Here is a 70,944-nt window from a genome sequence, read left to right as displayed (position 1 = left end):
AAGGACACAATAGACAAAGATAAACTGCAAGAAAAGAGAGAACAGTACAAAAAGAAAGGATTTCTCACACTAACTCCCACATCTTACCATCTCCACACACATTCATAAATAAAAATTAGAAGCAAAGTATAGAGTTCATTATACTACCATACAAAAGCTGTGTTTCTTTATCAGCAAGTGTCTACAGCCACTCTAGTGGCTCTTTGAGGCTGCACTTGACGTTTTTAGCTACATGCAAAATGGCATGCTAACACGGTCATGAAGACCGTGCTAATCTGCTGATGTTTCGCCGTAATGTTCACGATCTTAATTTACCATGTTGCCATGCTAGCATTTACTCATTAGCACTAAACAAAAAGTAGCCTACACCTGAGGCTGATGGGAGTGTTATTCGTTTTGCATGTACGGTTAAAAAGTAAAATTGGGACATTGAATCACATGGGATTTTACATCTTGTGGAATTTCACACCTAGGCACATGTGGTTTTTCAAATAATTCACAGGCGATAACTTTACATAATGCGGGCACATGTGATTTTATCATTTCACATGTGAAGCCTATTTCAAGTAGTAAGCATTTCTCTATAGCAGTAAATGTAACACCTAAATCACAGCTAATCTGCTTCGTCAGACCTGCGTGGGAGGGTTTTGATTCCATTTAACTGACAGTGGATCTTTCTGGCAACATAAGCAACAAACCTGCAACTGTCATCATTCTCTGAGACTGTGTCTGAAAACTCTCCTTCATTCACTCATAGTGCAATAGACAGTAAATGTGGAGTGACCTCAGACGCAGCCTGTTTTTGATTTTTTTATATTGTTAAATTCTGATTGGTGCATCGAAATAGCTGACATCACCTTTTACCAGAAGATCCCCACCCGCTTCAAACCAGTCAGAGGAGCACAGACAAAAACATAAATACAGAAATCGCTGAATTGAAATAACAAGTACGTTCCTAACTGAATGAAGGATTCCATCACTTTGAGTAAGAAGCTGATAACGAAATTAGATTTTGAGGTCTTTGTAATATTAACATATACTGTTTAACATGCCGTTCTCCAAAAATAGCTCAAGATTTACAGTGCAAATGTGTGTAAGGAGCTTTTCAAGTAAAGCATCTCTAAAGCTCAAATTCCTGAAACTTAGAGCAACATTCCCCCACCCAGCATTACCACTGTGGCTTATGTGCGGTCACTGAGGCGAGTGTGAGCTGGACGGGGATCACATTCTCCAAAACCCCTCCATGTAGTTCATTATGCCATCCCTCCATCGAAAAACAGGATGCGGAGAGGAGTTCTTCACAGGGATCTCACTCTCTCTGTCCCCTGACCAACACACAGACTGCCAATGTTGCTATTTTTGTATTGCATTGTGATTACATGTTGACTGACCATCTCCATGACTACCAGTATCCCTGCAGATATATTGATAAGATATGAATGTGTTCGGCTGTTTTTCTCTTGGATACCCTGCATTTGTGTCTTGCAGCTCAGATGGGCGCTCACTTTGGAGACGTCACTTTCTGTGGGAATATTATGCTTTGGGTTTTAGTCAAACCATTCTTAGAAGTAGCACCAGATCCAACATCAGCTTTCATCTCTTTACTTTCATCTTCCCCTGCAGTCACATCCTGACCCCTGGACCTACTCACACCCTCTGCAATTATTAAATGGCTAACAGTTGTGACTTGCTTTCATCTTAGGGCTCTTCAAGGTGTGTTAGTTGTGTGCCATCATTATCATCTTCAGTATTCTGAAGATGCCGAACAAGACATGGTCACTTTATAAGTCCATAGATAATTCTTGGAGTTCCAGTGGTCACATGTTGGTTTCTCAGTGGTTTCTGTGTCTTGATAGGTGGGTATACTTTGGCTTTAATGGTGTGACCCCCTAATGATACACTCTTAAATATCACAATGTCCAGAAGCATTTAAAACAGTTAACCTGACCAAGTACATCAGTGAACTGCTGCCTCCACATTAATGCATCAGCAGTAATAAACCAATATATAACATATAATAATATAGCACTTACAGTGCCATTTTCAAAACTTTGTAGTTGCTTATTTCGGAACATCCAGTGAATTTCCACCAGAACTTCCTGCCCCTGTACAGGAAGTCCTCTGTGCATGTTGCGGAACAGGAATCCTTAACCTGTCTGTGAGCGAATGAAAACAGATTTCAATTGGTCTGACCTCATAAAGGGCTGGCAGAATGCACTGTGTTGGAATTTCAACAACATAATTCTATTTGTGCCTGTTTAGATCTGTCTCCTGTATTTACCTAGCTGGAATAACACTTGAGCCTGTGCCGTATAGCCCGCCACTCAGTATTATGATAAAGAGAAGCGCCGCTGTATGTCAAAGGTGCTGCTGTTATGTGAGAGCCTCCGTCTTTTTACTCTTCCTTTAAACTCCTGGGCCGCGGTTTTTGTTTTGGTTGGCGCCCATCAGTGCAGTCAGTTGGTTAGCACATCTTAGCCTCTTGCTTTTGGAAATCCCTTTCTTCCTTTTCGTCTTCTTCTTGACAAGGTGTAGCACTGTCTGTGGCATACAAACACTTTCAGCGGGCAGCTGCTCCTTCACACCTGAAGGCAAACATGGAAAATGTTTCGTGCCTCTGCTTCTCTGTTTTCCAGGAATGTAAAGAAATGTATTGGGTTATTTCATTGACGTATATGGAACAATGCGTCAAAGAACTTCCAGTGGTTTGCATGAATTTTAGCTTCTCTTTTTTCAAAGGTATTTAAAGTAGGATTTAATAGGTTGACATTAAAAATGTTGGCTAAATATTCAAAAATGTAAGTTTTATAATGTTGAATAACCACAAAAGAAAACACAAACAAGAAAACACAAGTCAGCTCAGACTCTGACTTATTTCTTTTTTTTTATGAAGTAGAGTCACGCAGCCTTGGGGTTAAAGTCAATTTTTCATGCAAGTTGAAATATGTTAAACTTAAGCAGATGTCGTTGGCTCAATTTGCATAGCCCAGAGTATTTGTTTCACAGCCTATTGTGTTCTTGTATTGACTTTATATATAATCATTCTACCTCTAAAACCACTTTGGTAAAATACTCTATTACAAGTAGAAGTCCTGCATTGAAAATTGTATCTTCATCTAAGTCACAAGTTTAGACAAAGACAATATGCTTAAGCTAATAACAAACAAAAAACTACAATCTTTAGTGTTTTCATTAGATATTCACAGTGCTGGTGGAAAAAGTAAGTGAGCCCTTGGATTTAATGAGTGGCCGAACCTCCTTTGGTAGCAATAACCTCAACAAGCTCTTCCGGTGGCTGTGGATCAGACCTGCACAACGTTCAGGAGGACTTTTGAACCAATCTTCTACAGAACTCCTTCATCTCAGAAATATTGTGAGGATGTCTGGTGTGAAGGGAGCTCTTTAGGTCATTCTACAGCATCTCTACTGGGTTAAGGTTTGGGCTCTGACTGTGCCACTCCAGAAGGTGGATTTTCTTTGTTTTAAGTCATTCTGTAGTAGATTTACTTTGATGTTTAGGGTAATCGACCCAACTTCTACTGAGCTTCAGCTGGTGCACAGCCACCCTGACATTATCCTATAAGATACTTCGATGATGGCGAGCTGTCCAGGCCCAGAGGCAGCAAAGTAGCTTCAAATCATGATGCTCCCTCCACGGTCCTTTGCCGTTGGGATGATGTTTTCATGTTGATATGCAGCGCCCTTTTTACACCATATGTAGTTCTGTGTGTTCTTCCCAAACAAATCAACCTCGGTTTCATCAGTCCACAAAAGGTTTTACTAGTATCATTGTGGAGTTTCAAGCTGCTCTTTGGCAGACTTCAGGCACAAAGTGATGTTTCTTTTGCCGAGCAGCAGCCTCCTCCATCGACTCTGTACTCCATGCAACGATGCACCATGATTTGCGTCGTATGATAGACTAATGAACAAAGATATTAACCAGCATCAATGATTCCTTTAACCTTTAGTTGTTACTCTGGGCTTCTTTTTTACTTCATTGAACAATCGCATTGTGCCCTTGGAGTCTTCTTAGCTGGGTGTCCACTTCAAGGGACAGTACTAAATCGTCTTCATTTTTAGACAGTTTGTCCAACTGTGGACGGATGACTATCTAAACTCTGAGATTACTTTGTAACTTTGTAAGCTTTATGCAAAGTATCAACTCTTGATCATAAGACTTCTGATATACTTTTTTTTGTGAGGCATGGTTCACACCAGCAGATGCTTCTTGTGAATAGCAAACTCAGTATGTTTGAGTGTTTTTTATAAATCAAAGCAGTTCTAACCTACACCTACAAGCTGGTTTCATTGGTTGGACTCCAGGTTTTCTAACTCCTGACTCCATTTAGCTTTTGTTGATGTCAGGAGGCTAGGGGTCCACATACTTACTTCCAACCTACACTGTGAATGTTTGAATGATGTATTCAATATGGACAAGAAGAAAACAATGATTTGTGTGTTATTAGTTAAAATAGATTGTGTTTGTTCATTATTGTAACTTAGATGAAGATATGACCATATTTTATTTATACATAAATGCAGATAATTCCAAAGGGTTCACACACTTTGTCATGTCACTGTACATAAGTATTATTAGCAAAATATACTAAATAAAAAAGTAGAAGTAGCCACTATGCAGACAAAATGGTACTGGAACTGTACTTCAGTACAATACATGAGTAAATGTACTTAGTTACCTTCCAAGATTGCTGAGGAAGAGCACTGAACTCAAAACGTGTTGCCTTTACCAATCAGCCACTAATGTTAGGCCTTTATTCTGTGTGCATTTGCTTTTTGAATATCGGTAACCCTAAAAAGTGTTTTAATGGTCTTGATGTTGATTTTCTCTCTCTTGTGGAAGCCAGTTGGTACTATTTCTTCACAATTTAAATGGACAAACTGAATGCAGTTCGTGGGACAGATAATAAAGAAGAAACTATTCTGAATATATTTAAGATGAGCGATTACGTGATCTTTTTCATTGGTCATGTAACTGGTAGTCTTACCAAGTGGATTTGAAGTGTTGGCAGTAATTGGTTAATTCCTAAAACAACACTGTTTTAAAGATCCATATGGTTTTTATCAAAAACAGGGGCATTCTCTTTTGGACCATTAACACCTACTGCTCCACCCATCCCATCAAATGTACATATGTACATCTGACATCTAGGAATGAAAGATAAGATTTAAACAAAACTTTCTGTCTCCAGAAAACCACAGAGGGCCTTTCAGACAGTAATAAAAAGAGGGTGTAGATAATTCTCAAATGCCAGACTTTTTAGAAACCACAGACATGGTTTTCAATAAGAAATTGTCCACAGCACTTCCCATCTGAACTGCCCAGCTGCACATTACCAATTCCAAAATAACCTTAACAATTTAATGACACCAAATTATAAGTCTAGCCATCAAAGTTTTGCAATGTGCTGCAAATCATGTCAGTAGAATCTCAAATCCATTCTCTGTTAAACTACTGTGTTCAGCAGCCTAGTGTTAAATCTAATACGTTTTTAGTGCTCATACAAATGTTATTTGCAGCCTCTGCTCCAAAGATCTAGATCTATCCAAAAAAATCTTTACTGAAATAGAAGATGACATGAAATTATCCAAACCACAAATAAAAACTTTGTTAATTTGTCAACGCGATTGATCCGACTCAAATGTCACCTGCATAAATTACATTTACTTATTTCATATGGATCTCATGCAGGCACAGGTGTGCACAGCTTCTGTAGAACCCATCTGGCAACCATAATTAGATAGGATGGTAATTATGCTGCAGTCCAGCAAGAGATCAAATCAGCTTCCACCTCAGGGCCTTGGGAGCAGATCTACTATATATTCTCCACAAAGAAACATTTCCTAACTTCACTTCATCTTTGACACGTCAACAAGGAGCTGCTGTCACAAACAAACACTTCAGGAATAATTTGTTTCTTTTTTGCACTAATCCATGGTTAAATCCCTTATTGAACATTGCTGCAACAATGCCACGAGAGGACAGCTTTCATCAAGGAGTATCTGACACCACAAAGAGCTTCACGGGTGTGTAATCCATCCTGGTTGTTTTAAAGGGCAGCAATTTTAGATGAATGTTTTTCTTGGTGTCACCTGTTCAAAGAATTCCCACTGTTTTATCATCAAGAGTCTACTATCAGCCACCCCATTGGGGAGGATTTTAATTAATTTTCTGGCAAAACACACTTGAACACTGTAAGAGTTCTAAACAACTGCCTTTTAATGCTTTTGGCCAATTTCCTGAACACAACAGGAGAAGCTATGATGAAAAATGGTTTAACGTGGCCAATCCAGTGTGTCTGAAATAGTATAAAAGACCATGAAATGCTCTCAGAATCAGAACAGCGAAGCAAGAGCTCTGGAAAGAAACTCATCCACGAAGCCAGCACCTTGCACCTCCTAGAAGATCTTCACCATGAGACAGTCACTCATGTCTGTTATGTTCGCCGCAGCACTCTTATTCAAGTGCTATGCACTTTCAGGGGCATTACCCATGGCCAAGACTGAGGAAGGCTCCTTGGTGCAGGATACGTTTTCCTCGCTGCTGAGTGACGAGGTGACAGAGAACAGCCTCAGAGATGCAGATCTGAGCTCTACGGGGAACACCAGAGGGCAAAGGGTAATTGTTGTCGCCGATCCGAGCCTGTGGAGGGACTTGCGGGTGCTGCACAATGGACTTTCCCTCTACAAGCGGACAGCAGACTACAATAGCCAGGCCATCGAGCACGGAGACGCCGGCCAAGACCTGAGCATCCCCATCCTGAGGCGGGACAACATGCGGTGCATGGTGGGACGGGTGTACCGGCCATGCTGGGAAGTCTAGGACAGTTTCATCCAATCCAAATCCTAAAATTCTGTGTATCTACATTGAAATGATTGATGATCTGAGAATAAAAATTATTGAATTCTGCCTTATCCTTATGTCTTGTTCATGTTTGATATCTCTTTTGAGATTGTTGAGATTATGTTTGAGTTCTACCTTCAGATCTCTTCATAAAATGATGGCATAGAAATACAGTGACTTAATTAGTGAGCTGTAGAGGTGTTGGTAGGTTTATTGTTGAACTTTGGACAGAACCAGACTAGCTTTTTCCCTCTGCCTACAGTCTTTATGCTAAGCTAGGCTTATCACCTTCCCGTTTCAGCTCTGTACTTAAAGAGCAGACACGAGAATGGTATTGATCTTCTCATCTGACTCTCGGAAGAAAGTAAAGTAAAAAGTAAAAGAAAGTGTATTTCCCAAAATATTGAACTTCTTATTTAACACTCAAAACCAGACATTACAGGGATGGCAACAGAGGAAAGATAGATGGAAAACACCCAGTAAAAAGATATGTTAAAATGTTTTTCCTGCAGCAGCTCTTAGAGTAGCAGCAGTAGTTTCTGTAGAGTATGATGTAGGCTGTAGTTTGGCTTCTCCTGGAGGTATTGTAGATCTCATTCAACAAAAACATCTGTGATGGGAAGAGTCGCTCTGATAACGCCTACGACTTACCCACTTTCAGCAGCTCCCCTTTCCTCTAAAATTACAGGCAGATTTTCACTTGACAGTTTGTCACATCAGATCCTGCATACTGGCAAATGACTGCTGTCTTACATGTGTCGGTCGCGTCTTTTGTGCACAACAAAGGCAAACTCTTGGGAAAATATTTCCAATCGTACAGGAACACATCTTCCACAAGACTTGAGGTGTGGATTTTAATAATACCAAAGCATAAAGATAAGTGATTTCCTGAGCTTCGCAGATGTGTCCTGCACCGCATAGTCAGAATTTACTTGAAATTTCCCTTTCAATCAATCAGGATAGGAATCCTGATGTTCGATAAAAATCAGTTACAGATGGTTTGGTTCATTATAGTTGCAGTGGCTCCTGCTTTGCGAAACGCAGCTGATAATGAAGATCCACAGATCAAACACACATCTCAAAAAAGTGTCCCCTGGTTTTAATGAAATTTGGTGAAAAAAATCTTGCGCACCATCTCTTCTTCTACCTGTTTCCACCTTTCTGTCATTGTTTATTGGGTCCTCTAGTGTCTTACAATGCTCATAATTCATTAATTCTATATGACGTCTCTGTAATAGCAGAGAAAAATAAATCATTCAATCAATCATCAACTCATTAGCTGTAGTAATGCACTGTTGGTGCAGAAAGATGATCTGGTTGTGCTCTGGTTGTGGATGTGTTCACACTGCGAATTAAGTGTGTGCAGTTGTCAGGTACGGTATGTGTGTTCCAGAGGTGACTTGTGAATTCTTGCAGCACCTTCCCTACCAGGAGACACCGGTTTAAAGCGATTCAAAATAAATAAATAAATAAAGCTTCTGATGCGTGATTGTTGTGGGTCTGTCAAAGTGGCTCAGCCAGCAACTGCAGAACATTCCTCACAAAATACAGAGTGAGAGCAGCGAGTCAGCAGAAAGGAGGATGTGTTTCTGGGAATGTCTGCACCTTTTTGGAATTTGGGAGTAAGCTTCTGGTTGGAAAAACAATTAGGCTGAAGACATCGGCAGATATCCAGCATTTGAAAAATGTAATGCCTACTCTGACAAAACGACTCATGAGCCACAATTTGGAAAACTGTGGTACTCTGTAAATTATAAAAGGCTATTTATTGCCCTGTTTGACAACATGAGAATAGTTTCTGCAAAGTTAATCCTTTAATTTTGCTAACTATTGAGTGACCAATTTTACATCATGTTTTTTAGACTGTCAGAGCAGAATCCTGAAAATCTTCAACTGTTTTATTCATCTTGATGACACAGATTACTTTAAGTCATGCTAATGGCCTGTCCCTAGGGATGCCAGTGCTGGTTGGTCAGTCTATTGGTCCACCTCTTTTGTCCAGACATGAAATATCTTGATAACTATAATTTTGTACAGACATTCATGGTCCCCAGAGGATGAATCCTACTGACATTGGCGATCCCCAACTATTCCTCTAGCGCCACCATCAGGTGGACATTTTCTAATTTAGAGCAAAATACTTTAACTATATAGTATAACGTATACTTTAACTTTAACTGCATATTATTTTTCTTTACAGTGAGCGTCAGAGTTGCTAGCATTGCTGTAGACTCTTAGTCTTGTTTTATTGTGGACACGTGGTTTTAGCACGTGGACCTTACTAGTACTGATGGATCGCCGAAGGTGATTAATAGTCATAATGTCGGGAAGATTTAGTAATCTAGTGTAAATGGAATTATGTTAAATAAACAGATAGAAATACCTACCGCGGTGTGTATTTTCCTGTTTGACATGCTCTAATGCTTCAAGTACTTGGCTTTAAAAGTTAAGGCTCTTTAAAACTATGACAGATTACAAGGACATTAACATACCTCATAAGAGTATGCAACTCAGATAAACATTTTATGGGAAGGCGTTTTGTTTTACAAATAACTGTGGGGAGCAACATCTGGAAACTGTCAAACAAGAGGCTATGCTACTTTATACTGAATCAGTAGTTAGTTATATGTGGTTTTTAGTTTAATTTACCATGAATTTCAGGCTGACTTAAATGCTTGAATCTTGAATCAATTTTTTATACTATAGTACATAATAAGTCACTTAGATCTTCTGTTGGCTGACAAGGCGCATGTGTTTGCCAAAATACCAAATTTTGATCCTTGAGAATATTCTTGGTATATCTCTCTATAGTACAGCATGTTATAATAGTGTAAAGGCTGTAGACAAATGTAATCATTGCTGTGAATAGGGTTCATGTGTGGATTTCAATGTTTTCTTTTTTCTGTTTATCCCAACCAACAGAGGAGTATTACTACATCAGTGTATTTATAGCTTATCACTGTGGGTGACTAAATACATTTCTGTACTACAAGTCTGTCACGCTCTCCACCTCTGCCTAGCCTGCTGTGTCCCCCTCTCACCTTGTGTGTCTGTGTGTGAGTGGTTGTCTGAGTGGAGGCAGGTGTGCTGGAGGCACAGCGAAGCCCCACCAGCTGCATCCTATCCTGTAATCAAGATTACTACAAATACCCAGCTCTGCCATGGCTACCCTGCCAGATCGTAGTACCTGTTCTGTCATTCTAAGCTATAGTTTGCTTGTTGCCTGTTACTGCTTGCATGACCTGCTCTCCTCTCCCTGCAGCCCCCATCTGCTCTGCTCCGGCCCCTTTCTGCAGCCCTTCGTCGCGTCAGCCCTGCTCCTCTGCCCTGGACCCCGCTTGTCTCAGCTTCCCATTCTCTGGACACTGTGCTCGGCTCAGACTTGCCTTTTCCCCCTGCTCAGCGCAGCCAGCCATCAGCCCATTTCCCTACGGTCCCAGCCATCACATCTACCCTGCTTTTCCCCGGCTCAAATCCCATCCTTTTAACCCTGCAATAAATATTCTTCTACTCTATTCTGGTCTCCTCACCTCCCTGTGTTCTGCACTATGGTTCACTAGCCAAGCCTTAACCCTCAGAAAAATGAAGATAACCACTTGTCTGGTACTTTGAGAATCTTACGAATATTATGGGTTTTTACAGTATAATATATATAATAATTTGACACAATACTGCTGTTATGATAGTGCTACTGTATCTATTCAAAGAATCCTATTACTTTTATGTTTTTGTTTTTTTTTAGGTTTGATAATCTTACAGCATCGCTTGGGAATGTGGAGTCAGCTGGTCAGCTTTCAGTATCATATCCAGTGAGCCCGTTAGCCAAAATGTTTCATTAGCTGCCAAAATCCACATCCGTGAGCCCAAAATTGTGAATGTAAACTTGAAATTAAACCTCTAATTATTACATAACCACAGCAAAAGCTATTAATAAGGCCATTCATTCTTGATGATTTCCCATTAAGTTTTTATATTACACTTCATAATAAATGCGTTGCCCACAACTGTTACAGTTATGACACTTTGGATCCTCTGCAGGGAGGCGTTATATGCTATATAATAATATAGCATATAATAAATAATTATATATAAAATAATTAATATAAATAATATAATGCTTGATTGCCTTGTCTTTTGTTTCTTCTGGAAGAATAGCACTATCAATAGCTGAGGAACAGCAGGAGAAAGGTTAGCTATCCATTGAAACTGTCTTTGGCTTCATTGTCAAAGGGTGGCAAGCACCGGTTGGCTGTCTGGTTGATGCTACACACCACTCAGTCCCTCTTTTCCCCAGAAAAATTCAAATTTAGGATGATTACATTCTTAAGAAACCTCAGGAAAGTGTACATATTGTGTAGATATAGACATTACATGTCATTTTTGCATCAGGACTTAAATAAATGGGTATAATTTGACACGAGATATGAATCATTGATTACTTGGAGGCATGGTTACAGTGAGGTAACATATATCCAGCATTACACATGACATCAGCGTGTAATCAATGGTACTATGAGATGGCTTGAGTTGACTTGATTAAATCCAGAACATTCTCCATGGCTTCCCATAACAGGACACTGAATGGAGGATGGACGTCTTTCACTGTTCATCGCACAAACACTTTTCCAGACACCTAAACAGGAGCAACAGTGTGTGTGGGCACAGGGTTGAGTTTGAAGTCACAGGGACTCAGTATGCAAAATTTCCATCTGTCTACTACTGTCATAACAAAATGAATTATATTTATAACAATGAGAGTAACGCTAAAGAGTGATTAAGGTAGTAAATGTAGTTTGGGGTGAAGAATCAGGATGATGGAAAGCTTTGTAAATACTGAAGACTTTACCATATAGCTGTTGCTTATATTATGAATGTGCACATGTGCACAAGATGAAAATAAATCACCTTTCAGGACTTTAGTGGCCCCATAGCAGACAACAGAAAGAAATCATTTTTAAAAAAGGAGTAAATAAAAAAATAAATAAAAAAACAAGTCTAAGTAATAAATAAGGTCCTTTGTCCTCCAAAGTTGGCGCTGGTGGGTCAAAACATTATGTCTTCGTTTTATGATTCATCATATCTCCAGTTGATTTAAGACTCATTGATGTACAAGAAAAAATGAACAATGTTTTTCTGCACCAACATTGGAAGCTAACCATAAAAATTCATCATTTTGGGCATCTGCAGCACCTTTTAAATTTCGATCAGTTCCTGATGTGGCTCTCTGATGTATGACGCAGAATTACTGGTATTTTACAATTACAAAGAAGAGAAGGGATGGTTTTAACATTTGGACTGAGTAAGACTATTCAAGCTGTGGCAGCGAGGGCCTGCAATTGTCTGAATGGCTGAAACAGCTGACACAGTGAAAGGAGGCGAAGGCATGAAGGCTAATTATAGCAAGAAAGAGTCATCTGTGTATGGTCTCCACACAGTTTTGTTTGTTCAACGGTGTTCGTTTTGCACAGTTTACAACAAATGGCTTTCACCCTCAATGGGGTACCTTGGAAAAAAAATGTAACATCTGGAAGCCATTTTTGGCAAAGAGATTATTCTGTCTGGGCTGTCAAGATAAAAATCAGTACATTGTTTTACCAAATTGCAAAGGCAGTATTTTTTGGATTAATTTATGACTGAGATATTATGTCTATCTTACTTGTGAAATTAAATAAAACTGCTTGCCACATCTCATACTGGAGCATGGATTCTCCACGAACAGTTTCCACTGGCATTTTTTTTTTCAAACTTCTTTTAAATTGATTGTCTTGATCACGCGTATAAAGATGTGTTATGCAGTATTTGTCAACAAGGGTTCAGAAATAGAAGATCGATGATGAATCTGTGATGACGGTACTGGTTGGTATATTTTGATTATGTCTACTGGTGCAGCATGAGTTCACCACTGAAATTGCTCACTAAAACATTCTCACTCAACCTTCTCACTAAAACACGATAAAATGTACTGTACTGGTAAAACAAATATACAGTTTAGGTAAATGATGGTCGCTGCCATGATGGGAATTTACCCCCAATTCATCCTGTTACAAAAATATTTTTCTTTTACTTAAGAGTTTCTTAAGATTCCTGAAAATAATTAAGGACACCATGAGACTTAAAGATGAGGTAACTGGTGCTTAATTCAGGCAAATTCTTGGCCCAGCCGGAGTTAACCCTGGAAAATGGCAGTACGTCACAGTTGAAAACTATGGTCTTTGTGGTGTTTTCCTCTGCCACACTTAATTGATCCCTGAGGAGGAAATACTCTTCTTCCCTCCGTGGAGGGTGAAAGCACAGAGGACAGGGGTCGCTCGGACCACAGAGACCCCAGGGTGAGAAAGTCAGCCATTAGCCTGACGATTGTTGTGCAGCAAAAACACTTGGGGCAAACAGGAAGTGATTCATCATTCGTTGCAAGTCTGATCATACCCTGGTTCCAGACCTCTGAATTTATCTATGCTTTTCTCTTTCTTCATTTATCCTATCATTATGATTTTAACTTTTATTTTACAATATAGTTGAAATTGTTTCATATCAAGTCTGAAATACAATTGTCACTATTTAACAGTAAAGGGACATATACTTTCTCTTTGTGAAAAAGTTGTCTTTGGTCAGCTCCCGTCCATTTTATGTTAAGGTGAACATCTGCTCTACCATCTGTCTCAAGCCATAAACATCGTATTTATCTCTAGATTTATTGCATTAAGTGCAGTGACAGTGACTGTCTCTATGTGAACGAAACCTGATACTGAAATCTAATTTGGCAGCACAATTCTTTGTTCCCTAATATGATCAGTCTAATAGTTTGGTCAACCGGTTACATGGCATCTGGCGCCAAAGGGCTCTCCATTGCCCAGTTCTAATTGAATTCCTCTCAGTCAGTTTAAATAATCAGTGTGACAGCTCAACATGTTCAAGCCTGACTAGCTGTTCGTCACCAGAGACCAAAGACATCAGATAAAATGTTAAACACAGCTCTGATGGATTTAGAGAGTTACACCTGGAGCAAGATATGTTTGAATGCTCAAATTTTCAGGAAACTATCCACTTTTCTTTTTTTTTTCAAATGGACTGCACTTGCACAAATAGCTCTGTTCTACCAGGATAAAGTTTTTCACAATGCCTCTCATTCACACACGCTCACACGCCAACGGCACCTCCGACGCCATGTGAGGCACCGACCTGGCTTTCAGGAGAAATTTGGGGCTCAGTGAAGAAGTGTTCAGTAAATTTACAAATAAATCTTTAACACAGAATGTCAAAGTGAACTGCAAGTGTCACTGACTGAATCAGTAACTTTTAGCAATGGAGCTCCCCTCACTGTTGACGGAGAACACAGCTTAGCCGTAACATACGGTACCTTACTTCATCATTACAAGGTTATTTAAAGACCGCCAAGCCACAGAAACAATCATGATGTAATAACTTTGTTGGTAATAGGTGGCTGCTGAGCTGTTAACTTTATAACCAGTGCTTTTATAGGCCTAGTTTTATACTGAACTGAACTTTACAGCTCAAACCTTCTACTGTCGGAATCACTGCGGAATATCGCAGCTTTGCGAACGCTGACGGGACCATTTACTGTTGTACGAACTGAAGCACATTTGAGCAGTGCGGGGTCAGTTAGCTAAGACAAAAGTGAGCAGACTCCATAGTCAGTGGCTACAAATCTTAGCACTGCACGGAACGAAACAGTTCGAATCAGCAAAGTGATTTGGAATTTCCACCTCTAGTTTAGCGTCTTACTCAAGGACACTTTGACATGTGGCCAGGAGGAGCCGAGGACCGAGCTAAGAATCAAACCCTACAATAATTGGACGACCCACTCCTGAGCCACAATGGCTAAAGGGTGATATTAATACAATAATTAATTCAAGCCCTCAGTTAAAACTGTGAGAACCAAAAACTGAAAGCGAAAATGACCCCAAACTTCAACCCTACAAATAGCCCCTTTTGTAATTTCACCCTGCCTCCTAGGTAGGTGGTAGGCTAGGTTTGTGCATGCCACTGTACTGTACTCAGGCCCCTGCATTATATGGGACTTTAAACCGCTGTCATTCCTCAGCCGTCCACCAGATGCCATCGGACTTTCCCTCCTGTCCCAGTCACCTTACACTCCCCTTCCATTCACACACCTGTTCCTAGTTTCCCAGTTATTCAGCCAGTATTTATTCCGTAGCATGTTTCAATGATTTGTCATTTGTGCTGTTTGTGCTGTGGACACCTTATCTTTCCGCCATGCCTGTGGCCTGCTTGCCTGCATGCCCTTGTTGTCATCATCAGATTTACCATTGAAGTCTCTGAATTGTTCCTGCCTGCCTATGTGTCAGTAATTGTGAGAAGTACAGCCTCAGAGAGCCGCTGGCTTGGCTGCAGACTCTTGTTTCAAGAAGATCTATGTGCAATATGAAACTCATTACTTGTTGAAAGATCTTTCCTAATTTTTAATCCAAAATGGAATCAGTAAGGACTTCAGGCCTGTGCCATTTTAAATATCATTGTAGAGTTAGCTCATTTGCTATGGCATCCAGAGACCCTGATAACTTTCCTGATTTATCTCAGACTGTGCTATAATTTATTAACTCGCACTCCAGCACTGCGTTCACACACAGATTTTAGATTTGTGGTACTTGTCCCTGTACTCAAGGGCTCCTGATCACAGGGGGCCTCGCCCTCTGATCGAGCCCCCTATAGTCAGAGGCCCCTGGATACAGGCCCTGTTAGCCCAGTAGTCCATTTATCCTCCATCCTTGCTTGAATATACCACATATATTAGAGCTGTGGCACGCCAGATGTTACCCTGTGCCAGTGACTTGAAGCCCTTTCCAGGCCTCGTAAAACGCCTTGCCCAGAGGCCGAGAGACAAAGAAAATGATAGAAAGAGAGAGAGACAGAGAAAGAAAGATGACTCATGGCAGCTGGTTTCCTTTCTTCTTTCTTGACTTTGTTGCTTAGTCTGTTGATTTTCCATGGTGTTTTAGTGTTTTTACTGTGCATACTATGAGCTTATACTATGAGCTTCCCAGAAGCGGTTCAGCAGGAGAGCGGAAATACCTCAGACTATGCTGAAAACATGCATGGCTTATTTCATGTGCTTTTAAATTTTGACAGAGTACTGCCTGCGTTCTGACATTATTGTCCAAGTTAAATTGCCGTTCTTTTTTCTTTCATTTTCATAACCTGTCACAAGGGGTGTCTGCGTTCACATAGTCACAAGTAGGAGTACAGTGTGCACACATCTGAAGTCAAGTGGTATATATGGAGGTGATTATAAAGCAGTAACTCATCGATACAGGTCATCGATACACAACAGTAACATGTCTTCTTCCTGTAGAGACCGGCTAAGGACTGTAGTGTGCTGCTTGTGTACGTCAGACGAACTCTCAGCTGAGTGAATTCAGGCAGGCTTTCCTCTACTTCACCCTCTCTCACGTCTCACACAGTGGTGTTGTCATAAAGACGCCAGTCAGTCAGAGTGACACATAAGGTCGTGTTTTGCACGGACATTTGCTGTGCATGTCAAAACGCAGCCCTTCTCATTAATTTGATTGGGGATCGAGATGTCGACGTCCAAAACGATGCTGCGTCCTGCGGCCAAAAATTCAAACCTGGTTCAACTTTTGCTGCAACGCAAAGTGACATCATCCAGCAAAGCACTGCACTGGCCAATCACATACTGTACCAGCATTGTACTTCACTATCTCGTCGGTACATGAAACAACACCCCCTCCACCAACACAGCTCCGTGCGCTGTTGTAACGCAGGACAAATGTCTGTCTGAATGTAGCCTCAGGAACCGTTGCATTTAACCGTGGATCGCTTCAGTCTGAATTTCTATGGACTCTACTGGCAGTCTATCAGTATCAGCCTGATGAAAACTACCAGTTGTGAAGAGGATAGTGTGTAATCTCTGCAATATTTGGCAGCAATCCATCTATCAAAGCTTTTGAACTTTTCAGTCTTTTCGAGAAGTGAACTTTGAGCAGAGCCAGGCTCGCTGTTTCCCCCTCTTTAACTGCTTAACCACAACCTTACTCCAGTTTTGTAAACAATGCACATTTAGACAGTGGCATCTTCTCATTTCACTATCAGAAAAAAAAAAACCCTTTGTAAAAACATTCCTGTAAGAAAACCTGAGGAACAAAAGTCCACTCCCTGCTGTTATTGATCTGTGAAATTTGTGGAGGGTTAAGAAATATATGAGTACATTTTAAACACTACTAGTGAGCTACTATGGTACTGGTAGTTCTCATAGTCCCTGATGAGGTTTTACGAGTTCTGTAGGTGTTTTCTAGTGGTCAGTCAAGAGGTTGTAGTTTGCCTTAGGGAGACTTTAGGGGTCTTTTAGATGGTTCTTGTGGTTCTTTAGGAAATTCTGGGTGCCATGTAGCTTTGGTATAGAGAATTGAAAACGGGCCTCTCTTTCTCTTCAAATACATCTTTCCATTTTTCAGTTTTCAACAACTTCTATTCTCCCTCAGCAGTCATCAGTCATTATGAACCGTGGTTACATAAGCTTGTATTGTCAGACACACACACATACTGTATTCACAGTGTTCTCCCTTGGCGACCAGGGTCTGCTGCGGGAGTGACCTGCAGAGGCAGAACACTCGTCTCTTTAGACAGGCTTTTCTGGCAGAGCTGTGGTCCTCCACAGCTGACTCCATCATTCAGTCCCAGGTGTCCTTGTCTGGCTCCGTGGGGTTGGTTGACATCATCGTCACCCCCCTTTCCCCTCTTCCCCTGCTGTCTCTAATGGAGGCCTGAAGCTGGTGAAGGGGCCTTGTGAATAATTTAGGAGCTCTGGTGCACTTTATAACCTGGCCTGCAAGGCTAGCCGGGGCATTCACCCTAAGTGCATTAGTGTAATAGTCGGGGAGGAAACTAGCCTTTATTGACTAATATAATCAATAACTGTGCTCCTGTTGGCTGTTGACTCCCTGGAGGTTCCTGTGTGTGAGGGATGAGGAACCAAACCAACAGAAAACACTCATGAGAATGACAAAAAAGTAACCGAACGTAATTACGCTTTGAGGAAAATCCGTTTGTCCCTGATTCTCTGCGAAATTATGAGCAGATGTTGTCTTGAAGCAAACAGCTGATGAGTTACTTGAGCAATTTTATTCATTCTTTTTTTTTTTGACATTGTTGAGTGAGGAACCATCTGTAACTATCAGAAACATAATTTCCCCCACAGCAAGGCAAGGAAACTCCTCAGACAAAGTGCATTATGTGTCTGAGATGACCAGATTTAAGAAGGAAAGAGCTCTGTAATCACGGAAATTCAGTGTCATTTTTGAGAGGAGAGTGACGTGACAAATGGTGTAATTATTATCAGGCTTCTTGAATGAGATAGGAGTCCTGGAAATGTTCATTCAGAGGAGGAGCTCACCTTCATGAGGTGAAAGCTTAAGGAAAAATGACTCCATTTTAATTTAACAAAGTGCTTACTCGGCAGTATGTCCAGCGAGCACATGGCTATTAACACTGCTAGAAATAAACAACACAAAAATCAGGACTGATTTGGTGACACCCAGAGCTGGTCTGAGGCATAATCAAACTATGCAGCTGCTTATGGAACACTGAGTAACATACATTAATTTAACAATATATATATGTGTATATTAACAATAAAGTAACAATATAGATATACACAAACAGATATATGTGAGACTACACTAAAATTATACAACTAATTTTAGTTTATGAGATACAAATTGAGCACACATATATTTCTGGCTACTATCTTTGTCTGGATTAGGAAGAAGAGTCAACTTGGAGAATGGGTCAAAGTCTTTTTTTATCGTGCACCAAACTAAATGTTTTTTCATCTGAGCGGTTAGACGACTCTTTTTCTGGAAATAACTTCAGAGCAGTGGTAGGGGTTGTTAGCCATGCTAGCAGTGTGGCTCTAGGAATGGCAATGTTGGTCAGTCGGCTGGTCCACCACTTTGCTCCAGACTGAAATTTCTCAGCACCTATTGGATAGGTTTTTATCTTACTTTGTAAATACAGTCATGGTCCCCTGAGAAAGAGTCCTACTGACTTTGATAATCCCGTGATCTTTTAACCATCATGAATTTTCATCTAGTGCAATCATCAGGTTGAAATTTTATTTTGACCAGTTCTTTGGTTTATGACCCAAGAAATGCAGAACTGATAACATTCCCATCAGCCTCAGTTTGTTTTTAGTACTAACTAGCAAATGTTAGCATGCTAACATGTTAATTTATGATAGTAAAACTGCTTATCAGCATGTTAGCATACTGATGTTGGCAGTTAGCTAAGGCAAAATTTCAAAAAAAAAAAAAAAAAAAGGAACACATTTTGTAATCATAAATGAAAAATAATTGGTGATGTTTTGGTGTTGATGTTTTAAAACAACTTTATGGAGTGTCATGGATTGGAAGTTATTGTGTTTATGCAAATTTGGAAGGGGTCTGGTAATTGGGGTTTAAAATCCTGATTAGGGCCCAAAAATGCTCGGGCTGGTCCTACTAAGAGGAGATCCATCTATTCAGTTCTTTCGACGGGTTAAGTAGCACGACAGTTTGCAAAATTCTGCTAATTTAGGTGTCAAAATCTTCAGCTAAACATCTTTAGGTAAATTCTATGACTGAATTTTAAAAACTGTTGCATATTGTATATTCTTACAGAATCATAGTATAAAATGAACAAAATATACAGTAAATTAATGATTTTTGTACAGATTTCTGTGCAAGGATGGATTAAGACTGAACAGGTTTAGATAATAAGCAGAGGAGGGGCTAAGGTCCAGTGGTAGATGATCTCTGTCAATCTCTGTGTCGCATGCAGACAACAAAGGAGATGGCCAAGTGACCCCAAAGGTTGATTTACAATGTGTCAGCAGGAGCGGCAGTGTTTCCCCTCCCCTCCTCCCAACACTGAGGATTTATCGCAGCTCAGAGGCCACGCAGCCTGACTCACCAAGCAGGTCAGATTACAACGTACTGTAGATACCAGGAGACATCTTTAAAGACAAGCCATTTTGGGTGCTTACATTAGTTTCAAATTATCGAAAGAAATACTGCTATTGATACTTAGTGTGGAGAAAAAAAAACAGACATTACACAACATCCATAAAGGTCATTTTGTTTTGTTTTTTACCTCACATACCGTGCGTCTATGAATGCAAGATTATCATTGTGTCGAACGATTTTTTTTTTCACAATTTCATGACGTAAATGTTTAAAAGCAATTTAGCAACTCAAACCTTAAAAACTACAATACTACATTACATGGCTCAAAACCAGCCCATAGTGCTTGACTTCACATAAGAAAAGAATAATCTACAACAAAAAGTGTAATCACAGCACCAAGCACAGTATTCATGGGCAGACCTGTTCTCATTATTACTGATCTCGTAAATCAAAACACAAACACTGGCACAGTTCCCTCTAAGTAAAACAGTGCGAGATAACCTCTGATAGTCACGGTGCGTGGCAACATTAACTTAATAGCCCTTTAGTGATTATTATGTTGCACAATGAGCTTAGGTTAAAACGCAGGCAACAGTTTGACAAGTACAAACTATTGGTGCGTCAGTCAGTATGATGTAATGTGAACATCAAGATGTAGTGTACGTGACCATTGGTGAGGAAGTTAGTAAACTGCATTTTATGAGCCAGATGAGCATAACTGAAATCTCAAGAGTAATTATTCAAAGACAAGATGAAGACCTGTTTTATTCTCTTAGTCACTGAGAGCAATATCGTGTAAGTCTGCCAGTTTGCTTAGAACAAAATGTTTCTGTGTGTTCACGTGATGACCAATCCTCTGGTTTCCCCAGATAGTGTCAGATGGATAGTGACACAGAGGAAGAATTTCATACTTAAAAGACAATAACATTTAAAGATCCACACTTGAGTTGATTAACTCACCCTGCTTAATCCTCATATTAGCTTCAGATGAACTTTAAAATTCATTTTTGCACATAGTGAGGACTGTGGATTTTTTCCCTCCTACACTCGCTCTGGGAAGGCATTTCTTCACAGCCAGTATGGACAAGAGGAATGATTACAGCAACAAATAACCCCTTCATCGTACATATGGACGTGTGAGTATTGCTTGAAAACAGAATTAAGAAATTCAGACCCCAATGACATTTTCACGAAATTTCTCAATACTTAAAATGCCTCAAAATCGTGTTTCAGGCATATCTGAAACATTATTTTAAACCGAAGGCGCCTTCAGCAGTTAAGCTCACGAAAATTTTAAGCATTTAAAATACTTACACTGTAAAACCATGATACAACTGAGACCCCTTATATCATGCAAAATTTTTTTTCAGATGACATAAAAATTTATAGTAGCAATTGATGTAACGTTTTTCACAAAGATAAAAAAAAAAAGGTTAACATACACCCGTACAGTCGCATTGCAGTCATATTTGTGGCCATTTTTTGTGCCGATATTTTTCATTGATGCCGCTAGGTGGCAAGCTACGTAGCCACGTGGGAAGACGACATCCCCATTCTAAATCCCGCACGTTTGTTGATTGTTTCTCCAACTGGGGAAAACAGCCGTCAAAGGGCAAAACATTTGCATTATCTGAATTTTTAAACAAATCTGAGATGAAGCAGTGATTAAGGAGTCTGGCACCAGGCTAAAAAAAATCCCCTACCCATCATAAGTGCATTAGTTGATACAAAAACAGTCCTCAACAAGTTCAAAATCCAAATGTTTGATCCCCAGCTGAAAAAGTAATTGGACCTCAATATCTCAGCTTTGTACTGGATACTGACTACTGCTCCTGCCTTTAAAAAGCACATCATCGTTCTGGCTCTTTTAAAATTGTTTGACCAGAGCTATTAATCCCCAGAACTTGCGTAGAGAAGGCCAGTGGAAAAATCAGTTGGAGAACTGAAGAACCTAAAGTCTTGGTCTCTCTGCAACCGCATTGTACGCTGAAATGGTTCAGTCGAGTTGCCCAATGGCCAAAAATAACCTCTGAGAGTTGAAACAAGATAATAATTTCTTTTTGTCTCCCCAAAACAACATCTCCTGCCAAAACATGCATGTAATAAAATTGGGGAATTCTACAGTGGCTTTATTTTGCATTACTTGAATTTGTGTCTGTGTTTGTTTAACCAGGCTGCTGTTTATAACATGTGCTGTAGGATGGTTTACTGATTTAAAGGATATGTTCTTTTTATGTTCTTTGGTCCTATTTTCATTGCTTTGTTCATCTGGTAGCTGTCCTTCATCGGGAGATGGAGTACGCCCAGTTGTTATGGAATTGTAGATGTTTTAAATTCCCAATTCCCATTTTATTTTATCTTTTATTTATCCATTTTACTACTTATCCATGTTGCCATAAATTTGGTGATGAAGCCCTTTTATGAATGAAGAAAGCCACAAAAAAAGCCACTAAATGGACTTCCAGGTGATATTGTTTTGTCAACTGCTGTGTCCAAGGTCAAGAATGAACTTTGAAGTTTAATATTTAAGCCAACATGGATGAGAAGACCTTAAAGTGTTCAGTAAGGATACTCACTCTGCTGATTAAGACCATGTGATATGACTGAAAGCTCGAGAACAGCTACTGAGTGGATGCACAACACTAAACGTATGGGACAGGACACATAAGAGGCCTCACAAGACATCACCTATAGTCATTCAGAGATAAAGCAGTGAATACACATTCTACTGTGTGGATGTAGTTTTGCGATGTTTTATCTTTTCATATTCAATTTACACTGATCTTTGTTCAAACTGGATTTGAAATGTAAAAGCTTTCTTCTCTCCCTCCAAAGTACTCTTGCCATGCAGTGTCTTTTAAAAGAAAACACACGCTCTCCTGTCTGCGACGATTCAACAAACATGTAAATGAATCTTGATTGTGAGGAGAAGATGACTTCCTGCTCGCCATTCAGACCGTACACAGAGTGGTCTGGAGAAAATCCTATTCACACCTGGCTCAAACGCTCCACTGTTCGGGCCACAATGGAAGCCTTTATTTCCTCCGTGTGACATTGAGCGTTAAAGGTCAGTAAAGTTCAGGAAGCAGATGATTTTTATTTGAAAATCCATAAATTCTGAAAATGAATGCCCTTGTGTTTATTTGTGCTTAACTCCACTCTCAAACCCAGAGGCCTGATTCTGCATGCCAGCTGCCAACCTATTAGCACCCCACAGAAACCCTAGCAGTGCTGCCACGGGCCGGCTGTTTGTTTGACTTTGTCATTATTGAATTGAGACACACAGACTTGGTGGATGGGAGGTGAGAATGGGCATTGAATCGTTTTGAAGGGTGCACTTGTTAAATCTCTGGCCATCTTGGATGATGTTTAGACTGGGAAGGAGTTCCAAACTTTTGACTCCGGTCTTGGACAATCTGCTAGTGGTTGAGATCTGTGTTGCTGAAATACTGAACAGTCTGAAGCCAAGCTTTGCATTCTTTCTGGACCTCATTGCTGACTTGCAAATTCACTTAATGGGGAGAGCTTGAATAAATATGGAAAAGGACAGAAGCATTTGGGCTTTAAGGACACTGAAATGTGCAAGAATACATAAACGGCCATCAAGTTTGCATGACTGAATAGGGCTGTCATTTAATTGGTCGGTTGACCCAACATATTTTATCATTCAGATTTAGTGATGTCTATCCATGCAGATAGTTTTGGTTTTATTTGCATACATAGGTTATGAGATATCTGCCCCTGAGGAAGCCAATACAATGGAGGTGAATAGAAATCCAGTAAAGATAACTGAAGCAATGGTCCCAATTATTCTGGATAATTAGCAGTTTTCCCTGGAAATACTTTCTACCAAAGAAATATTTCCCATGAAAACCTAATTAACCGACTGAACAATGGAGGCAAACCACACTGGCAGACCAAAAGTGGTCACAGCATCAACTGAGGATGGGTTTAAAAGGCACTGACCAGGAGTCAGGGGGAGAACACCTAGATCAAGGATGACATTTTCATCTGACCAGAGACCATCTTTGAACGGAGACAGGAGTTACACATACGACCACCTGCCATCATGTAAACATGACTGAAGTTTCACTCTAAGATCAGGTGTTGGCACCTGAGCCAGTTAAATTCGTGCGGAAGACTGAAAGTTGCAGTTGAAGAATCAGAAAAGCTAATACACAGACCTTAAAATACACAGATAAACTTATTTTGTTACATCTATGCAATTGTTCACAGTGGGTCTGCACTTCTTTAAAGCTGATTTGACTTGCGAGTGACAGATCAAAACAGGACAAGGGAGCCTATGCCATGCTAGCGGGTTTGGGAGGCTGCACTCAGGCCCTGTTCATACCTGGCATTAACATGCGTCTTGAGTGATCCGATCCAAAGTACACTCTAAGTATGTCAGTTCACACCTGGTATTAGAATGCGACTCCACATGCACCTTGAGATTAGATCCCACCTCCTCACTCCATATGCAAATAAACACAAACGTCAATTCCATTTGCAAAGACCAAATGCACTGTCTTTTTTTAACCGGTGGAAGGGAGCAATGCACTTCCTGTGCCTAGTCTGCCAGAAATTGAAGAAGAAGAAAGAATCAAAACAATAAAGACTGGGTCTATTCTTTGGCGTGTTCCAAACAAACCAAATCACCCAAGATGTTTGGTGTACTAATATATCTCTACGGGCTTTTCAAAATTTACACGATTTGTGCAACTTGTAATTGTTTGCGTATGAGTACGTACATCTGCGTACGCAGAGGACGTCAGTGCGGTCCTCCAGGCCCAGGACACATTTGTATTCTCACTCTTAAAAGAATGTAGCCATATATGGCCCAGACCACCTTCGGAAAGTAGTCTGAGTGATTACATCTCAAATGTGACTTCAATGCGTCTTGGGTGCATTCACACTTGTACTTGGAGCTGTCCACTTGTGAATCAGATCACCCGAGACGCATTGTATTGCCAAGTATGAACAAGGCCTTAGGCACAGTTGTGCTATTCAGTTGAATACTAATGTTAGCATGCTAATATGCTCACAATGAGATGATATAATGTTTGCCATTTTCACCATCTTAGTTTGATGTGTTATAACGTCATCAGTTTTGCTAGAAAGGCTCATCAACCAAAGTATTGGACAAACTGAAAATTTGAACATCACCAAAATTCAAGATCACCAAAGTTATTAAAATTAATTTTGAGGTTGACATGAATATCTGAATCAGATCCAGCCAACAGTTCAATAGTTTTATTGAAAGATATTTCAATAAAAAACCAAAATGACAACCTTATGATGGAACTAGATTAAATGTTAGGGGATCGTCAAAGTCATTAGGATACTTTGTCTGGGAACCATGAATGTGTGTGATGTTGACTTATTTCGCTGTGAAGTAAAGATGTCAACTTGCTGGTGGTGCTGGATGAAAAGTCAGGGGATTGCCAAAGTCAGTAGGTTTTCTGTTAAAGGCTAATAGTTTCAATTGTGGAGATTCCTATAATCCAAGACCTAACTGAAGAGTTGGTCTGAGTAATATTCAGTCAAATCAGGTCAAGTAAGGCTGCGTGGTTGTGTTGGAGTGGGTCTAGTGTCTGTGCATATGTTTGTATCAGCTCTGATTGCGTGGTCTGTCATTCTCATCACAGGAGAAACATGTTTTTTGAGGCAGACGTGTAAACTGTGACATGCAGGAAAAATGCACAGGGTTGCTCAATAGTTGGTGGCACATCAGCGTGCTGCCAGTAAAAGGCACATCATTGTTTAATTTTGAGTAAGTAATTTTCCAATTTTTTGAGTACCACAAAGTAAATTCCATTCACCTCCTTTGTATTGCAGTGGAGGCAGAACTCCCAGAGGCCGTTCTTTCACCCTGCACATAAAACCAAATCTGTGTGCATGGTTAAATACCACAAAGGTTGAGTGATGAAATATTTTTTTTGTTGTGTATGTGTAATTTGGGTGAACTTACCCTTTAAGCACTGTAGGATTACTAGCAAACATGGTGTTTCAGTGTTGAGTTGCTAAGTTGTCTTAAGCTATGTTCGATTTTCCATCATAATAAATGCCACACAGCCGAATCTCTCAGAAAGGCCGAATGGTGTTCCAGGCAGCTGCAAGTGTATGGTTTGGAGCCCTGCACAGGAGGAATCTCTCTTGTAAACTGATATGGCTGCTCAGTCATGACCTCAGCCTCCAAGTATGAATTCTCAGTATGATCTGTCGGTTTAAAAGCCCGGCTTTCCGCGATAACTAAGACTATTTATCATGTGTCTCTGTGGAAAACAACAGAAGCAGTGCTAGATGGATGAAAGGGATGTGCTCTTAAGGTGTCATCATTACTGCCTGTATGTCATGTCAGGTAGCAGATGCATAGTTTAGAATCTCAGATCAGGGTAGTGTCGAACAATTTATCGAACTTCTGAAACTATCAAAGCATGGTTTGGCTGTGTTTCTACCTCACAAGACAGTGTATGCACCACTGATCTTTTATGTGGAACATAGGTCTCATATTTCATTGTTTGAACTCTGTGCATGAACTTCAATAAACCCAAACTCCAAATGTGCCAAATAGTGTTTTTCCCCTTTCAGCAGCAGATGATTTCTGGTCTTGGCCTCTACAGCAATAGATGTAGTAAAGTGTTATCCAGAAGGCCTTTAGGAGCAACGGCCTTATGACCCGGGTGATGTACACAGTGACTCATGTCATGCAGATGGCAGGTGGTCTTGTACAACAAAGCTCTCCGGGCGTCCCCCTGGGGGTGTGACGATGGATAGGGGAGTCTGGTTTCCCCAGGGTCTCAGCTGTGAATGGGTTAAAGTGATAATAGATCCCACTCTGCTTTGTCCATTAGCTTTAAATACTTGTGGCTTGGTGTGATGTATTTGAAGCTGTGTGGAGCCTTTGCATCTGCAGCTTACATGAGAACTCCATGTGTCTGTATTAAAGACTATGACTCAGATGAAGGGGTAGGCGATGGAATTACACCACAACATCTTCAGACTTAGTTTTGCCGGAATGTGAATTGACCCGAGAAGAAAAATCAAGGTATTTAATTTTTAAACCCTTCAACTCAAGTGTCACCGTAAAGCGATCTTGCTTCTAGGCCTTTTTCCCATAAGACATTTTGACATGCCATAGCAGGAAAAACATAGGTGTAAATAACCTAAATCATGACGGCTGAATTCCACGTAGCTGCTTTGGTCTCAGGGTCCTGATATTGTGCTCTGGAATAAAACTGAGCCATTGTTAATGTTATTGGTAAGACCTGTGTTTTTCCTACTGTGACAAGTCAAAACATCTACTGTGTCATTGGCCTACTGCTTTGCAACGCTGCCCTTTTACACAGATCCTTAATACTGGATAGTACTGCCTACTGAATACTGGATTTCAGGCAGATACTTCAGAGAAAAAAAAAAAAAAAACTTCAGTGCTCTCTGGTGGACAATATATGTAATTAAGATACTATTTTAACTAAATTACCTGTTTTGCAACTTGTTACCTCTCAAGTACTGATGTTTGTGCACATGGCCTTTATTGGCCTATATCTATTGGAGAGCCACTGGTGTGATAATTCTGACTGGGGCACAGAGCCATTACAGGGGGTTAAAAAAAAAAAAGTTTAGTGGAGGTTTATTCCATGTCAATCAGAATCATTACACAAGAGATATGATAGCAAGGTTACGATTCAGTTTGTAATTTATTCTACCAAAAACAAACAAAAAAAAAAAAACGACAAGATTCAACAAAACAGGCAATGCTCTTCAAACACTTCAGTCTTAACTGATAGTCTTGCCCCCAAGTTCATTGGTCAAAGTTGGGTGACTGTCCAATATCTGACAGGGTCTAGATGCCCCTTGTTTATTTTGGGGGGGGAGGGGGAAGATTCATTTTTGGCCTCCAAAGTAGAGCATGAGCTACTGAGTTGCATGGATTCTGTACTGAAATGTGTCTTGTCTCAGTATATTGCCCAGCCCTAATGTTCAGGAATACTGTAGCAGCAACAACAGGCAATCAGAAAATGTAGGAGAGAGATTTATAAAAAGGTCGATTTCTTTACTTACCACCACATCTAGTCAGCTTTAGTCAAAGACTGACGTGAGATACTCCTGCATAATTAAACCTGAAATGGCAACTCTATCATGACAGTTAGTACCCTGAATTCACATAATCTCACATGGGGCAGAGAACTGGAGGAGGGGGAACAACTTAAGTCTTACAGCAGCCTCTAGTGGTGAGCAAAAGGCATGACAAGGGAGCAAATGTCTGGTCGAAACCATTTAATAGATGCTTTAAGAACAAGACATTTAAGAATGTAAAACCATTTTAAAAATGTATTGCTGTACATTTAAGACACTCACTGTCACATTTAGAAAATTATACCATGAAAAAGGTCCAGACCTGCGCTCTGGACCTTTCCATGGCTGGCCATTCTGAAAGCATGCAACAAGTTTGATTTCCAACAGCTTGGCAGTAGTTAAGCTAGTAATTTATAAAAATAGATACACCAGGGACTTAAGTTTGTGACTTTGGTCAAGTTAGTGTGGGGCAACATTTGAGTGCAGAAGTGTCAAATATTGTGTTCAAGGATACTCAGGATAGGGGATATTCAGTCTGCCAACAATAAGTAGTGCATTAACAATCCATGCTGTAAAACACACTGAAAATAGTGAATTGGTAGCATTACAGTAGTCATTTGGTGTAACTGTGTCCAATAAGGTGACATGGCTCACTTCACTGAAGAGCAAGTCAGTTCTCTTAATTTGATGACTGAACTGCCTTGTGTTACAACTTTGGAGGGCTAGATTTCAGACTGGAAGCCAGGGACAAGGAATTCAAACTTGTCGCATGCTTTGGCAAATGGTCAGTAAACGTATGTACAATCTCAGTTGGTTAAAACATGCAAGCCACTGACACGGTCCTTAATGTGCTGATCCTTCAGTCACGTTAAAAAAAAAAAAGTTAAGTTACAACTGTACAAAATCAGCACATGGTGCTAAGAAAAAAAAAAAAAAAAGGGCACATTTAGTCATCTCACTGGGTGGGCTGCTTTGCAAGATCCTTCACATATGAAGATTTGAGCTGTGAGATGGTGGCAATTCTCATCTGCTTTGAAGTTGAGTACTTTCCTTTGATGGCCTGCAAAGCAGCAAAGATTCAGAGTCAGAAATATAGCTAAAGTGTCATTGAAATTCTCTGGCCAAGATGTTTAAGGCTCTCCAATTATGTGCCTTGCGGCAGAGTCTACAGAATCACAATTTTTAAAAAAAACCCACAGAGACCATGTAATTTGGTTCCGATCTGGCTGAAAAGTTCAGTGAAATCAAATTAAGATTGTAAGAGTTTTGTTACAACTTACTATGTGCTTAGTCAGCCCGTCATTCACTTTCACAACATTCTTGGCAATGTGTGCCATTACAGGAATCAAACTCTCTGCTGTGTAGTCCATGTAGTGCTGCAGTGTCACATCCTGAGGAGAGATTTCAGAAATGCTGAAAATGTTTTTTTTTTAAATCAAAAATCTAGAGGCAACTTTAGGCTCTAGAGACTAACTGATCAGCCAGGCCAGTATTTGTTTTACAAAAAAAAAAAAAAAAAAATAGTATGTGATTCAAAGAAATACAAAAATGGAGATTCAGAAATGTCTCTGCAATAGTTAGTCAGGACACTGACACGATTTTAACTTCTACCACTTGGTAGATCTTGGCATTTTTATAATAAAAAAGGCAAATATGTACCAGTTCATAAAACTGACATTTCTGGATTGTCTAAAGTCATTTCTATGTGGTCGCAAAATTCCAGTATCATTTGATCGGATGTGTGTAATAAGCCGAGTGCTTGTGTTGACACGAGCAAAATGAAGCCAACACACTCACCCATTCGCCAGCATCCAAGATCTTGAGGGTAAGAGCCAGAGCAGCACTAGCCATCATGGAAGGTGGGAAGTGAACCATCTCATAGTCAACCATGGTGAGCTCCAGGAGGTATTTTGCCAGGGTGTGCTGCTCAGCAGTTACCTGAGGCGAGGCACCAAGATGTTAAAGGGTTGTAAATATCTAAACACTCAATACTGTCACTGAGTTTAGTTTCTGCTGGAGTAAGATGCTGCTACCTCATAAATCTTTGAGGCCCTTCTGAGGAACTGCAGAGGAAGCGGGCGGCCCAGTTGGAACTTGAGGACCCGCAGGATGGTCATCTCCATATCTCTGATCTGGGCAGTGGTGTATGCCCTGTCCGTCACATAGGCAAAGTCTGAGATCTCCGGGGGATACATCTCCTCGTATTTGGAAGCAAGGAACATGGCGGTCACTCCGACCAGCTGCAGCTGCTTCTTGGGGACTGGGTGGTCCTGTTGGAGATGCAATCACATGCAGAAGTTAGAAACAGGTGTAGTCTGTCAATGGAATGCCAGGACTTTGCTATATAGAAGCTGTATTGCATGTAAAGTAGTAGTGAGATTGGCCAGGGTTTAATGCAATCACTAACCTGAAGAAAGCGGTCAATGATTCCCACAGTCATGTACATTGTTTCCTGCAGTAGGCGGAACTTCAAGCTCACTTGCACTAGCCAGTCGATAAGAATGGCTCGCATGTTACCAGTCACCTCCTGACCCTGCAGATAAGTGGGTCTAACATTCTGCTCAGCCTGGGGAGACGAGAAATGATTAAATCCAAAAGTGAAGGAGAGGGAGGAAAAAAATTAAAAAAAAGTCAAATCTGAACAATTTAAGCTGTTGCTTGCCTCAAGCTGTCGGAGGTACTTGTAGATGTCTTTCACATATTCACTGCAGAGCATGGGGTTGTCGTAGTCATCTGCATCCACATCCCTGATAGCACTATGAAGCATGACATCTGAAAATGCTTGACAGAGGTCAGCAGGCTCACAGCCAGAAGTCTCCATTGGTGTGGGGGATGCTGGTTCAGGCAGAACCTTGAACAGTGGAAATCCCAGCATGAGCACAAACAAATAGAAGACCCACACCCAGCAGTCCTTTGTGTTTCAATAGCCAGGTGGCTGCCGGTATGTAACTCACCTGTACCGCAGGCTCGGGTATAACGGGAGCAACATTTTTTGGTTTGGGTTGTTCAATGACTGCTGCTTTTTCAACTTTGGTGGTGACTTTGGTCTTCTTTGTGGCCTCTGTCTTGATGTTCTAAAATGAAATTTGGATTAGCGAAGTCTGAGCTGAAATGTTAATGCCAACTTTGTTTAAACATTTTCCCAGGGAAAGAAAATAATAAAATGAGGATTTGCAGATTTGTCTTCTGTGGAAGTTGGGTCCTAGGCTGAATGCTGGTCAAAATGAGCAGTTTAGAGACATTACCTTGGACTCTGAACATGAGACTCTTCCAGTTTTCTAATCTTTTAGAGACTAAATGTTGAGAATATCAGCAAATGAGTGACAGAATTGTTAGTTGCACACCTACTTAAATACAAGTGCGTGCATTTTAAATGTGGTGACACTGGACTGATGCATTCCCGTTTCGCTAACGCCATTTTGCTCCACTACATTTAGGCCTTCAATGAATACAGCAGCTAGGGCCTTATGAATTTATGGTTCAGCTTGCGAGACATGAAAATCGCACAACATATAACAGGACCTTCTAATAATGTCTCAGCCTGTAAAGCCTATTTAAAAAATAAATGTGTTTGAAATCGTGGCTAGCGTTATAGTGCGCTTGTGTTGTACTACGATTTGAGCCTTTGACTCGAGGCGGAATTCTTTACTTCGTCCCCTCTTCCTTCGCAAATATGGTAAACGCGTGGGATGTTATACTTGATTGACATTTTTACCTTTTTCTGTGCTTCCTTGTTAACTGCGATGTTTCCGATTTCGCCGAGCGCCGCTCGAGGCTTCAGCGAAGGCCCCGTCCCCGAGCAGGCCTTGCCACCGAGGTCAGTCCTGGTAGAAGCCAAGCGGTTCTGCAGAAAAATAATGCAAAAAAGGGATTTTGCATGTGGCAGATGTATAGTGGGATGCTGGGTATTTAGTCGAATTCCTCTTGTTATGGAAAAGTTGCACGAGAGCAGACCCCGACGCGACGCACGAGGGCATTTAACACTAAGTATTTAAAATGAATACATAAATAAAAACATTCAATAAAGCTACGTTTCTTTTAAACGCTTTTCTAGTCATATGTAACGAAACAAGAAACAGGCTCAGAGGACTTACTCTGGTTACTCGGAGAGCCATTTCGAAGTGTGTGTTGCTTCGACCAAGAGACAGAGAATCCAAATGGCTATTGATACGGTGTAGTTTTAAGCGTCAGCGTCTTGGTTTAAATCCTCGCTCGCTTCAAGCTGATTCGCCGTGCCCCGAATTCTCCGAGCATCTGATTGGTCGAGCGCATCTGTTTCAAATGCGTTCCTAGGACAACAGTGGTCACGTGATTTCGATTCTTTTTGGTCATTTCCTTTTCCTGTTAGGTCCTGCTAATGTTTTTTTTAATCACGCTTGATAGTGCTTAAATTCCTTTTTTTCCATGATGAGAACATGTTAACATACTAAAAACAAACTTAATGGGTGTTGGACAGTAAATCACCACTACTTTACATTTTCTGTTTGATTACTTATTCCTCTGCCCACCTGAAACACACACACACACACACACACACACACACACACACACACACATAGATATAAGGCCTTAATGCCCAGTGCTTTCTTATTTTCAATTTTCAGGGGAAAATACGGAAAGCCTATCTGATTTGTGCCAAGACCACAATAGTTTTTACCAAGTAGCAAGCTCATGCGTCGTATGTGAATTATGGAGATCTGTATCAACCCAAAGCTATTGACAAAATGAACATTACATGGGACTACATGTTGGAAGGAATCCTGTAATAAAACTAAACCAAAAAGTACAGATAAGAGCTTGGTGACCCTAATAATGAACTTCTATGTGTGAACTACTGTTTTGTCAAACTGAAGTAGCCTTTCTATATATGTAGTGTTTTTCTTTATTTCTTTCTCTCTATCAAGCAACTACAGAATGACAAAATATTTTTTATATTATGGATTTGACCATTTCTTCAGTATCAACTAAAGTAATCTGAAATAATAGTATTGCTGCAAATTCAGAAACATATGAAAAGTATGAGGACATGCTGGGAATTTTGCAAATGAGTAGAGGGAGGCATTGCAACAACTTGCAGTACCAGAAACTTTTCATCTGGTGTGTTGACATGGAAAAATTACAATGTGCTCCTTGTAATGGGCAAAGAATACATGAAAGCCCCCCCCCCCAACTTCCAGGGCACCCAAAATTACACTTTAAAGCTCTATTTTCTAATCTCTTATCAATTTGTGAAACTCCTTACCCACAGAACTCAAAATGGCTCATGAATTGCACCATTTTAAACTCAAGTTGCTTTAACAGACAGATCAGTTGTGTAGTCATGTTGCTTGTCATTGGTAATACTTGGTATCATCAGAATGCCTCGTCAATATGAAATGATCAGGATTTATATTTATATATATATATATATATATATATATATATATATGTGTGTGTGTTTGTGTGTGAATGACCAGGGCATTGACCAGTAGGCAAATGCCTATGAGTTTTGTGACTTTCTGACAAGAAATACTACCAGCAGTCACTTCAAACCCATGCACCCAGACCCTTAGGCCCTTGGAACTGTGCCTAGGCCTGTTCACGATGGTCCTGTACTCTAAAGACTGCTCATTTCATGGAGCTCTACCGCGGGGAGACGCAGGTTGCAGGACAAAGAACAAGATTAGATAAGAGGGAACTAAAAGTGAAAGCTGGGCAGTGAAGGTACAAAAATCCCCTGGGGAAAATTGAGTTTACGCGGAGCATTTGAATGCAACATCTCTCTATCTCTCCACTTGTTTTCGTGGATCTACAGAAAGCAAGGCTGCTTCGCCCCTTTCCTGACTACATGCACATTGATTGTTAACTAAACAACAGGATCGAAGCTAATGTCTATCTGCTTGGTAGAAGAAGCAGGTTTAAATGTTCTGTAACAGGCTACTCTGAAATCGTTTGTGGCTACACTCCAAACACCCATGTCCTCCCAATCACAGGATCACAATTTCCGTGACGTCCACCGGAAAGAGAGAGGACGCAAACGCAGCACGTAAAACAAAACAGATGCCACCACAAATCAGCAATAGAGGACGTCAGCTAAACCAGCTTGCAGTACTCCCGGTTGGAGCGGAGCGGAGCGTGCATTGTGTGAGAAGAGTGGAAAGGAAGGAACAGAGGACCACTGAACTAGACGGCCCTAGTTAGTTAGCTCCAACCAAGGTTAACCCAGTTATTCCCTCAATCCAAAAGGTTTCAAGAAAAAACGCTCCTCTGACACAGAAGGTGAGCTCACTATTTGAAGCATCGCAAGCTAGCACAAGTGGTTGTTTGGGAAGTTTCTGAAGTGAACAGTAACGCACTAGCGTTTACGTGAATAGTATTTAAGTCACATTTTAGCTTATAGTGAATAGTCTCGACATTATTGTAAAATTGTCTTACTAAACTAGCGAGGTTTAAAGAAATGTTCCGTTTGGTTAACACGTGTCGCTCAAAACTTCATTTATCCAACTGTGAAGTTGTAAATCACATACAACTTTCGCACTTTTTGTTATAACAGCTAGTTACTAAAGCTAATTTCAATTTCATTGTTTTTTTTTAACATCGATCACACTAAAACAATCTAGAATTAACTTGGCTAACGTTAATCTGCTAGCACCACCAGCAGCATCTGTGGACTTGCTCAAGTTGACAGTATCATGTTGGCTATATATTTTACCATTAACGACTATTTTCATGTGTCTGTTTAACATTACTGGTTCACGCACTTATTTCCCATGGTAATAGCAGTAAAGGCAGTTTGTTGCAAGTTAATGTCAACATAGGTAGTTCGTCTTTGGTGGGAACAAAAACAAAGAACAGACAAAGCAAATGCAACAACAGTGCTATCAGTTTTCTCTTGTAGCTAACATTAGCATGCTATCATTAGCGAGATCACGAGAATCTTGCTCACACGGTTGTTTTGGCTAACAGTCGTAAGCGAGCAGGATAAAGCTCAGTTCAATCACATAGTGTTGAATTGAGCTTTATCTTAGCGTCTTTTTAGCTCAAAACTTTTATAACTCGACAGAAAGGTAATAATTTCCATGCTGACCGGTGCAATGTACTGTAGGTTTTTTTTGAGAGAGTGACGCTAGCAGCAGCTATTAGCTTGCTAGCATGACTCAGTAGATTTGTAGAAGTGACACGGCTTTGGCCCGGTGTTTGCCAGGAAGCAACCGAGAACTGCAGCCGAGATGAATGATACTGATTGTTTGAGTGATTCCACAGAGGATATCTAACTAGAGATGGGGTTATGTATGTTATTAAGCCTCGGGGTGGTGTTAGCATGCTACAGGTAACACTAAATGTTGGGGTCAGGGAATGATTTTATCTTTGTCTCGGTGATAAACATGCTCAGCTCTTTGCGCGAGCTACAAGTGTTTTGCAAAATTTTGTATCCACGTCACAATCTCTTCAGACTACTTCCATGTCCAGTTGGTGTGGTGGGATTTGTCAGCCTCTGTCTTGATAATGTGTTTCCTCCCTTGGGTTAGAAAGATGATGATATCTTGGAAGGGAAAGGATACAAATCGTGGCATGATACCAGCTCTGATTTCAGGACTCTCGAGGTTGTCTAAAAATAATTGTGTTCACAGCCCTACTGTATTGAGGTAACTCGTGTGTGTGTGTGTGTGTGTGTGTGTGTGTGTGTGTGCGCGCGCGCGCGGGCGGGCGCGCGTGCCTTTGAGATCAGTGTCACATTACGCTCCTGTGACAGAGGAAAGCCACCATACACAGGTCCATGTGATCCTGGAGCTGCATGGAGGCCTGCAGTCTGCAGGCACACACACGTGAAGGCACATATTGCTGTGGTGTGGTGATGACATTTGCGGGGAGATGAGGAAGCCTCTGATGCAGTTCAATGGAACCAGAATTTACTGATGTGAATACTTCCCTTTTTCATCCCCCCATGTTTTACCAGTGACTACAAACAGCCTCTTTCCCCTTACATGACATCTTCACAACTTCCTTTAAAATACAAGTCATGGGGCTGATGCAAATTCATATTTACCTGAGTAACTTTGGGTAAAGAAGAGAGGACTAATACACTTTGTGTTGCAACTTGCAATAAGCAGTGATTATGTTAATATTAGCTAAACATTTTGGTTTTCAGACCTGCCCGTGTTTTTGCCTAAAGGCCAATTTGTGACAAAATAAGTATGCATGAGCATTTATATTCTACTAGTAACATTACAGCTGGACTCTTTTGTACTAATGAAGATACTGAGTTTCAGTGCTGATACCAAAAGGTTTACAAAAACGTTTTTGTTTTTTTTAAAGACTTTTAATTATATAAAAAAAAAATTAAAACAAAACCTTATATGACAAAGGAAGCCAAAGTTCTCAAATGTTTAATGTTGTATAAACACCAGCAGCGGGACAAGAGCCAAACCACGCTGGTTTATGAGATATCATCTGTCCCACTCACCACCTTGCTCGTTTACAACATCCAGGCACTATCGTAGGGAGAAGGTGGCTGACATCTGCCTGGACTGCAGCCCCAGCTAGAGGCAGGTGGCTTCGTAACATCTTAGATGCAACAGTTAACTGGTGTTATACATTAATAAAATATTAATAATTAGTTTAACCACATAGTATTTCTAGTGGCGACTAGCAAGCGCAGCAATGTTTAATTGTTTAGTCAACTAATCATGCACAACCCTACTTTGAACCAAGATATGTTATGAAACCAACCCCTAACCTCATGTTCCAGGCTTAGGCCATGTGATGAAACCTGAGCCATTTCCTTCACTGATGAAGGCTGTGAGATGTGGGTTAAAGCTAAAAAAGCTACTAAATTGACCATAAATTATAAAAAATATAATTGTGTCACATATATTGATTCCGAGGTCAGGAATTGACTTCTCTACTGTAGTCTAAAATTGGCAGACTAAAAGTCTGACAGGGCATTTGATGCCAAGTTTCTGTACAATCTTCAATAATCTGTGCAATCAACAAATTTCACATAGTGCCAAAAAGTATAGTGCCCTGGTTTAAATGACGGGATTATCTCATCATTCAGGTATTGTAGTGAGCTGAGGCCACAGCCTGTAGATATACAGAGCAGAAGGAAGATACAAGTTGTCCTTTTAACTTCGGCTGCTGAAGGAATGACTGACTGGGGAAAGTGGCTTCTGTCAGAAGTGATAAGTGATTGTCTGCCCTTTTACAATACTGTTTGATAACCCTGTGCAAATTAGAATATAACCTTGTGTTAATTACATCAAATAGCTCAGCAGCTGAACAAGCCAAAGTCAGATGTGAGCATGTGATGCTCAGTTGTCGCTAAACCTATGAGTAATTGCTGACTAGAGATGAATAGTGTGGTATGAGTGTGTTAAACTGGAGTTTAACAAGAGGTGGATGTGATTTAGTTAAGCAGACAGACTATGGCCAGGGGTGAACTTACACTGTTGTTTTTTGATGGCACAGCCTGATACTCACTGCCTAGTGATAGGTCGGAACATCATTTAACATTAATACTCACCCACTGCTCACCCAACTTTTGGCACATTTTATTGTGTATTAATAAGAGTTTTGAGCTGTGAATAACAGATGTTTGTTTGGTTTTGTAAGTTTCTGCAGATTCAAGCAAACAAACATTTTCTGACTCAGTACCTGGATATTGACACCTTTGGTGTGGCTGTAATGCAGCTGAGTTATGCTGAATCTGAATTTCACAGTACACCAGATTCCAGAGGATATCTGGTGTCAAAACATCACCAGTGAAGTTTATTAGGGCAGCGTTGTTTTGGTCTGAACATCTGGTATAAGTCCAAAATCTAAAGGTGTTTGCACTTACATTACATTTACAATTATATTAAAATGGAAAAAGCAGCAAATCTCAAATTTTGAGAAGCTGGAGTCAGTGAATGTTTGGCATTTTGCCTGAGAAATAATGGCTTACTGGTTATTAAAACTGTTGCCAAATTGATTAATTGCCTAATTGATTTAGCATTAATGACATATCTCTGTTTTATCCAGGTTCTCAGTGCAATAGATAGTTGATAATCTTTACACTGGACCATCTGGACTGTAGTGGACCATAGTTTTTGAACAACAGGAGTGTTTTTTCTTGTTTTTCCATTTACCTTGCACCAACACAAACACTCATCATTCCAATGCGTGTCTTTGTTTGTGTCTCCAGGTCAGCTCACTAGGCGGCAGACATCGCTATGGCCCAGGAGACCAATCAGAGCCCAGTTCCTATGCTCTGTGCCACTGGCTGTGGTTTCTATGGCAACCCTAGGACTAATGGCATGTGCTCTGTGTGCCACAAGGAGCACCTGTCAAGACAGAACAATGGAGGAGTCAATTCTTTAAGTGCTGTGGGTAAGACCTGCTGTGTCTGTCACAGTTTTTTTTGTTTCCATGTGCACATAGGAGAAAACTCCCAACTTCGCTCTGCAGCTGCATTGCCTTTGTCCCCAGTGTCTGACTGTAAAATCTTCTCCCTCAGGCAGCAGCAGTGGCCCGACAGCTGAGGCTTCTGCCATCCAGAGGTTAGAGGCCACTTTGAATAATGCTGCAGCTGCTGCAGTCGCCGCTGCAGAGGTGGCAGCTGAGGCAGCTGCCTCTGCTGAGGCCGTTGCCACCGAGGCTCTCAGGTGAGTGGATCCACTTATACTAGCTTCAAACAAAGCTTGCAGTCGCAGGTTTGAAATAGGGAGTTCAGTACACAGTTTAAGTGGTTTAAGTCCTGATTACAATGTTGTTAGTCCTCATCAACCTTCATGGGTTCTGACATTTTTAAAAACGTTAGCAAATGCATTAATTTGTGAACTTAGTACTATCAAAAACTCTACACTGAGAAAGTCCTGACTAATCACATCATTCATGAGGACTCTTCTCATAAACACAACCCCACTTGAAGGCACCATTAAACGTGAAGGGATACACATTTAGTAGTATCTCATTAGTGTCTCCAGCACACAAAGACAGCTGGATACACAGTATAATAAACATAGCCCTTAAATTCATTTAGTCTCCAGTAATATCCAGCTTTTTAGTGATTTTACTCTGTCTATCCTTGACAGTGGGGTTTCAACGGCCACTTCTGTAACACAACAGATGACTGAGATGAGGCTCTCCTGTGAGGAGAAAGGAACATCAGGGAGTAAAGTGGAGCTCACAGAGCCAGGTGGGTACCAAAAATGGTACAGCTACTTATGACAGAGGACATATACAAAGTTAATCATTTATTGATTACAGTGTAATACCAGCAAATACAACCGTCCTACAAGAAATAACATTGTGAAAAACTTGCATTAAAATGTTTTTCCACTGTCAGAAAGATGTTTATTAAAGTTGGATACAGTTGGAATTTGATGGTATATATCATGAGACGATCAAAATTTGGTTTATACTGAGGTGTCTTTTACTTAATATCTCTGATTGTATTTGGCCATTGAGGACAAAGCTGTAAATCAGTGAGCAGGACTGTTTTTATGGCAATATTGCATTTAGAGTGGGGTTTTTAATGAGATGAAGTAACTTGATTTGACAGCTATTCTATCACAGTTAACCAAAACAAATATTTCAGTCTGGTTATTTTGTGTGTAGCTTTGGAAAATTCACTGTATTTCAATAAATATTAATATCACTAATATACTACATATAATATTCTAATAATTTCTACACCCTCACAGACATACACAAGGAGGCTTTGTTGTCAGAGAATTGCTTTTTAAAAAAATTTTTAATACAAAAATGAGGTATTGCAACACCTGTGTATGTTAGTAAGAGGGATACTTATCTGAGTTAAGTGTTCTTCTTGCGTGTCTTCAGTGGTGAGTCCGCCCACAGTCTCAGCCTCCCATCCCTCCACTGAGTCCAAAATCCCAGAGCCCCTGAAACCCAAGAAGAATCGCTGCTTTATGTGCCGCAAAAAGATCGGCCTCACAGGTGAGAAATTACACCGATAAGCGATTTTTAATGTCATTAGTCTGCGACCCACCACAGGTTTGTACCTGTTCTTCTAGATTAATTTTTCCCACGAAGTTAAAGCTGACCACTGTGGCTTTTTAACAATGAGATTTCTCTGGGTTAGCAGCAACGATTCTGGCTTAACATGCCAGTACCGTCTGGTCAGACCAGAGCTGTCACTAAGCAAGCTATGCTTTTTGTTTTGCCATTTTATTCACACATAAGAGTCCACAGCAGAATGTAAGTAGTGGATAAATTATTCCTTTTGCAAGGGCTGATTTTTTTTTTTTTTTTTTTTCAAACTGGAAAGGGGCAGTGTTCATTGCAATCTACTACAGCAGATGTTAAAATGAATCATGTTGCTTGAGGCAGCATAGCGCTAAAAGGGAGAAAGGCACAAATGTGGTTAAATATTGGTTCAGAGGTGATTGATTTCACATCTAAGTGTTTTTACTCCAAAATATTGATATATCCTTCTACAAGTTGACCATTTTTAAAAGTAGTAGGCTATGTTACAGGGAGAAATGATTAATTACAGCTTGTTATAGTCTATTACATCCTCCAAAATGAGAACTGTCTACATTTCCTGAAGATGTGTTTTCACACACCTGTTCTGACTGGTAATTGATCAGATTAGGTGGTGATGAGTTTTTAAATCGACATGTCGCTGCACTGTGCTAGCATGTCTACGTTTAGGAATGTTTTTCAATTGTGAACTCTTGTTGTTGATTTAACTTGGTCTGTCCTCTGCTGTGGCATTTCAGGTTTTGACTGCCGCTGTGGGAATGTGTTCTGTGGACTTCACCGTTACTCAGATAAGCACAACTGTCCGTACGACTACAAAGCTGAAGCTGCTGCCAAGATTCGCAAAGAAAACCCTGTGGTTGTTGCTGACAAGATCCAGAGAATATGAAGACTCTCAGTTTGACTTTGAATACTGGAAGCGATCGGATTTAAAAAAAAAAAAAAAATAGACTTGAGCCCAGCCTTCTTTGTGAAGGATCTGTATTCTTTTCTGGTTTGTAACACATTCAGGACATTTTTCCCCAGTGCATGAAAGTTCACACATATTTTCAGCTCTGTCCTTGTTTTGGTGTGAGTCTAACACTTTTGGAGGGTTGTATTGAACAAGCCAATGGTGTACTGTATATGAGGATGGGGCCTGGGTGGGAGTTTCTATATTATGAGAAGTGACTGAGGGAGATTGCTGAAGGAAAAAAAACACATTTCACTTTTAGAAATTGCTGTCCAGTCTGATTGGTGATTCTACTGAGATCACTTGAACTCTGCCTGGAAAGTGCTCAGACATTTTCGGGCTTTCGTTTGGACTCTCAGACTCTTACTGCTGTATGCTGATGGCACCATCTCAGCCGTGCTTGCTCTCTGCTGGCTTGAGTAGCAAAATGGATATCTCTTTTCTTTTCTTTCTTTTTTTTTTTTGGCCTCCACGTAACTCTGTGAGGTCAGAGTTAAACCCTCCTGATATGTCAGACTTTGCGTCCTGGTAAGTTAATATCAACCTGAAATGCTTCTCTGTGCCGCCGGAATCTCATCCACTCTGGCCTGCCTGCAACACACAGCTCAGATACTTAGCTAGAAAGACTTTGAAAAAGAGACTTTGTTGCAAGCCTTTTTCTTGCTGGCTCATATTCCTTCTCTCCTGCTGTGTGAGCGGCACTACGAACACGATGTAGTTGGACTGTATTTCTTTTTCTCCCAATTATCTCGGACTGAACGCTGTGACTCGCTCTGTGTCCCGGATCTAGATCTGGGCTGGCACATGGAATTCTGCTTTTTAGGTCTTTAAAACTATCCACTGAAGTCACATGATGATACATGTCACCTGACTGTGATGTTTTTTGTTTTTTTTTTTCCCCCCTTTTTTTTGTTTTGTTTTGTTGTTGTTTTCCAGAAAAGTGGTTTGTATGCTATGTGTTGTTGTATGACAAGTAGTCTACACTTGTATTAATTTTGCCTTTGGAATGGTTTTAGCTCCACTAATATTTTCATCATTTACTTCCTTATTGAATGTTTTCTTCTATTTTTAACATGGGCTGACACATTTACAACATCGGGAATGTTGACTGCTGCATACTGGATCAAACACAGGTGTGTGTTTGTGGGAGTAGATGTGGTTGGCTCGTGTGTGAGTGTCGTATGAGGCTAAGTGGTTGTGTGCCGCGGTGAATAATGAGACCTGTGGACGTAGGTTATTGATAATTTACCGTTTTTGATGATTTTCGGTCTGGCTGCTTAATGTGTGTTTTGTTTTTTACCCTTTAGTTATGCAAGTTTGTACAAACATCTTTATTTATATACTGCAGTGCGCGTAATCTTCCAATAATACAGAATAAATTGTATGATGTAAATAAATTATGTTCAAAAAATATAGAATCAAGACTCTTCATTTTAATAATCCAGTTCAGTCTAAAATGAAAATGAATAGCTTGGTGTGTGCTGTTCTTACCGTGTGTGGGTGGGTGTGGACAAAGCATTGTATAGAAAAAGCTTTGTATGAATGTGTGTGTGTTAATGGGTGAATGTGGCACTAGTCGCTTTGAGTGGTGAATAAGACTAGAAAAGCTCTATATAAGTGCAGTGCAGTCCATTCACCATGGTAAAAGTGTGATACAACTACAGGATTTAATGATACATAAACCATATTTTCCTTGAATGGGTTCAGATGCTGAGCACAACATCCAGCTGACATTTACAGGCTGCTGTCTGTCACTTAATCTACCACAGTTCTGTATTTCCATGTGATTTGTTTCTCTGCAGGGGAAACAGGATCCGCTGCAGCGAGTGTGGCCTCGGGTCACGTTAACTCACCCGCTCCCCTGCCTCACCATGAGGTCCGTGCGTTGTGACGCGCGCACACACGTGTAGAGTGTACTCATTCGTCAGCACGAGAAGCACATGGTATCGTGCGCACTTCTGTTACTCAGCCAACCATGCAATTAAATACGGAATCAAAAGAAGGTCAATAAGATTTTTCGGCTTGTGAAAAGATGTTCAGAAATAATTTTTCATGAACTCTGAAACCGGCTCCTACAGCCGAGGCATGGACTCTACAAGACTTCTGAAGGTGCCTTTTGGTATCTGGTACCAAGATCTCAGCAGCAGATTCTTTAAGTCCTGTAAAACTGTGAGGTGGAGCAGCCACAGATCAGACTTCTTCCAGCACATCCTTCCACACCCTGTCACCAGTTCCTGTGGTTTGTCCCTCCACAGACCACTGTTGGTAGATACTGCTGATCGGGACCACCCCACAAGCCTTGCTGTGTTGGAGATCCTCCGAGCCAGTTGTCTGTCCAGAACAATTTTTCCCTTATCAAAATTGCTCAGGTCTTTCCACCTGCCGATTTCTCCCACATCAAACACAGTGACTACAAGAAACGACTAGTATATCCCAGACCTTTACATGCACCGTTTGCCACCTGTGAGTGGTCATAATGTTGTGGCTCATTGTTGTACATGAGAAATTCAAGTCTGTAAATGTTTAAAAAAAGATCCGTACTTGTTCAAAAGGAAGACTTAGAATCTAAAGCCACACTGGCACTAAAAATTTCATTCCTACGGTGGCACCAAAGGTTAAAGCGATCATTCATCCCCTGGGGACCATGAATGTCTGTACAAAAACACATGGTAATCCATCCAGAAGTTGTTAAGACATTTCAGTCTAGACCGAAATGGCTGATCGAGCAAGCGAGCGCCCATCAGACCGACATTCCATAGAACCTTTGTGAAAATGAGTCTAAATACAAGTTATGCACAATTGATCAATGTTGAGGTTATATAAAGACTAGGAGAGGAAAAGCACCGCTTTTGTGATTATCTCACCACAACTTCAAAGCCTAAAAACTGCATTAAAGTCCCCTCACTGGGGCCTCAGTGTGCCACCGAGTGGGTGACACTGATTTTAAAAATACACATTTTAAGTTGAGTATTGAGTTTTAGTTGTACAAGCCTGAGAGCAGCGTTGTACAACTATAAATCTTTTTCTGCACGTTCACAAACTTGAGTGTTTGTCTCAGGTTCACAAAGGGGGATAACCACACACTTCAAAATGATTGCTGAATGTCTTTTTGCAAATTCAACATTCACTTACTGACCCTTATTTGATTCCATATTTAACTTCCACATCATTCAGTGTTGGAACTTTTCACGCCTGTACTCACGTGGTACGTGTTACTCAGCAGTCTTTTCCTTCTGTGATTGTAAGAAACCATACAGAAATATGAAGGTAAATTACAGTATATTTTCACAAAAATAAATACGACCTCTAATTATTTGTAAAACAGCTCATTTATTTAGTAATACAAGGTTATGCTGCAGTAGTCGTGGGTTAGTACACATCAGTAGATTTTTTTTTGGTCAACAGTTTAGTTAGTGAATAACCACTAGGTGGCATAACAACCCTATACTATCCCATATAACTTGTCTAACAGAGCAAAACCCAAAAAAGAAAACTAACGTCTTAAACATATTGTGTAGTTTGTATAAAAGTATGAAATTCTTCAAGACAAACATAAAAATCAAAGTTAACACCATAAATAAAGACCCCTGAATTGTGAACCCTAACATTATAAATTTAAAAAGATGGAACTTTAAATAGAGTAAACTCTTTGATATTATACAGTCAGCACTGTTTGGACAATGTGACACAAACTTGTGTAAACAGCTTAATTTATTACCCAAATTCTTAGATTAAAGCGTATAGATGTTAATACTCACGGCTCTGACTGTTAAAGTTAGCAGAAGTGAAATTTTAAAGTTTAAGTCTAATACCTTTTTATTTTTCAGTCTTTCAGTCATACACACTCTCATGTCGACCTGTCACAGACATGCAGTAATATTAAAACACTGTCCAGACCCGACCCATTAACTTTGAATTGCTCATGCATCTGTCATGGTGATCAAGCATGAAATATTGATTAGAAATGTCCTATGGTTTTTCTTTTAGACAAGAGGGTGTTTAGAAATATGTGTCAGGAACACAAATGTGTCCCGATTTGAAGGGAACATGGTGAATTTCTGCTGTTTGTGTACATTTGTGAAAAGGACAACTCTCCTGCACCCGGCATCCAGAGAGACAAGACTGCTTAGTGGTGTTATCGACCAAAAGAATCGAAAGAAAAATTAAACACACACCAAAGGATTTCAGTTTTGATAAGTAGTTATTTCGTTTGTTTAATCCCCAGATCAGTGATAAAAATACAAAAGTAGAAGGTCTTTGATCAACTATTTATCCATGTTCATAGTTTCAATTGCAGTTTATTTTTTTTCCATTCCCCAATTTTTCTATTTCAGTTGCCCATTTTGGCAGTTTTACCTTACTTTTTTGTTTTAATTTTTTAATTTTTTAAATTTTTTTAATTTAAACTGTAATCTCTAGTATGATATAATGGCTCTTTTCATTGATAAATATGTATATAAAAATACAAAACTGAAAACAACAATGAGGGGTGGAGCAAAAGCAAACATCCCAACAACAATTCTTTAACATAGATACCAAAAAGACAACACTTAAAGCCGCTATAATCAATATTTTGATATAAATTGTGGATCAAATGACTATGTGGATGTGAATAGGGTTGCTAGGAGTGACGATCTCTCAGAGAATTATAACCCGACTCTGCATTTCCTCTCAACTTTGTGGAGCGTTTCAGCATCTTAATTGCTTTGGTTTGCAGCCCACGTCTTTACTGTCTGGGTTGACTCTCGCAGCTTTCGCAGTTTTCAACTAAAAGGAGAGTGACTTCTGAATATCACATTCATCGGGTGGCCAGAAAACCAGTCGTGCTAACACACTCATAGAACTGGAGTTCCACCCAGACCGCTTCTATTTTTACTGCTTCCACGTGGCCAAAAAATCAATTAATGCAGGTTTGAAAGAAAAGAAAAAAACAAAACAGGAGGACACAGAAAGAAGTCCATAGCCTCTGCCCACCACCCTCACGAACGACTGAGCCAGACACATATGTTACACAAAATACATGAATATCTGTGCATATGCCTACACGTGTATGTACTTATAGCATACACATGTACCCTCACATAAATTCACTTTAAAAATATACACGATCACTTAATTATAAACGTCTAAATATCAATATCTAAGATAGTAATATTATTTTGTCATGTACACTTTCTTAACATATAGGGCACCTACGTCCTTATACTCTGACCAGGTGGACCGGAATGCGGCAGAGGTGTCCACACACATCAGCACCGATCAGCACCGTCTGAAAGAGTCTGAGACACATCTCACCTATGGGAGCTGACAACTGTGTAATAGAATCATTTTGGATGTGAAAAATGAGCTCTGCTCTATTATTTAATGAGGCTCTGCACGCACAGGTAGCTGCTGGCAGTCTTTGCTTCAGGCTGGCTGACTGTCTTACCTGCTGTATTTGTACTGTAAACCTCAAAACGAGGAAATACTGCAGTTGCAAGGTCACCTCAGGGTATTTACTGCTTGCCTAATGGGCCTCGAAAACCGAAACCTAAACTGTCATTAAATCTTTAGGGTGTCTGGTCTTCTCCTCTGTGTGTAGTGTGTGTGTGTGTGTGTGTGTGTGTGTGTGTGTGTGTGTGTGTGTGTGTGTGTGTGTGTGTGTGTGTGTGTGTGTGTGTGTGTGTGTACACTTGTACTTGTATTTCTATCTTTGCGAGGACCAATTTGAGTTTTAGACTGTGGGAGAGAGGAGTGCAGTCCTCACAACTTCAAAGGGCTGTTTGAGGGTTAAGACTTGGTTTTAGGGTTCAGGTTAAGGGTTGGGGTTAGACAGTTAGTTGTGATGGCCGAGGTTAGGGTAAGGGGCTAGGGAATGCATTAGGTGGATCACCTTTGGTTTCCAGAGTTTACTACACCTATCAAACAACACCTGCTGAGTGCAAGTCACATGCAGCAGTCGTCATAGTGACGGCACTGTCAGATACCTGAGTTGGGTGCTGGCGGGGAGCCAAGGCAGAGAGGAGCCAACATCTTTTGGGGGGGGGGGGTAGTAGACTGGTCAAACACTGAAGAGGACACAGAGGACAGACGCTTTTTATTTTCCATCATGCCAAGAAAAAGTGATGTGGCTAAAATGGATGAAAGTGAGTTGAAGATTAGAGTACTGCATGATTCATTTGTTTTGTCTAATGACATACCTTAAGTTGTGTAGGTTATAATGATGTGTCATTTGAGAGGAGAAAAATATTTTCCTCTAACAAAACAAATTTGTAAGAACCATTTGTGTACTACTTACAGACTTCTCGAGCCACGACGCTACCGTGTGGACTCAAGTCATGTGAAATTTTGGCCCTTTTTCCACAAGCAGGAGCTTAACAAAGCGTAACATAACATGTAGCCATTGTCACAGGTTCTGCTTTCGTTTCTACTGGTCTCCACATGCCATTGGGCTGAGTTCCGGGAACCAAATTTGGAACAAATTTTAGTCTTAAATTTTAAGACCTCAGACTTAACGATCTGTGACCCACGTGACTGAATGACTGAACTGAATGAGGAGTTATTTGGTTCTGGTAATCACTCTTTTAGTACCCCATGTATGTTTTTTAAATTACATTTGCTGTATGTTATACACAAAACAGATGGTATCTATGACGAGTTTATAATCAACTTCAAAATCACTATGTTCAATAATATAGTTTATGTCATTTTTGCAATATACTGCAATATCTGATAGCACTGCCACTGGAAAAAGCTCAATCCTAAAAAGATTTTTTATATATTATTGAGTCCTAAGAACCTTGTTTTCTGAAAGCAACTTAAAACATTCTGCCAACAAGTTGATATTATTTCAATAGTAATAGTCGTTCTTACATATTCTGTGCTTTATTTCCTCGGTTTGATTATTTCTTTTTTAAGTATAAACAATCAACTTGAAGAGAATAAGGCAGATCGCTGCAGTACAACCGGGACAAGTAACAACTTAAAAACTTCATTTTAGAAAATTTCTTGCGACATTTTCTCGCAGTTATGAATAAATATCCAATGATAACGATTGTGAGATACAGAATAAAGATACAGAAGTCATAATAATGAGATAAGGTCTCCAAATTTATTTCCTTTGTAAATGTAACGGATTTCTGTATCCACACTGTAGCCATGCTAGCAGAGGCAGTATTTATAGACAGTGGTGCTTTGGGCTAAACGCTAACATCAGGATGCTAGCAAGCTCACGACATTAATACTAACATGCTGATGTTAGCAGGTAATGTTTACCATGTTCACCATTTTAGTTTAGCACCAAACAAAGTACAGCTGAGCCTGATGAGATTTTTCATTAGTTTTGTGGGTATTTGGTCATTCAACAAAGTATTGGACAAATTACAATTTCGATCTGATTATGGTGTTAGATGAAAAGCTAAGGGATCACGAGTCATTACAATTCATCCTGAAATACAAAATAAAATAAAGGTGCAAAAATTGGATTGTTTTGAAATAATAACATTTATGCAACTCATTAATAATAACATCATTTGTTATGGTGGTGATTTCGTGCACTGAATTTGAAAATTGCTAACGGTAGAACAGAATTTTAATTGTTGGCTTTGCAAATGGATGTGTTCATGGCCTGTTGAGTATTTTATCGTGTTGTTGTGTTGGTTTCTTTGTATTCTTCCTCAGTTGGGATAGAGATAGACGAGGATTTGAGTGACAGTGATGGTGAGTGGATAAAACAGCATTTCATGGCCCTGATTTTAAAAAAAGGTAATAGTCTAGTCTAATACTCAGAATACCATATATGGTATTTTGTGTGTTTTATTCGGTCTTGGTGTAGACGGCGTCATCCAGAGGAGAACAAACAGGAGGCAGGCAGCCGGAAGAGGAGGTGCAAAGGGAAGAGGCCGGGGTAAAAAACCAGCCAGCAAGGACGAGGATGATGAAGATGAGGACGAAGATGAAGCTCCCAGGGGACGCAGAGGTGCAAACAAGAAGAAACCTGCAAAGAAACGTGGCGGTGGTGATGATGATGAGGATGAGAGTGAGGACGAAGCTCCCAAGAGGAAACGAGGAGCAGCAGCCAACAAGAAGAAAGGAGGCAAAGCTCAGGACAGTGATGAGGAGGACAGTGACGAGGGAAAGAAGGGAAAGAAGGGAAAGAAGGGAGGAGGGAAGAAAGCAGGGAAGGAGGAGGTGGACAGTAAAGGTAAGAAGGGGGACGCCAAAGGGAAGGACAAGGGGAAAGACAAGGATGATGACAAGGAGAAGAAGAAGAAGAAGAAGAAAAAGGATGACAGGTAGGCCAGAGGAAGTAAAACTACCTGTAAGGATTCAGAGATCTCATTTTAACATTACTCTTTAAATCAGGATCCATATCACCTTAACGATTTAATTGCCAAATCATACAGTTTTAAAAAGCTGTCCTGTGATCTGCTGCTGAGAAACCTTGTATCTTATAAATCAACACTGATCATACCAGTCAACTGTGATTTCACCCCCACAACATGAGTGTTTAACGGAATGAACAAGTAGCAAAAATGGAGTGTTTGTTCAACCTCAGGAAAACCCGAAAGTGGTCAGCCAATTTCACGAAAATCTGTATATTAGACTATTAGACATCTTGTGTGCAAAGTTTACATTTTACTCTGAGGCTGTCACCAGTGGAAAGCTCAGGATGAATCGTAATAATTTTAGTGATACCCTGACTTTTCCTTATATTTAGCCAATGTTAGCATTTTAACATGCTGAACTAAACTGGGGAAACAGGAAAAACATTTCATCTGCTAAACACCAGCACTTTAGCATTGTCTCTGTGAGTACGAAAGCGTGCTAATGTTAGCATTTAGCTCAAAGCGCTGCTGTGCGTAAGCTCAGGCTCACAGGGCTGCCCCTCCAATTTATTCTGGGATCCCTTGTGGGGGTCCACTGCCTGACGGGCGGACATTCACATGGAAATCTGCATATTACAGTAATCATCCAGCATTTAATGTACGAATTCAAACAAAGAAGCATCTTGGTGAAAAGTGAATTAAATTGACAGCAGTCCATCAGGGTTGTGTATTTTCACCTCCGTGTTTATTCATAACAGTCCCTCCTCCCAAACTTGCGTTTGCTTCGACAAACTCCCTCCATCCCTTCTCTGTGCCTTTCCCGCCTTTTCTCTGCCAGTTCATCTGAATCCAGCTCAGCCTCCGATGAGGAGGAGTCCATGTCCGAGGGAGAGATGGCCCGGCTGATGGAGGAGGTGGAGGAGAAAAAGAAACTCATCGCCAATATTAGGAATAAGCCGTGGAGGATGAAGCGGCGGCTCACGCACCTGAAGTAATTTCCTGCTTTGAATTTTACATGAGGTTCCTTACATGTGATGCAGCTTTTCATCTGAAGTTCGCATGGAGGTCGTATTTGTCCTTGTCAGGAATCCTTATTATGACTCGAGAAGTAAAACACGAATCCAGCTGGTTTTAATGAGCGTCTGCCGCCCATGTGACTTTGTCTCTTCACAGGGAGGCTCAAGAATTTGTGGATAAGTTTGAAGGCGCTTTGGGCAAAGGAAAAGGCAGGAAGTGGTACGCCTACAAAGTGATGATGACAAAGGTTAGGCACAAAAATCAGACCTCCTAGCTCTTCCCTGCCTTTCTCTGCTTTTTGCTTGTGTGTGTGTTTTCCTTCTTTAGTTTTCCTTCTTTTTTTTTTTTAATCTCAGAAATGGATCAAGTTTCAAAGGGATTTTGAGAATTTCAGAACAGCCTGTATCCCCTGGGAGAGGAAGATCAAAGAGGTGGAGAGTAAGTGCTGTTTACAGAACAGCTGTAGTGTTTACCAGATGAACAGCGACTCCTTCTGGGCAGATGTTGAGTTTAAAAATCTTCTCAATGTCCTCAGGTCACTTTGGGTCATCTGTGGCGTCCTACTTTATCTTCCTGCGCTGGATGTACGGCATGAACCTCGTCCTTTTCGGTTTCACCTTTGGACTGGTGGTCATCCCCGAGGTGAAGTGATGTAGTCCTGTGTCTGCATTAAGAGTTGTAATAAAATATAGTCATGTAGGACTTCTCAAAATCAAATAATTACATACAATTATTTATTTTTACTTTATTAATATTATTATGTAAGTTCAAATAAAAATGGAAAAAGATAAAACTAAACGGTTTAATACAACAAAAAGTTAAATCACGTAAAATCAGGATATGCTTTCCGAGAAAAAAGTTCAAAGAAGAAATTCCAAAGATGACACTGCCTCAGCCAGCTTTGTTTCTCTGGGCAGGTTATTCCAGAGCTTTTAGGCCTCTGATGGCAGGAGGAAAGCTTCAGTTTACATATTTATGCCTTTATTTGGCAGGTTCTGATGGGCCTTCCCTATGGGTCAGTCCCCAGGAAAACTGTGCCCAGGGCAGAGCAGGCCACCGCCCAGGACTACTCTGTCCTCATGGACTTCAATGTGAGTCTGATATATGATGAAGATGACATTTTTTTTAAATTTACAATTATCATTGTGTCAAACATAAATATGCCCAGGCCTCATTGGTCCTACAAGACACCACAAAGTAATATAAACTAGCTCCTGAATTGTGTGCATACATGTATTCCAACAATACTACATAGAGTCCAAAAATCAAGAAAATCTATTCATAACTTACATAATCAGATTTTTCATGTCTACAATGAAATTCTTAGGTTAATAGATAACATATATAATTGTTCATCAGTAGGGAAAAGTAAATAAGACTAATTAAATAGTCCAAATAACCTTCTTTTAGTTTTCAACACAGAGTAAGAAAACTTGAACGCATCAAAACTAAGCAACCAGTCCAATTTTTGAACGTCTGTACAACAGAAGATTTCAGCCTTTTGATGAGACTTTGTTAACATTCTTAAATTATCTGAAGAGTGTTAGAAATTCATCAGAAAAGTGGACTCCTTTTCCACTTTTTCCTAATCACACAGCTCCCACAATGTGTTTTCCTCTTGATTATTTGTGAATCTGTCAACCACAGCGGCCAGACAAAGAATTTCAGTTCTAAGTGAGATGTAACATATTTAGCAGTTTGCTCTTTATGTGATAAAACCCCACTTTTTCTTTTTATTTGACCTTTATTTAACGAGAATGTTCTCTGAGATCAAAATCTCTAACATGCAGCACAACTATGTGACGCAAACCAACAGAGACAATAAAGGAAAGTGCCATCTTCCTCTAATGACATCTCCCCTTCTCACAGGGCTACTGCAAATATTCAGTCTTGTTTTATGGATATTACAACAACCAGAGGACCATCGGCTTGCTGAAGTTCAGGCTGCCTCTGTCCTACCTCATGGTCGGGATCGGCACCTTCGGCTACAGCCTGATGGTCGTGATCCGCACGTGAGTCTAAGACCTTTGTATTAGTTGCTTTTAATAAATATTTACTGTCAAACATGTTCCAAAAACGTCTCAACCAGGCTGCTTCAACTGCCCCGGAGAAATGTCATTAATAATGTAATGTAATACTGTCATTAATCTCCTCATTTTTCACACATGTTCAGGCTTGTCAGCCTGTGTGCCCATGAAGAAAGCAGTTTGTTTTATTTTCCAGAATGGCCAAGAACGCTGACGTTGGTGGTGGAGACGGAGAGGAAGGAGAGTTCACATTTGCCTGGAAGATGTTCACCAGCTGGGATTACCTCATTGGCAACGCAGAGACTGCTGACAACAAATATGCCTCCATCACCACCAGCTTCAAGGTAACCACGGCAACCGTTTTACAAGAAACAAATGTATATAAACATAAACACATAAACACTTTATTTTTCAGGACACCTGTAGTTCACTGCTACTCTGTTAATGCAGTAAATAACAGTTTAAGTTCCCTACTGACTGTGAATCCCTCTTGTTCCTGCTCCGCCAAGAACAGGAGTCCATCGTGGACGAGGAAGAGAACCAGAAGGATGAGAACATTCACCTGCGGAGGTTCCTCCGAGTCCTGGCTAACGTCCTGATTACCTGCAGCCTCGGCGGCAGCGGATACCTCATCTACTTTGTGGTGAAGAGGTCTCAGGAGTTTGCCACCAGGGACGACCTCAGCTGGTACGAGAAGAACGAGGTAATGATGGTCTTGTGGCTCCAGTGAAATTCTGCAGGTACTAATGGTACTAAGGTGCTAATGATTTTCATAATGCTGTTTCAGTTATTAGCAGCTGCTGCCAAACTATAGCTACTGCTGCTAGACCTACTACTATTACTGCTACTGCCACTAGGCCTACCACTAATTCTGATGCAAGCAGGTTTATAGGACACTAAACAAAGGCAACACAGTTTTTGTGTTTTGTATGCAACAGAATGCTAAATACCACAACTAAAACTTTTAAAGGACATTGACAAAGGTTACAAATGAAATCCAGAAACACAAAGGACGGATTCCCACAAGTGAATCTAGGGAGACAGATGCATTTGCAGCAATGTTTTAAATGTCACAGTAAGGGGAAAAATTTCCATCTGTTAACAATTTATTGAAAAAAAAAGTATAGAATATATTTAAAAAACTGAGATAAAAATGTAGAAACGTAGAAAAAAAAATTAGAAGAAAAAAATAGTATTGTCTGTTTTAAGGAGATAGTTTTTGACATGATGATGTCACTGGTGATTTTGACGTGTTTTGGTCCAGTTGGAGATCATCATGTCTCTGCTGGGTCTGGTGTGTCCTCCTCTGTTTGAGACCATCGCTGAGCTGGAGGACTACCATCCTCGAATTGCCCTCAAATGGCAGCTGGGACGCATCTTTGCCCTCTTCCTGGGAAACCTCTACACCTTTCTGTTCGCCCTGTTTGATGAGGTCAACACCAAGGTATGGTGCCGTGTCACTTCAAAGTCTGGATGCCAGTGAGAATATGGTGATTCTGGACTGAAATCACAAGTATTTCCTTACTGCTAAATCCGATTGCTGAAGTCATCCATTGCATGCATAATACACGGCATGGGCGGCGTCTGTGGTGTGATGAGGTTGATCTAACCTGGCAAAGTGAAGCAATGTCCAAAAAAACCACAACGTTTTTTTCTTGTAAATTTGTGACTTTAATCTCAGAGAATATCTGAGTTTTTTTCTTGAAAATTTACAGAAATTCTGAGTTTTTTTCTCAGAATATTACCCCCCTCCCCTGGCTCCGCAAATATATATTTTTTTTACCTACAGTGGCCCTAATACACCGTTGGAGTGATCCAATATATATTCATATAAAAAGACAACCTTTGCATAAAATATCGCCATGAAAAAGAAGTTTTCCATATGCTGAATAGAAACCTGCTGACTGATTGGCTTCTTTGTGCCTCTTAGCTGGAAGAAGAGCAGTCCATCAAGAATGCCTCCATGTGGGCCATGAAGGAGTACTACGCCAACTACTCACGTCTGGTCAACGACTCCGAGGCCACCCCACCCCCCATGGACCCTGCTGATGTCATCAGAGGACCCTGCTGGGAAACTGCTGTCGGCATAGTAATGAAAATAAAAATTGTTTAACACTTATACTGTACATCCACAATACAACACAGAAACAACGTATTTTATCACCAGTCATTCTTAATCAATTTCAATGACATAGTTTTCTGCTACATCGCATCAGTTCACATCAATATTGTTATTCTTTCAATGGGATCTGCCAAAAAAAAAAAAAAAAAACATTTTACGAACCACACATGCCAGTTTTATCTGGTTCTCAGGCCAAAGATTCATCAGATTAGATGGTGTTTAGACAGTGAAATCCCCACCTGCTCAGAGAAGTTCTCCTTTTAAAGGTGCAATTCATATCAGATTAGAGTTAAAATGAATTCATAACTATACCCTGTGCTGTCCCTAAATTCCAGGAGTTTGTAAAGCTGACAGTGTCGGACATCCAGGTGTCATACCTGACCATCCTGATCGGTGACTTTGCCAGAGCCGTCATCGTCCGCTTCCTTAACTACTGCTGGTGCTGGGACCTGGAGGCTGGATTTGTAAGTTTTTGGTTCAAGGTTAAATGAAACTGTTTACATTGGGTGTGTCTACAAAGTAGTTCATAGGTCCCTGAGTAGTGAACAGCACAGGAGGACAGTCGTTTTCTGATGGAGAAAATGTCTTGAGTAATTTTGAATTTTGAATTTTTTTGTGTAGTTGTATTTGAATGTCTGCCATTATGTGCTATCTTACTTTTTGTTTTCTTTTGGATTTTTTTTCCCTTCCTTTTTAATGAGTAAACTATATATTGGAGAGTGCCCTGATCAAGTCCCTCTGAGGGCTTTTTTTTGTTGTTTCTCTGTGCATAAACTTGTGTCTTTTGCATTTGTGTAAATAAATAAAATCTAAATTTAAAATAATTCCAGTGCTCCGGAGGTTCAGCTGTGCAGAAAACCCCCATAACGCAGTGACTGAGCATCTTCAAAAAAGTCTTACTTCACTGTCAATAGGACCCCTCTTCACAGTCTGAATCCCAGTTCCACACTATATCAAATAATATGAAGTATACATTATGTTTCAGTGTTGACAGGGGACTTTTATTTGCAGACAAAAATGATACAAAGTGCCAGTGCAAACAGATTTTTGAACACTACCCCCATTTTTAAATTGAAATTGACTTCCCAAATAGAATCGTAAAACAATAATTCAACCGGGGGCTTATTTAACTGTTCTTAATAAGTTAACTGCAAAACTTAAGCTTTGTTATCGGTAAAACTTTTTAAATTCATTGTCTCTGTTCACTCTTAGCCGTCATATGGCGAGTTTGACATCAGCGGAAATGTTCTTGGATTAGTCTTCAATCAAGGGATGATCTGGTACAAACTTTATTTTTTTACTGACGTGCACACACTCGGTCGCCAGTGTGGTCAGTACTCTGGTGTGTGTACAGTATGTGAGTTTAGATGCATGGGTGCGTGTTACTGCATGTGTCCAGTATCACTACATGGACAGATAATAGCCAGTGTACTGCCAGTGTTTGGGCTTCAGGTTGCCATGGAGCCGCTCTGCGTGAATTATCAGCAGCACTTTGAACAGAACTGACCATCACTAGTTACATGTAACATGTTGGAAGAGGTTACTCCTAATTATGTTACATCACAATATGCTACGTCACATGCATCACCTTACTGTGTTACACTAAATTACACCATAGTTTTTCTCATTACATCGTAATTTTTACATCATATTTAAATGGTCTTACGTTACAATTTGCTACATTATTGTTTTGCAATTTCATCACAAACACTATGTACAGCGTTCCAGCAGACCCCAATCAATTGAAAGCTTTCATATTTACTGATTTGTTACGCAACATCTGATCCGATGACACGATGTCATGTCATTAGGATGGGTGCGTTTTATGCTCCTGGGCTGGTTGGCATCAACGTGCTCCGCCTCCTCAGCTCCATGTACTATCAGTGTTGGGCTGTGATGGCCACCAACGTCCCCCATGAGAGAGTCTTCAAGGCCTCCAAGTCCAACAACTTCTACATGGGCCTGCTGCTCCTCATCCTCTTCCTCAGTCTGTTACCTGTCGTCTACACCATCATGACCCTGCCACCTTCGTTTGACTGCGGACCCTTCAGGTAACAACTATGAAAAAATCCTTAAAAACACGTAAAATGAACATGAGTTATATGATCATAGTAAGAAACAAGCATGTGCATATATGAAGAACACACACACATACACATACTGACCACGATGATGTTTGCAGTGGGAAGGCAAAGATGTTTGATGTGATCATGGAGACGATCGACCTGGACTTGCCAGCCTTCATGGGGACGCTCTTCAGCTACGCAGCCAACCCGGGCCTCATCATACCCGCTGTATTGCTCATGGTGTGAGTGTAGAGGAGGAGCACAGGATCAGATGCACACACACACACACACACACACACACACACACACACACACACACACACACACACACACACACGTTAGGCTTCGAACCTAAACTAAACCTTTGAGCTAATTTATTTATTTTTGAGCTTTTAGTCAATTTTGTACCGTTAACCCAGTCATATTTTAAAATGGATGCACAGTTCACATTCATATGTACACATCTCTGGACAGTAGAAACACACTGAAATGCACGCACATATGCAAGTTCACAACTTAATTGTTATTGTTGTTGTTGTGTGCATCTAAAAAGGCTGCCAAACTCCCCAAGTTGCCTTTGCAGACAAAACGACAAATCCTGTCGTCTCTCCTGTACAGACTGGCCATCTACTATCTGAACTCGGTGTCTGAGGCCTACAAAAACTCCAACACGGAGCTGAAGAAGAAGATGCAGATGGTAAATACAGAACGGAGATAAATGTAGAGTACAACCTGTACATACTGTATATAGGGTGTTAGCACAGAACTGCAGACTGCTGAAATGAGAGAAATGTTGAATGTAGTAACTTGGTGATCAACTTTTCATCTAGCGCTACCATCTGTCATCATTTGCAGATCCACAGTCTTTTTCCTATTTTGAGTCAAATATTTCACTAAGGATACATTTAACATAACTTTTTTTTGCCTCCTCTCTTTACTTTCTCTTTCTTTCCTCAATCTCTCCTAATCTCTGTTTTTTTTAATCATCTCCCCACTCTTTTTCTCTGTCCGCTACCTCTCTTTGTCTGTATCTGTCTCCCTCCATCTCTCTCCGTCCAGGCTCGGGATGAAGAGAAGAATCGGAGGAACAACACGGACAGCACCAATCAGGTCATGAAGGACCTGGAGGACCTGCTGCCGAACCGCTCCCTCATCCGCCCTGCTCCTCCACCAGAGCCCAGTCAGTAAACTCCTAAAAAGGAATAACTATATATAACTAATCCAAACTTGTTCCCCCATACCATAATGTATAAAACATAATTCCCTCCTTATATGGAACACTTATATGTTATTTTGACTTAGGGTTAAATAGTAACAGACCTTTGACATTGCGTCCATTGAGGTATTGAGGTTATGAAACAATTGGAAATCTAGGGATACAACTGATTTATCACTGTCTCTGTCTAAACAGAAAAAACACCAGAGCCGGAAGCAAAGCCAACTAAGATGAAGCCCGGGTCGTCCGGTAAAGCCGTTAACCTGCAGAAAGATGTGGCTCTGGCATCGTCCAACCCCAACGCTCAAAGGCCAGTGAGCCGGCCGCCAGGGCCGAGAGGACAGGGACCGATGCCGGGTCCAGGTGCAGGACCGGGCAGAGGCCGCGGGAGAGGGCCCCCTCCAAGATAACGGCCTGAGAAAATCACTCCCCCGCAGACTCGTCCCTCAGACAATTTGGAGACATCAACAAGCACAAACACATTCAGCAGAGTGTTGAGATAATTGTGCTGTTTCACAAGGACCTTCATTTCCCTTCATATTTCCTTACTGACATCCTTACTGGCTCCCTACTCGTAGTCTCTATTAACAACCAACATGGGTGGACAAACATGAGGCCTATATGGTGCAGATGGGCACATTGTGATATCACAAACATGTTTGACTGTTTGACCCAGTGATGATAAAACACATTTCCAAAAAGAGACAGTTTTCTCATTGAACTTTGATCTCATCAACCGCAGGAAACAATGATCTTAGGTGTCCAGACACACTGTGAAACTGAATGGAAGAGGATATGGGATATCTTTAATTCAATGTCAATGTGTTAATCATGTCAAGTAAGCATATTTTCATGCTGTTATATTGTGATGATTTAAAGATATTGGCCTCACTATATCATCCATCTACCACTCAGTTTGTTCATGTACTTTATGTACACTGTGTGGTCATGTCTGATCTCTCAGTAATTAATATTTTCGACACATCTGCGCTTGAGGCTTTTCTGTTTTCTTTGTATTTCATGCTAAGATTCTGACTTTGAAATAAAGTTTTAAATCTTTTCATAACATCTTTATAGCAGTTCAAATTGTGTTTTATTTTATCCTACTTTATTTCATTTTAGTTTTCATTATTTTTTCAGTCTTGCTTCTCCAAACCTGGCACCTACATTACCCACAATAAAACTTGGCCACCAAGAATTTTGGTCGTCAAACTTGTAGTCTATAGACCCAACCAACCCTGACTCAACTGACATCACTTGAGGACATCTGTAAGACTTCACACAGCTTTGACGGTACCGGTACTCTGGGATTTTGACCATGTTAAATTTAAGAGGACATTTCCAAGGTTTAAACAACAGATTCAGTTGCCCACCAGATATAATAAAGTAATGCATCAATGCTACAGTGCTATTGCTAATGCTAATGCCTTCCATGCTGTAGCTTGCCCCCCCCCTTGGGCAGTCAGACTATAATCTGATCCTTCTCATCCCCGTTTACCACTGCTGACTACAAGTGCAAGTCAGAAAACAAACTCAAGGCCAGCGACAGTAGAGGTGTTTGGGAAGGCCTTAAACAGATCACAGCTCCAACCTGCTTGACTTTCATAATGAATTCTATCGTTGCTTTGATAACAGTAGTCTACCAAAGACTCTTTTTCCTTCGCCTGCTAAAAAAGTTTGGGGCTGTCCAGAAAGGGGATGCTGCAGTTCTACAGAGCTGCGATAGAAAGTGCTCTCACCTTTTCTATATCTGTGTGGTACAGCAGCTCCACAGCTCAGGAGAGGAAACAGCTGGACAGAATTGTTTGCTTCGCCCCTCAAAAATCATTAGCTATATTCTCACCCCCATCACTGACATCTACGAGACCCACATTCGGTGCAAAGCTTCAAAAATACGACAGGACTCCATGCGCCCTGCCTACCTCTTCTAAACCACTCTCCCCTCGGGGGAAAGACGCAGGGCCATCAAAACTAAGACATCTCGTTTCCTCAACAGCACTTACTGCAGAACTATCAAATTACCAAACAGGTCCCAAATTCTGATTCAGAACTTTAGAGACGCAAAGCACTAACTACTACTGTATTTTACTGTATTTCATATTTTACTTTATTTTAAAGCACCTGACATTCTACTCTTATCTTGCACTAGATATTAAATCCACAGATGTATGTAATGTTTTATGGGGAGGAAGTTATGTAATATGGTTTATGTGTTTTTATATCATATGTGTTATGCTGAGATTGTTTGTTGTACTATTATGATCACACTAAGGCAAATAAATAATAATGTATTGAATCTTGAATCTTGAGCTCCCTCTGGAGCCACACAAAAGGCTTCATAAAACCTTTTTCATACATGCAGTAGTACTCCTCCAAGACCTGTAAACAGACTTTGAGGTATAAAAACAATTGAGTTCCCTTTTAACAGCCCAAGAGAAAAATGTGGAACCTCAGGTTCAGTCATGTAATTAAGCAAAAACACCAACATGTTGTCTCAGGTCAGTATTGAGGTGAGTTTATGCCACCAGCTCCTTTAAATTATGAACTACAGTCACCTTTATCTGAGTTGACACTGTATGCTGCATGTCTGCATGAATAATAAGTTGTTTGATTAAAGGGCAAAGCACATACAAATTTACAACACTAGCCTGAACAGAAGAGTCGCCCAACCAGTCAGAGGTGTCCAAACCTCAGACTGTCACCTTGCAGGAATGTTGACTTTGAGAGGTGGCAGACGATTGGCTGATCCTCTACAGGTGAAAATAAACCTGCCTGAAAATCATCTGCACAGAGCTGGGTGGAGACACTACAGAGTGAGCTAAATACTGCGACTAGCATCCAAAGATCTATAGACTGGGGTGTGAGGACAGTCTCCAGTAGCACAGGTGAGGTCTTTAGATTTTTAAATATGAAAAAGAAGACCATTTAAAATCACCCTAACCTCCTGTTTTTCTTTTCTGTTTTTCTTACATTTTACCCTCTACAGGTTTTGTTTCTTTTTGTAACCTTCCAGCCAAGTAAAGATGTCCATCTTCAAGAAATTCTTCAAAAATGTCATTCGTGACAGAGACCCTAAAGATGACACCGTCACAGTGAGTATTAGATCATTTTTAAGAAAACGAGGAGTATGCACCTGTTGTTGGCTACTTGCATTTTAGATTAATACTCATTAATCCCAGTCTGAAATCCAGTTTGAAAAGGTAGACATTTTACTTTATTAAGTGCTGACACTTGAGTATTTGTATTTCATATGAATTGTATTGGTTTTCAGCTGCCTGTAGCTCTGTCGACCCTGGCAGCTCTGCTTGCTTTCACCTCATCACCCTCTCCTCCATCTTTCCAGTTACTGTCACTCTTTCTTGTGATGAAACTTGCCTGACACAATTTTCTGCAGTTTTGATTTCCTCGAGTTTGTAAGGCATGTGTATTTCTGGTTGATCTTTTAGGTGAAGGGCAAGCCGAAGCCTAAGTATTATGGAACAGTCTCGGCGTATCCGAACTTCAGTGCCAGTAGTGATGCTTCAGTTCTTGAGAGCGCCATTGAAAGTAAAGGTGTGTATGCTCACTCATGTTATGTTAAAAATGAACTCATGTTTGTAAGGTTGAGATGCTTTAAAACGTTTCTGGTCTCCTCTAACACTTTAAACAAACAAAGGTAAAGTGCAACTTTTCCCTTACAGGAGTGGACGAGGATGTGATCATTGCAGTCCTGGTGACGAGAAACAACGAGCAGAGGCAGAAGATCAGAGCAGTTTATGAAGCGTCTGCTGGGAAGGTGAGTAATTTGTTGCTATTGCGTTTTGCATTTACAGATTTGCAACAGAAATTAGGTCAACAGTTTTGACAGCAACAAGTCATTCAATTCTTTCACTGCATTAGAATTAAAGCTGCTATTGCAAGTCTTATTTTCTCACATTAACCTGCTAGGTTAACAGTGTATGTTTATTCCTAAATTCCATTATTCTCTCACATTATTTTGCTTATTTCCACATCAAGTAAGACTATGTTATTTTTGATGGAAGAAATAAAAAATCTTCCTCAACAAATAAATGGTTTATTTCACAAGTAACTACAATGGCACTCAGTAATGCACATAACTCCGCCAAATTAGAACGTTGAAAAATGCCCTTTTTCTCAATGTTAAGGAAAGTGATAAAAGACTCCTGGATTCACAACGAAATTGAATGGGTTCTTCCCTGGCCCGTGCTCCATCCCTCCACCAAGTTTGGTGTAAATCAGTTCTGTACTTTTTGCGTACTCCTTCTGACAAATAAACAAAATATCCAACAAACAAACCAACTGAAAACAGAAAAATGCTCTCAGTAGGATGCAGACCTCTGCTAAGGCCAGTGTCAATCAATTTACACCAGACTCCAGAGGAAAAAAATTCAGATTCACAGTAAATGATCCGGATCTGCCCCAAAATTGAATGGGTTCTTCCCTGGCCCATGCCCCATCCCTCCACCAAGTTTGGTGCAAATCGGTACTTTTTGCATAATCCTGCTTACAAATAAACAAACAAAACAATCAAACAATCAAACACAGGTGAAAAACTTAACCTCCTTGGTGGAGGTAACAAAACACAACCATATTCAATTAAATACACTTAGCTAAAACTTTTATCTGGTATGGTATGACCAGTATTATGGTGGCTAGCTTGCTAACTTTAAACAGTTATTGCTGTTAAGCTGACATTGCTGAGGCAGTTTTTTGACTTTATGACTCTTACCTACTTTTTCTACTGTTGAACTACATTTTAGAACATCACATTTCATCACAACAAGTAAATGCACCATACCCCACACGAAGACACTGTTCACAGTCAGGCTGTATAATGATGACATCTTTAATGCAACTGACTCAAGAAAGAAAAGAAAAGGGAATGAAAATGAAATATTATTATATTTATCTACTACTAGTATAGTGGGTGCTGATGGATCAGCAGAAAGCAAGTTTCAAATAAAAATGCGATTTTGCATTTTTTTTTCTTTGGAATAGTGGTAGGGTAGGAAAAAGAAAGAAGCAGTGTGGAATCCCAACACCCTCACACCCCACACCCACACACACACACACACACACACACACACACACACACACACACACACACACACACACACACACACACACACACACAAACACACAAACACAAATCAGCACATAATGGCTATAATCTTCTACAGCTTTAGTCTGTTTTGAAATGCCATGATTGCAATGCACAGCAGTACCCTCAAGTCTTCGTGTGGCGTCTGCCCGTGTGTTGCAGCGGCTGGATACAGCTCTGAAGAAAGCTCTCCGTTCAGATTTAGAGGACGTCACTCTGGCTCTGCTCATGGCGCCAGCTCACTTTGATGCCTACCTGCTCAGGAAAGCCACAAAGGTAATTATCAGAGATTTCTGTGCTAAATGTCAGAAGAGAATATTTCCAGATGTCAGACTCTGTGTTACTCTTTGTTTCACTGTTTTGTCCTACCAGCAGTGAATGCCTCTCTGATTTGGCCTCTGCATGATAACAAAAAAATCTTTGGTATGTGTTACTGTTACATTGACAGGGTTTAAGGTTGGTGCTTCTAGGTCGTTTTTTTCTTACATTAGTTGAGCTGATTAAGCTTTTATATGTATCTTTTCAGTTGCAAAATTGTGTATAATTTACAGTTGGTTACACACACCTAAACCTGGTAGCTGCTTTTGATTCCAGCCAGTCTGAGCTGTGGGCCACTGAGCAGCTGCACTGCAGCAGTTAGTGGTTAAGTGCCTTGCTCAAGGGAACTTTAGTTGTGATAATGAAGGATACTAAAAATGTATCTTCCTGACCCGATTTATCCTGCCAATCGTTTAACAGTCCTCCTGCCATTTGAGACTCTTGATATAAGTAGGAGTATGGTGTAGTCATAATTTTGTACTTGTTTTCATAAAATTATAATAATTAAAGAATAAAAGGAAAAGCTTTTCAAAGTGTTTGTGTAAATCTACCCTGAACATTTGGTATTTGGTGAAAATTAACTTCTGAGGAGCTTTAAAGGAGTACTTCACATAAAACACTTAAATCCTGTTGAAAATAACTTGAAGCTGTATCTGGCATTTCTAGGTGCATTTGTTGGTTGGGGATAGGGTTGATGGTTTTTCTGTAGATATTAGTTCTGTTATAAATATTTTTAATGCTTGTATAATACTTGGGGTCCTATGAAAAAAAAAATTACACCTGAATGGCTGTTTCAAATTTCGTCACTCACTTCTGTCATTTGCTCTACACCAACAGGGTCTGGGCACAGATGAGGAAGTCCTGGTGGAGGTTCTGACATCTAGAACAAACCAAGAGATTCAAGAGATCAAGAGGGTCTTCAAAGAAGGTTTGTGGTGATTCGGTGCGGTTACTTTGTTATTTGTTGGTGTACATGAGCTCTGATATGTAACATCTTAGGTATGTAACTGACACTCTTTAGTGTTTCCAGTGGAGCAGTATAACACTGGATTCGTAGACATTGCTGCACTCTAATCACCCAGTCATGATTATTGTAAGCCTGTAAACAAAAGCTATAATCACTGCAGTCGTACCTTGTTCCGTGATATAAGTGCAGAGTGTGTCCTCTTTGTGCTGAAATGCTTTCTCTCTCAGAGTACGAACAGGAGCTGGAAGATGTTATTAAGGATGAGACCAGTGGCGACTTCACCGAGGCCCTTCTGGCCATGTTGAAAGCCAACAAAGATGAGAGTACTGAAGTCAACATGGCTCTGGCCAAGAAGGACGCAGAGGTAAGAATACTTACAAAAGCAAAAATGCTTTCTGACTTCTCTACCATGTCTATAGTTCTCTGTCAGAAGCTCATTGGTTCCTGCTGAAGATGCAACAAAAACATACTTTCATTTTTTAAAAAGGCTCTGTGATTTTTTTTTTACAATAGCTGGGCACTGTAGTTTTTCAGAAATGTTACTCAAACAGCAGTACTGCACATAGTGCATTTGTTGGGGACAATTCTCAGTAGCAGTTTAATACAGATTTGGTGCTCTACTGGGTCTCTCTGGCAGCAGGAAAGTGTATGTGGGACTGACCTAAAAGAAACTACAGTGTGCGTGCTCATGGAAGGAGCATGAAGGAGCTTGGCACCCAGTGCAACACTGTGGCTCATCAATGTTGTTTTAACAGTTACTGGTTAACAACTATAGCACAGAGGAATAAGCTGTATCAGGATTTGAATACAAAGAAAATACTTGTTAGTAGGATCCGTTGTTGACAATTAAAAAAATATCTTCCTGTAGATTCTGTTTGAGGCAGGTGAGAATACCGAAGGAATAGACGTGTCCACCTTCGTCAACATCCTGACCACTCGGAGTGGGCCGCAGCTCTCTAAGAGTGAGTCTTTGAAATGTGTGAATGTTTCAGCTGTTGGTTTTGACTTGTCAGAGGCTGAAACAGCCAAATCCTTCATTTTAGAGTCAAGAGACACACATCTCGACAAACAGGTGGAACGGCAGTCTTCCAGGTAAAAGGTGAAACACACCCAGCAGTGTAGGAACAATACAGAGCAGATGGTCTGATTATTTAAAAGAATTATTAGTTAAACTCTTTCTTCATCATCCATGGAGTCCGTGGTTTGCTCGTTTCTTTGTGCTACATTCTTTGACATGACAAGTTGAATAAAGCAGAAGTAACCTCTGTGAATCAAAATATCGGCTTGGATTTCTAGCACAAAACCTGCATAAGAAACATCTAAAGACAGGCCAGTTTATGCTTCACGTCTGGTCCCCCTGTTCTCCGTTCAGAACTGTTGCTGTGTACAGCAGCTGCCTTCTAACTGCTCAGCCGAAGTTGTGAATTCTGGATGTTCATGTCTAAAGATCCCTACGAACCAGCTAAAGACTTTTGTTTAAACTCTAGAAATGCTGTAGTAAATGCAGCAATTTCATACCTTGACTACAGTAACTATTTGGAGAGACATCTGGTTTCTGTCTGAAAACTACAATGGCCCATTTACCCATAAATACATGTTATTTGTCTTTTTACTGGCTAGCATTCCAGCAATACGCCTCCGTCAGCGACGTCACTTTACCTAAAGCCCTGGACATGGAGCTGAGCGGAGACATTGAAGACTGTCTTATCGACATCGGTAAGGCTGATGTCACCATATCTTTCCTGATATGACATGATTAGGTGCCACGGGAGGACTGGAGCAGGGACTTTACGTTTTGCTGAGTGCTGCTGAGTACATGCAGACCAAATTTTAAAGACCATGAAAAGCAGTTTTTTCAGTCATCTTCTTACTATAAGCGATGTGGTCTGACATGAACGCAGCAGTGTCTGCCAAAGTTAGTAATAGTTTTAGTTATTTCAGACAAGTGATTTCTCTACCCGGGGTCTTGTTTTTGCTTTTCTCACTGGTTTTGTAGGGGGAGGGATTCAGCTGGAGAAAGGTGATATCACACATCCCTATACGCCAATTAGGATTTAGTGATATATGATACGAACAGCTGTTTGCTTGTCTTGTCAGGCCACTGTATATCAAATCTGATTGAACCACACCCACGGTCCCAATGAAGCAAATTAGCTCAGCCTTTGAGTGTTTGGCCAAGTTTTAACTTTGATTGTTGCACATTTCGTAATACAAATTTAACATTAAAAAAGGAGTCCTCTAGGGAGCATGAATGAGCTCAGTTATTTTATGGCAATATGATTAATATGTCCCGTGAGAAATTTGGCATCAGGGTGACTCTAGGAGAAAGATCAGAGGGTCACCAAAATCAATGGGACCTCAAATAATGGAAATCTGGCCAGTGGTTGCTGGGATGTTTTACGCATTCATTTTCTGATGGATGGGTGGATAGATTGAGTGACTGATGGACAATGTCTTGCTTAAGAAACACTTCTAGCAGGACACAAGGGTTTGACAAAAGGGTTGAACACTCTAAAACTTGAATTAACATTTTTTAAATATGGTATCCAGTAAGAGACAGTGGAAGGAGGGCACATAAAGGCACAGAAGGGACTGTAAAACACCTTAAGTGCACAAATAAAGCAAATTAAAAAATATCCAACTGACTAGGTGAAAATGAAGATAAGGCACACTGGGACCTCACACACTGCGAGATCAGGGAGCGTAGTCTGTATGGACTACTTTAGTGTGAAAGTAAAACTCTACAAGATAAACCATAACACTCAGAAGTAAATTAAGAAGCAGTGTGAGTTGTGCATGATATTTTCAGTTTTGTGACTGTGTGTTTGTGTCACTTTGATGTTTAGTGAAATGTGCCTGGAACACACCGGCTTTCTTTGCTGAGAAGCTCCATCTGGCCATGAAGGTGTGTATGAATATCTCTCTGCTTCACTCTCTCACTATATTTCAGATGCGTACTGTGTGTGTGTGTGTGTGTGTGTGTGTGTGTGTGTGTGTGTGTGTGTGTGTGTGTGTGTGTGTGTGTGTGTGTGTGTGTGTGTGTGTGTGACTTTTCCACATACATTCTCTGCTAAATTTACATTTTTTTTACTTAACTTGACCGAAACATAATATTTACCTGAACTGTTTTAATTTACATAAATGTGCTGTGACTTCAAGTTTCTTGGTAATTTGCTATTTTTCTCGCCTACTCTGAGTGACCCAACTCATTGTCGTCTTTTTATACAACTGTGCCACTCGATCGGTTGTAAAACAGTTTTAAAATGTCTTGTGTGGTTCTGGAGGAGCTACCCAACGTCTAATAAATAACTCTGATGATGTCATTAGGGTTATCTTAGATTCGGCTTGAGACTTTAAACAGAAAGTCTGTTGTACAAACTGGAGATGTGGAGTTTGAGACTGAAGTGGACATTTAGAAGGCATGCAAATTAAATTATGGGAAATGTAGGATCCAGTGTTTGTGAAGCTCAACCGATACTAAAGGCTATAAGTCAGGATATATTGGCCCCTGCTGCTTCGATTTTGACCATTGTTTTTCAGTTGTGGCCTGTGCGAGTGCCCCACTTTTATCGACACTAAATCACTGGACCAGCCCTTTAACCAGTTGCAACCTTTCCCTGCATTTGCACTGTATTTGGATAGTCCATTCCAATAAATTTCCCCCATCCAAAAGATATCATTTTATTTTTGTATTTACGTCTTTCTTTCAAATGCCTACTTTGGAATGTGGTTGAAATAGGGCAAATACAGTACACTGAAAAGTCTGTCACAATATACTGCATTCACAACCAAATCATATGTGAAAACTGATTTCACTAATCAGATGTTGGCTTTTAAATCTCAAATGTCAGATGGAGCTCTGACAACCACACATATTTTCAACTTTTGAAAAACGCTGCTTAACTGTAGCGGTCGGTTATGCTGCTGACAATACACAGATGTAATACATCGCAAAGGTACATAACTTTTTGTGACATCATACATGTAATGAATAAGAACACTCAACTGAACATAGTGTGTAATAATAAACGTGCGGTGTAGGGGGATTTGCTTTCTACCCGTTGAGTAACTGAGGCTCTACTCTGTCCTCACAGGGCCACGGCACATGTGAGGAGACACTGATCAGGGTGCTGGTGAGCCGCTCTGAGGTCGACCTGAAGAAGATTGTGGAGGAATACAGGGCCATGTATGACATCAGCCTACAGGAAGACATACTAGTAAGGAGACATACCTGTTAATATCAGACTTGCCTGATTCCGTGGCTGCTTTTTATATTCTGTTTTTCACTTCCATGCTCACGAAGTAAAGAATTGACATTTTCAGTGTGTTTTCGGCTCACCACATCTTTTTCTCTGTTTCACAGAAAGACACTAAGGGACATTATCAGAGGGTCTTGCTTGGACTGTGTGGACCCCACTGAATTTCTGTCATTGCACATTCCACTGCACTGGAAATCAAGGCTATCTTGTCCACAGAATGCCACTGAAATCTGTCATCCATCTAAATCCTTTGGAATAATCTGATCAAACTGTGTTTTTGAGTTTATACTCTAATAAAGCTCTTATCCCAGCAAAAATAACATAAGCATCACATACCCACTTACAGACCCCTTCAATGAACAGTTTGTCCACTTAACTGCAGAAAAACAGCTGCAGAGAATCAAGACAACAGACCTGATAAGCCTTTTTCACAGAAGACATTTTGATGTGTAAATAATAAAAGGAATCGTGGCTCACTGTTACATTGTCATGACTTACCAGGACCCTTGAATACAATGCAGCCATTGTTAATGTCATTGGGGAACACCTGTGCTTTTCCTTCTATGTCAAGTCAAAATGTCTGCTCTGAAAAAATCTTTGGTTTATTAGAAAGTGTAAGTAAGTCATTAAAAAGCTCATGCCTCTCTCCAACAGGTCTTCAGATATAAAAGTCATTAAAGGGTTCTTCTGCTAAAATAATTCATCAAGCTAGGTATGCATCTGTATCTGCTCTCATGGAGGTCCATAATTATAATTATACTGCCAGCCCTATAAACGCAAATAGCGCTGACTGACTGAGTGCTGAACTTACACCATTGGTCGGCCGACTGAATGTTGGAGTTACGCCATTAGCCGTTGCTCTTTCAAAGTGAACTGGTGTGAAATGTTTCCAATACATCATCCGGTGGGTGTTTACAGGCAATGTTGCCAACTTAGCTCCTTTGTCACTACATTTACCGACTTTTCACACCCCTTTAGTGAGTTTTTTTCACAAAAGCACCTAGCGACAAATCTAGTGACTTTTTGGACAAACCTTAGCTACTTTCCATAGAAGAGAGTTGCCTGTATCGCCATGCAACGCAGGGTCGGCTTTCCCTCTCTATGCGTCTCATTCAGTTGACTGTATGGCAGCTGACACAGACATGAAAGAGCTTCTAAGTGATCATTTTTACCTGTAAATATAGCTAAAATCACAGCACAAATGTTGTCCTTAACTTATGTATATGGTGATTTTGTCAGATGGAGTCGAAATTATAAAATCTGTATTTTAGCAGTGCAGAGCAGCAGCTTGGAAATGGCTTGGAAGTGACTGCTGGTTAACATGGAGTCTTAATGGGCTATTTCATACTGAAAAACTGAAAAATATGTAAGTGAGAACAGCTTTATTGGGAATTCGTCTTAATTAAGTTGCTGTATATGGAGAGGAGAGAAGTAAACAGATAAGGGGTGGCCAGCCATATAATAGGTTTTGACCAAGTCTTGTTACTCTACTGAAATGTTTTGTTCTACCGCAGCCTCAGGTGGTGGAGGACTGCTAAGACATCCTGAAGGATTAGAACCTCCAAATAGGGGCCATAATTGTTTAAGGAAAAGTGAATTTCCTTGACTGATTGAAATGTCATTAATTTGAGAAAAGATTTGGGCTTAATATCCATTTTGCTCCATTTCTCTAAGAAATCAACTTTGTCAACAAGACTTTGTCTTTGTCATGAGATCTGTATAAAGCATGTCATGGTACATATTAACCTGCTGAGGGCCCCAAGAAAAGTGTTTACTGATGGACCCAAATTAATCACCCCCGTATCCTGCATGTTGACCTGGTGCTTCCAAGTTCCCATCAAGAACCGAGCAGACAGCGGACTGCACAGAGCAGGTCATTATTTGCCCTCACACTCAGAAACCAACTAGTGCTCCGATACTGGACCAACACTGTCAGGCTCCATGTTTCCTGTGTGTTGACTGTGATAATTTGATCAAACACTATTTTATTCATTTATTATTTATGCATTAAGGAGCCCAATACAAACTAAAATAATAAAGGTATTAAAACTAGATTTTGGCAAAAGGTTTCTCTTAAAGACAATAAAGGCCGAGGCATTAGGTATAAATGCAGAGCCCACTCCAGTTGATGGCCCCTGGAGCAACTGGCTGTTTTTCCCACCTAGTAATTCACCCTGGCATGGACGACAAAATTATACTTTAAACCTATGATTAGCATTATACAAGTGAAGTGCAGTGATTTTTAGTACAACTCATTTTGTATATAATTAAAGAATAGAGGTGAATATCTCACTCCTACATGAATTCATAGAGTGATGGGGGACTCATACAAGCTTGAAACAGACATACAAAATCACTTTTGTGAAATGCTTTGCGATCCCACTGTATATTTACAATGTTATTTAACTAGAGTGATGGTTGAATTGGAATTAAAGAAAATCTCAGTACTCCAAACCAACAGCTCCCACACCATGCACACATCATTCATATGGAGGAGTGTTCTGGCCGGTTTGATCAGGAAAAATGACCAATCAGTCAAATTGTTTGTATGATTAATTATTTTTCTAGATGATAATTCACACGCACACTTAAATAAAAAGACATTCAAGTTTATATTTTACATAATTATTGTAAACACATTAAAGCAGAACACATATAATATATTGATACAGATAACCCCACAATGTAAAGACTGAGAGGAGACAAGTGTGACTGAGGACACTGTCAGATGTGGACATTTCCTCATAGTGGAT

At 40.3% G+C, this 70,944-nt stretch overlaps 5 protein-coding genes across 7 annotated transcripts; 4 read left to right on the top strand and 1 right to left on the bottom strand.

The window, feature by feature from the left end:
* Positions 1-6,433: 6,433 nt before the first annotated feature.
* pmchl (pro-melanin-concentrating hormone, like) lies at positions 6,434-6,841 on the top strand. Its single transcript, XM_040157951.1, has one exon. The coding sequence runs from the start codon at positions 6,434-6,436 to the stop codon at positions 6,839-6,841; it is 408 nt and encodes a 135-aa protein (XP_040013885.1).
* A 21,216-nt stretch (positions 6,842-28,057) lies between these two features.
* Positions 28,058-32,101, bottom strand: ccnb1 (cyclin B1). The gene is made up of 9 exons (XM_040158323.1): positions 31,971-32,101; positions 31,592-31,720; positions 30,831-30,950; positions 30,539-30,727; positions 30,284-30,442; positions 29,910-30,146; positions 29,674-29,814; positions 29,157-29,267; positions 28,058-28,936 (listed from the first exon to the last, which is right to left on the bottom strand). The coding sequence occupies exons 1-9, from the start codon at positions 31,989-31,991 to the stop codon at positions 28,832-28,834; spliced, it is 1,212 nt and encodes a 403-aa protein (XP_040014257.1). The 5' UTR covers positions 31,992-32,101; the 3' UTR covers positions 28,058-28,831.
* A 1,761-nt stretch (positions 32,102-33,862) lies between these two features.
* On the top strand, positions 33,863-42,197 carry LOC120806590 (AN1-type zinc finger protein 5-like). Of its 2 annotated transcripts, none has more exons than XM_040157903.1 (6): positions 33,863-34,134; positions 38,039-38,223; positions 38,351-38,498; positions 38,928-39,031; positions 39,679-39,795; positions 40,581-42,197. In XM_040157903.1, the coding sequence occupies exons 2-6, from the start codon at positions 38,067-38,069 to the stop codon at positions 40,727-40,729; spliced, it is 675 nt and encodes a 224-aa protein (XP_040013837.1). In that variant the 5' UTR covers positions 33,863-34,134; positions 38,039-38,066; the 3' UTR covers positions 40,730-42,197. The 2 variants fall into 2 exon arrangements, with proteins under 2 accessions (XP_040013837.1, XP_040013838.1); XM_040157904.1 differs by lacking the exon at positions 33,863-34,134 and adding an exon at positions 36,233-36,401.
* A 4,683-nt stretch (positions 42,198-46,880) lies between these two features.
* On the top strand, positions 46,881-58,614 carry tmc2a (transmembrane channel-like 2a). 2 transcript variants are annotated; one of them, XM_040157553.1, is made up of 21 exons: positions 46,881-46,917; positions 48,452-48,494; positions 48,634-48,946; positions 49,001-49,065; positions 49,937-50,089; positions 50,272-50,362; positions 50,472-50,553; positions 50,651-50,757; positions 51,108-51,206; positions 51,985-52,127; positions 52,339-52,486; positions 52,657-52,845; positions 53,407-53,586; positions 54,073-54,231; positions 54,600-54,728; positions 55,477-55,544; positions 56,076-56,315; positions 56,447-56,572; positions 56,949-57,027; positions 57,390-57,510; positions 57,742-58,614. In XM_040157553.1, the coding sequence occupies exons 1-21, from the start codon at positions 46,881-46,883 to the stop codon at positions 57,954-57,956; spliced, it is 2,787 nt and encodes a 928-aa protein (XP_040013487.1). In that variant the 3' UTR covers positions 57,957-58,614. The 2 variants fall into 2 exon arrangements, with proteins under 2 accessions (XP_040013487.1, XP_040013486.1); XM_040157552.1 differs by having other exon boundaries at positions 48,452-48,490; positions 48,606-49,065.
* A 1,955-nt stretch (positions 58,615-60,569) lies between these two features.
* On the top strand, positions 60,570-68,437 carry LOC120806561 (annexin A1-like). Its single transcript, XM_040157858.1, has 11 exons — positions 60,570-60,638; positions 60,993-61,098; positions 61,227-61,321; positions 62,810-62,923; positions 63,803-63,893; positions 64,160-64,296; positions 64,801-64,894; positions 65,553-65,648; positions 66,779-66,837; positions 68,027-68,149; positions 68,296-68,437. Exons 1-11 carry the CDS (start codon positions 60,570-60,572, stop codon positions 68,350-68,352), a joined length of 1,041 nt encoding a protein of 346 aa, XP_040013792.1. The 3' UTR covers positions 68,353-68,437.
* The last annotated feature ends 2,507 nt before the right edge of the window (positions 68,438-70,944 follow it).

Source organism: Xiphias gladius, chromosome 20 (assembly GCF_016859285.1).
Source record: "Xiphias gladius isolate SHS-SW01 ecotype Sanya breed wild chromosome 20, ASM1685928v1, whole genome shotgun sequence".
Classification (NCBI taxonomy): Eukaryota; Metazoa; Chordata; class Actinopteri; order Istiophoriformes; family Xiphiidae; genus Xiphias; species Xiphias gladius.
This window is presented reverse-complemented; position numbering and strand designations above follow the sequence as displayed.

Bases quoted from the DNA above. Each gene is read 5' to 3' on its own strand.
- pmchl (XM_040157951.1), top strand. From the start codon at position 6,434: ATGAGACAGTCACTCATGTCTGTTATGTTCGCCGCAGCACTCTTATTC.
- ccnb1 (XM_040158323.1), bottom strand. From the start codon at position 31,991: ATGGCTCTCCGAGTAACCAGA. The intron at 30,147-30,283 runs GTTAGTGATTGC...CATCTCCAACAG, and splicing joins TCATTGACCGCTTTCTTCAG to GACCACCCAGTCCCCAAGAA. The intron at 29,268-29,673 runs GTGAGTGTGTTG...ATCTCTCCTCAG, and splicing joins TCTTGGATGCTGGCGAATGG to GATGTGACACTGCAGCACTA.
- LOC120806590 (XM_040157903.1), top strand. From the start codon at position 38,067: ATGGCCCAGGAGACCAATCAGAGCCCAGTTCCTATGCTCTGTGCCACT. The intron at 39,032-39,678 runs GTGGGTACCAAA...GCGTGTCTTCAG, and splicing joins AGTGGAGCTCACAGAGCCAG to TGGTGAGTCCGCCCACAGTC. The intron at 39,796-40,580 runs GTGAGAAATTAC...GTGGCATTTCAG, and splicing joins CAAAAAGATCGGCCTCACAG to GTTTTGACTGCCGCTGTGGG.
- tmc2a (XM_040157552.1), top strand. From the start codon at position 46,881: ATGCCAAGAAAAAGTGATGTGGCTAAAATGGATGAAA. The intron at 50,554-50,650 runs GTAAGTGCTGTT...CAATGTCCTCAG, and splicing joins GAAGATCAAAGAGGTGGAGA to GTCACTTTGGGTCATCTGTG. The intron at 52,128-52,338 runs GTGAGTCTAAGA...TTTATTTTCCAG, and splicing joins CTGATGGTCGTGATCCGCAC to AATGGCCAAGAACGCTGACG.
- LOC120806561 (XM_040157858.1), top strand. From the start codon at position 60,570: ATGTCCATCTTCAAGAAATTCTTCAAAAATGTCATTCGTGACAGAGAC. The intron at 62,924-63,802 runs GTAATTATCAGA...CTACACCAACAG, and splicing joins TGCTCAGGAAAGCCACAAAG to GGTCTGGGCACAGATGAGGA. The intron at 63,894-64,159 runs GTTTGTGGTGAT...TTTCTCTCTCAG, and splicing joins CAAGAGGGTCTTCAAAGAAG to AGTACGAACAGGAGCTGGAA.